The following is a 71339-nucleotide window of genomic DNA, read 5'->3' as shown; positions in this document are numbered from 1 at the left end:
TGCGGAATTTCAGCAGGCAGCCGGCCACTCCAGGCCATCGGGCCCTTGACACGAACGATGGCCTTTCCCCTGAGAAACAAAACTCACCAGGCCAGGTTCCTCATCTCTGTTTGCAGGAGGCACTTGGCACTGTCAAACCAGCAACAGTTGCCTGCGGTGGTACCTTCGGTCCGAGAGGCATCCTGATCGGTGCGGAATTTCAGCAGGCAGCCGGGCACTCCAGCCCACCGGGCCCTGGACACGAACTATGGCCTTTCTCCAGAGAAACAAAACGCACCAGGCCAGGTTCCTGATGTCTGTTTGCAGGAGGCACGTGGCACTGTCAAACCAGCCACAGTTGCCTGTGGTGGTCCCTTCGGTCCCGGAGGGATCCTGATCGGTGTGGAATTTCAGCAGGCAGCCGGCCACTCCAGGCCACCGGGCCCTAGACACGAACGATGGCCTTTCCCTTAGAAACAAAATTCAGCAGGCCAGGTTCCTGATGTCAGTTTGCAGGAGGCACTTGGCACTGTCAAACCAGCCACAGTTGCCTGTGGGGGCACCTTACATATAGGAGGTATCCTGATCCCTGCGGAATTTCAGCAGGCAGCCGGCCATTCCGGGCCACCGGGCCCTGGATCTAAACCATGGCCTTTCCCTTAGAAACACAAGTCACCCGGCCAGGTTCCTGCAGTCAGTTTGCAGGCGGCAATTGGCACTGTCAAACCAGCCGCAGATGCCTGTCGTGGTACCTTCAGTCCGGGAGGCATCCTGATTGGTGCGGAATTTCAGCAGGCAGCCGGCCACTCCGGGCCACCGGGCCCTGGACACGAACGATGGCCTTTCCACAGAGAAACAAAACGCACCAGGGCAGGTTCCTGGTGTCAGTTTGCAGGAGGCACTTGGCACTGTCAAACCAGCCACAGTTGCCTGTGGGGGCACCTTGCATCTAGGACGTATCCTGATCCGTGCGGAATTTCAGCAGGCAGCCGGCCACTCCCGGCCACCGGGCCCTGGACATGAACCATGGCCTTTCCTCAGAGAAACAAAACTCACCAGGCCAGGTTCCTGATGTCAGTTTTCAGGAGGCACGTGGCACTGTCAAACCAGCCACAGTTGCCTGTGGTGGTGCCTTCGGTCCGGGAGGCATCCTGATCCGTGCGGAATTTCAGCAGGCAGCCGGCCACTCCAGGCCATCGGGCCCTGGACACGAACGATGGCCTTTCCCCTGAGAAACAAAACTCACCAGGCCAGGTTCCACATGTCTTTTTGCAGGAGGCACTTGGCACTGTCAAACCAGCCACAGTTGCCTGCGGTGGTACCTTCAGTCCGGGAGGCATCCTGATTGGTGCGGAATTTCAGCAGGCAGCCGGCCACTCCAGGCCATCGGGCCCTGGACACGCACGATGGCCTTTCCCCTGAGAAACAAAACTCACCAGGCCAGGTTCCTCATGTCTGTTTGCAGGAGGCACGTGGCACTGTCAAACCAGCCACAGTTGCCTGAGGGGGCACCTTGCATCTAGGAGGCATCCTGATCCGTGCGGAATTTCAGCAGGCATCCGGCCACTCCGGGCCACCGGGCCCTGGACACGAACGATGGCCTTTCCCCTGAGAAACAAAACTCACCAGGCCAGGTTCCTCATCTCAGTTTGCAGGAGGCACTTGGCACTGTCAAACCAGCCACAGTTGCCTGCGGTGGTACCTTCGGTCTGGGAGGCATCCTGATCGGTGCGGAATTTCAGCAGGCAGCCGGCCACTCCGGGCCACCGGGCCCTGGACACGAACGATGGCCTTTCCCTTAGAAACAAAAGTCACCAGGCCAGGTTCCTGCTGTCAGTTTGCAGGAGGCACTTGGCACTGTCAAACCAGCCACAGTTGCCTGTGGTGGTACCTTCGGCCCGGGAGGCATCCTGATCGGTGCGGAATTTCAGCAGGCAGCCGGCCACTCCGGGCCACCGGGCCCTGGACACGAACGATGGCCTTTCCACAGAGAAACAAAACGCACCAGGCCCGGTTCCTCATGTCTGTTTGCAGGAGGCACTTGGCACTGTCAAACCAGCCACAGTTGCCTGCGGTGGTACCTTCGGTCCGAGAGGCATCCTGATCGGTGCGGAATTTCAGCAGGCAGCCGGGCACTCCAGCCCACCGGGCCCTGGACACGAACTATGGCCTTTCTCCAGAGAAACAAAACGCACCAGGCCAGGTTCCTGATGTCTGTTTGCAGGAGGCACGTGGCACTGTCAAACCAGCCACAGTTGCCTGTGGTGGTCCCTTCGGTCCCGGAGGGATCCTGATCGGTGTGGAATTTCAGCAGGCAGCCGGCCACTCCAGGCCACCGGGCCCTAGACACGAACGATGGCCTTTCCCTTAGAAACAAAATTCAGCAGGCCAGGTTCCTGATGTCAGTTTGCAGGAGGCACTTGGCACTGTCAAACCAGCCACAGTTGCCTGTGGGGGCACCTTACATATAGGAGGTATCCTGATCCGTGCGGAATTTCAGCAGGCAGCCGGCCACTCCGGGCCACCGGGCCCTGGACACGAACGATGGCCGTTCCACAGAGAAACAAAACGCACCAGGCCAGGTTCCTGGTGTCAGTTTGCAGGAGGCACGTGGCGCTGTCAAACCAGCCACAGTTGCCTGTGGTGGTACCTTCGGCCCGGGAGGCATCCTGATCGGTGCGGAATTTCAGCAGGCAGCCGGCCACTCCGGGCCACCGGGCCCTGGACACGAACGATGGCCTTTCCCCTGAGAAACAAAAGTCACCAGGCCAGGTTCCTGATGTCAGTTTGCAGGAGGCACTTCGCACTGTCAAACCAGCCACAGTTGCCTGCGGTGGTACCTTCAGTCCGGGAGGCATCCTGATTGGTGCGGAATTTCAGCAGGCAGCCGGCCAGTCCAGGCCACTGGGCCCTGGACACGAACGATGGCCTTTCCCCTGAGAAACAAAACTCACCAGGCCAGGTTCCTCATGTCTGTTTGCAGGAGGCACTTGGCACTGTCAAACCAGCCACAGTTGCCTGTCGTGGTACCTTCAGTCCGGGAGGCATCCTGATTGGTGCGGAATTTCAGCAGGCAGCCGGCCACTCCGGGCCACCGGGCCCTGGACACGAACGATGGCCTTTCCACAGAGAAACAAAACGCACCAGGCCAGGTTCCTGGTGTCAGTTTGCAGGAGGCACTTGGCACTGTCAAACCAGCCACAGTTGCCTGTGGGGGCACCATGCATGTAGGAGGCATCCTGATCCGTGCGGAATTTCAGCAGGCAGCCGGCCACTCCGGGCCACCGGGCCCTGGATCTAAACCATGGCCTTTCCCTTAGAAACACAAGTCACCAGGCCAGGTTCCTGATGTCTGTTTGCAGGAGGCACGTGGCACTGTCAAACCAGCCACAGTTGCCTGTGGTGGTCCCTTCGGTCCCGGAGGGATCCTGATCGGTGTGGAATTTCAGCAGGCAGCCGGCCACTCCAGGCCACCGGGCCCTAGACACGAACGATGGCCTTTCCCTTAGAAACAAAATTCAGCAGGCCAGGTTCCTGATGTCAGTTTGCAGGAGGCACTTCGCACTGTCAAACCAGCCACAGTTGCCTGGGGCGGCACCTTGCATATAGGACGTATCCTGATCCGTGCGGAATTTCAGCAGGCAGCCGGCCACTCCAGGCCATCGGGCCCTGGACACGAACGATGGCCTTTCCCCTGAGAAACAAAACTCACCAGGCCAGGTTCCACATGTCTTTTTGCAGGAGGCACTTGGCACTGTCAAACCAGCCACAGTTGCCTGCGGTGGTACCTTCAGTCCGGGAGGCATCCTGATTGGTGCGGAATTTCAGCAGGCAGCCGGCCACTCCAGGCCATCGGGCCCTGGACACGCACGATGGCCTTTCCCCTGAGAAACAAAACTCACCAGGCCAGGTTCCTGATGTCAGTTTGCAGGAGGCACATGGCATTGTCAAACCAGCCACAGTTGCCTGCGGAGGCACCTTACATATAGGACGTATCCTGATCCGTGCGGAATTTCAGCAGGCAGCCGGCCACTCCGGGCCACCGGGCCCTGGATATCAACCATGGCCTTTCCCTTAGAAACAAAAGTCACCAGGCCAGGTTCCTGCTGTCAGTTTGCAGGCGGCAATTGGCACTGTCAAACCAGCCGCAGATGCCTGTCGTGGTACCTTCAGTCCGGGAGGCATCCTGATTGGTGCGGAATTTCAGCAGGCAGCCGGCCACTCCAGGCCACCGGGCCCTGGACACGAACGATGGCCTTTCCCCTGAGAAACAAAACTCACCAGACCAGGTTCCTCATCTCAGTTTGCAGGAGGCACTTGGCACTGTCAAACCAGCCACAGTTGCCTGCGGTGGTACCTTCGGTCTGGGAGGCATCCTGATCGGTGCGGAATTTCAGCAGGCAGCCGGCCACTCCGGGCCACCGGGCCCTGGACACGAACGATGGCCTTTCCCTTAGAAACAAAAGTCACCAGGCCAGGTTCCTGCTGTCAGTTTGCAGGAGGCACTTGGCACTGTCAAACCAGCCACAGTTGCCTGTGGTGGTACCTTCGGCCCGGGAGGCATCCTGATCGGTGCGGAATTTCAGCAGGCATCCGGCCACTCCGGGCCACCGGGCCCTGGACACGAACGATGGCCTTTCCCCTGAGAAACAAAACTCACCAGACCAGGTTCCTCATCTCAGTTTGCAGGAGGCACTTGGCACTGTCAAACCAGCCACAGTTGCCTGTGGGGGCACCTTGCATCTAGGACGTATCCTGATTGGTGCGGAATTTCAGCAGGCAGCCGGCCACTCCGGGCCACCGGGCCCTGGACACGAACGATGGCCTTTCCACAGAGAAACAAAACTCACCAGGCCAGGTTCCTGATGTCAGTTTGCAGGAGGCACTTGGCACTGTCAAACAAGCCACAGTTGCCTGTGGGGGCACCTTGCATGTAGGAGGCATCCTGATCCGTGCGGAATTTCAGCAGGCAGCCGGCCACTCCGGGCCACCGGGCCCTGGACACGAACGATGGCCGTTCCACAGAGAAACAAAACGCACCAGGCCAGGTTCCTGGTGTCAGTTTGCAGGAGGCACGTGGCACTGTCAAACCAACCACAGTTGCCTGCGGTGGTACCTTCAGTCCGGGAGGCATCCTGATTGGTGCGGAATTTCAGCAGGCAGCCGGCCACTCCAGGCCATCGGGCCCTGGACACGAACGATGCCTTTCCCCTGAGAAACAAAACTCACCAGGCCAGGTTCCTCATGTCTGTTTGCAGGAGGCACTTGGCACTGTCAAACCAGCCACAGTTGCCTGTCGTGGTTCCCTCAGTCCGGGAGGCATCCTGATTGGTGCGGAATTTCAGCAGGCAGCCGGCCACTCCAGGCCACCGGGCCCTAGACACGAACGATGGCCTTTCCCCAGAGAAACAAAATTCAGCAGGCCAGGTTCCTGATGTCAGTTTGCAGGAGGCACATGGCATTGTCAAACCAGCCACAGTTGCCTGCGGAGGCACCTTACATATAGGACGTATCCTGATCCGTGCGGAATTTCAGCAGGCAGCCGGCCACTCCGGGCCACCGGGCCCTGGATATCAACCATGGCCTTTCCCTTAGAAACAAAAGTCACCAGGCCAGGTTCCTGCTGTCAGTTTGCAGGCGGCAATTGGCACTGTCAAACCAGCCGCAGATGCCTGTCGTGGTACCTTCAGTCCGGGAGGCATCCTGATTGGTGCGGAATTTCAGCAGGCAGCCGGCCACTCCAGGCCACCGGGCCCTGGACACGAACGATGGCCTTTCCCCTGAGAAACAAAACTCACCAGACCAGGTTCCTCATCTCAGTTTGCAGGAGGCACTTGGCACTGTCAAACCAGCCACAGTTGCCTGCGGTGGTACCTTCGGTCTGGGAGGCATCCTGATCGGTGCGGAATTTCAGCAGGCAGCCGGCCACTCCGGGCCACCGGGCCCTGGACACGAACGATGGCCTTTCCCTTAGAAACAAAAGTCACCAGGCCAGGTTCCTGCTGTCAGTTTGCAGGAGGCACTTGGCACTGTCAAACCAGCCACAGTTGCCTGTGGTGGTACCTTCGGCCCGGGAGGCATCCTGATCGGTGCGGAATTTCAGCAGGCATCCGGCCACTCCGGGCCACCGGGCCCTGGACACGAACGATGGCCTTTCCCCTGAGAAACAAAACTCACCAGACCAGGTTCCTCATCTCAGTTTGCAGGAGGCACTTGGCACTGTCAAACCAGCCACAGTTGCCTGTGGGGGCACCTTGCATCTAGGACGTATCCTGATCCGTGCGGAATTTCAGCAGGCAGCCGGCCACTCCCGGCCACCGGGCCCTGGACATGAACCATGGCCTTTCCTCAGAGAAACAAAACTCACCAGGCCAGGTTCCTGATGTCAGTTTTCAGGAGGCACGTGGCACTGTCAAACCAGCCACAGTTGCCTGTGGTGGTGCCTTCGGCCCGGGAGGCATCCTGATCGGTGCGGAATTTCAGCAGGCAGCCGGCCACTCCGGGCCACCGGGCCCTGGACACGAACGATGGCCTTTCCACAGAGAAACAAAACGCACCAGGGCAGGTTCCTGGTGTCAGTTTGCAGGAGGCACTTGGCACTGTCAAACCAGCCACAGTTGCCTGTGGTGGTGCCTTCGGTCCGGGAGGCATCCTGATCGGTGCGGAATTTCAGCAGGCAGCCGGCCACTCCAGGCCATCGGGCCCTTGACACGAACGATGGCCTTTCCCCTGAGAAACAAAACTCACCAGGCCAGGTTCCTCATCTCTGTTTGCAGGAGGCACTTGGCACTGTCAAACCAGCAACAGTTGCCTGCGGTGGTACCTTCGGTCCGAGAGGCATCCTGATCGGTGCGGAATTTCAGCAGGCAGCCGGGCACTCCAGCCCACCGGGCCCTGGACACGAACTATGGCCTTTCTCCAGAGAAACAAAACGCACCAGGCCAGGTTCCTGATGTCTGTTTGCAGGAGGCACGTGGCACTGTCAAACCAGCCACAGTTGCCTGTGGTGGTCCCTTCGGTCCCGGAGGGATCCTGATCGGTGTGGAATTTCAGCAGGCAGCCGGCCACTCCAGGCCACCGGGCCCTAGACACGAACGATGGCCTTTCCCTTAGAAACAAAATTCAGCAGGCCAGGTTCCTGATGTCAGTTTGCAGGAGGCACTTGGCACTGTCAAACCAGCCACAGTTGCCTGTGGGGGCACCTTACATATAGGAGGTATCCTGATCCATGCGGAATTTCAGCAGGCAGCCGGCCATTCCGGGCCACCGGGCCCTGGATCTAAACCATGGCCTTTCCCTTAGAAACACAAGTCACCAGGCCAGGTTCCTGCAGTCAGTTTGCAGGCGGCAATTGGCACTGTCAAACCAGCCGCAGATGCCTGTCGTGGTACCTTCAGTCCGGGAGGCATCCTGATTGGTGCGGAATTTCAGCAGGCAGCCGGCCACTCCGGGCCACCGGGCCCTGGACACGAACGATGGCCTTTCCACAGAGAAACAAAACGCACCAGGGCAGGTTCCTGGTGTCAGTTTGCAGGAGGCACTTGGCACTGTCAAACCAGCCACAGTTGCCTGTGGGGGCACCTTGCATCTAGGACGTATCCTGATCCGTGCGGAATTTCAGCAGGCAGCCGGCCACTCCCGGCCACCGGGCCCTGGACATGAACCATGGCCTTTCCTCAGAGAAACAAAACTCACCAGGCCAGGTTCCTGATGTCAGTTTTCAGGAGGCACGTGGCACTGTCAAACCAGCCACAGTTGCCTGTGGTGGTGCCTTCGGTCCGGGAGGCATCCTGATCGGTGCGGAATTTCAGCAGGCAGCCGGCCACTCCAGGCCATCGGGCCCTTGACACGAACGATGGCCTTTCCCCTGAGAAACAAAACTCACCAGGCCAGGTTCCTCATCTCAGTTTGCAGGAGGCACTTGGCACTGTCAAACCAGCCACAGTTGCCTGCGGTGGTACCTTCGGTCCGGGAGGCATCCTGATCGGTGCGGAATTTCAGCAGGCAGCCGGCCACTCCAGGCCACCGGGCCCCGGACACGAACTATGGCCTTTCCCCAGAGAAACAAAACGCACCAGGCCAGGTTCCTGATGTCTGTTTGCAGGAGGCACGTGGCACTGTCAAACCAGCCACAGTTGCCTGTGGTGGTCCCTTCGGTCCCGGAGGGATCCTGATCGGTGTGGAATTTCAGCAGGCAGCCGGCCACTCCAGGCCACCGGGCCCTAGACACGAACGATGGCCTTTCCCTTAGAAACAAAATTCAGCAGGCCAGGTTCCTGATGTCAGTTTGCAGGAGGCACTTCGCACTGTCAAACCAGCCACAGTTGCCTGGGGCGGCACCTTGCATATAGGACGTATCCTGATCCGTGCGGAATTTCAGCAGGCAGCCGGCCACTCCAGGCCATCGGGCCCTGGACACGAACGATGGCCTTTCCCCTGAGAAACAAAACTCACCAGGCCAGGTTCCACATGTCTTTTTGCAGGAGGCACTTGGCACTGTCAAACCAGCCACAGTTGCCTGCGGTGGTACCTTCAGTCCGGGAGGCATCCTGATTGGTGCGGAATTTCAGCAGGCAGCCGGCCACTCCAGGCCATCGGGCCCTGGACACGCACGATGGCCTTTCCCCTGAGAAACAAAACTCACCAGGCCAGGTTCCTCATGTCTGTTTGCAGGAGGCACGTGGCACTGTCAAACCAGCCACAGTTGCCTGAGGGGGCACCTTGCATCTAGGAGGCATCCTGATCCGTGCGGAATTTCAGCAGGCATCCGGCCACTCCGGGCCACCGGGCCCTGGACACGAACGATGGCCTTTCCCCTGAGAAACAAAACTCACCAGGCCAGGTTCCTCATCTCAGTTTGCAGGAGGCACTTGGCACTGTCAAACCAGCCACAGTTGCCTGCGGTGGTACCTTCGGTCTGGGAGGCATCCTGATCGGTGCGGAATTTCAGCAGGCAGCCGGCCACTCCGGGCCACCGGGCCCTGGACACGAACGATGGCCTTTCCCTTAGAAACAAAAGTCACCAGGCCAGGTTCCTGCTGTCAGTTTGCAGGAGGCACTTGGCACTGTCAAACCAGCCACAGTTGCCTGTGGTGGTACCTTCGGCCCGGGAGGCATCCTGATCGGTGCGGAATTTCAGCAGGCAGCCGGCCACTCCGGGCCACCGGGCCCTGGACACGAACGATGGCCTTTCCACAGAGAAACAAAACGCACCAGGCCCGGTTCCTCATGTCTGTTTGCAGGAGGCACTTGGCACTGTCAAACCAGCCACAGTTGCCTGCGGTGGTACCTTCGGTCCGAGAGGCATCCTGATCGGTGCGGAATTTCAGCAGGCAGCCGGGCACTCCAGCCCACCGGGCCCTGGACACGAACTATGGCCTTTCTCCAGAGAAACAAAACGCACCAGGCCAGGTTCCTGATGTCTGTTTGCAGGAGGCACGTGGCACTGTCAAACCAGCCACAGTTGCCTGTGGTGGTCCCTTCGGTCCCGGAGGGATCCTGATCGGTGTGGAATTTCAGCAGGCAGCCGGCCACTCCAGGCCACCGGGCCCTAGACACGAACGATGGCCTTTCCCTTAGAAACAAAATTCAGCAGGCCAGGTTCCTGATGTCAGTTTGCAGGAGGCACTTGGCACTGTCAAACCAGCCACAGTTGCCTGTGGGGGCACCTTACATATAGGAGGTATCCTGATCCGTGCGGAATTTCAGCAGGCAGCCGGCCACTCCGGGCCACCGGGCCCTGGACACGAACGATGGCCGTTCCACAGAGAAACAAAACGCACCAGGCCAGGTTCCTGGTGTCAGTTTGCAGGAGGCACGTGGCGCTGTCAAACCAGCCACAGTTGCCTGTGGTGGTACCTTCGGCCCGGGAGGCATCCTGATCGGTGCGGAATTTCAGCAGGCAGCCGGCCACTCCGGGCCACCGGGCCCTGGACACGAACGATGGCCTTTCCCCTGAGAAACAAAAGTCACCAGGCCAGGTTCCTGATGTCAGTTTGCCGGAGGCACTTCGCACTGTCAAACCAGCCACAGTTGCCTGCGGTGGTACCTTCAGTCCGGGAGGCATCCTGATTGGTGCGGAATTTCAGCAGGCAGCCGGCCAGTCCAGGCCACTGGGCCCTGGACACGAACGATGGCCTTTCCCCTGAGAAACAAAACTCACCAGGCCAGGTTCCTCATGTCTGTTTGCAGGAGGCACTTGGCACTGTCAAACCAGCCACAGTTGCCTGTCGTGGTACCTTCAGTCCGGGAGGCATCCTGATTGGTGCGGAATTTCAGCAGGCAGCCGGCCACTCCGGGCCACCGGGCCCTGGACACGAACGATGGCCTTTCCACAGAGAAACAAAACGCACCAGGCCAGGTTCCTGGTGTCAGTTTGCAGGAGGCACTTGGCACTGTCAAACCAGCCACAGTTGCCTGTGGGGGCACCATGCATGTAGGAGGCATCCTGATCCGTGCGGAATTTCAGCAGGCAGCCGGCCACTCCGGGCCACCGGGCCCTGGATCTAAACCATGGCCTTTCCCTTAGAAACACAAGTCACCAGGCCAGGTTCCTGATGTCTGTTTGCAGGAGGCACGTGGCACTGTCAAACCAGCCACAGTTGCCTGTGGTGGTCCCTTCGGTCCCGGAGGGATCCTGATCGGTGTGGAATTTCAGCAGGCAGCCGGCCACTCCAGGCCACCGGGCCCTAGACACGAACGATGGCCTTTCCCTTAGAAACAAAATTCAGCAGGCCAGGTTCCTGATGTCAGTTTGCAGGAGGCACTTCGCACTGTCAAACCAGCCACAGTTGCCTGGGGCGGCACCTTGCATATAGGACGTATCCTGATCCGTGCGGAATTTCAGCAGGCAGCCGGCCACTCCAGGCCATCGGGCCCTGGACACGAACGATGGCCTTTCCCCTGAGAAACAAAACTCACCAGGCCAGGTTCCACATGTCTTTTTGCAGGAGGCACTTGGCACTGTCAAACCAGCCACAGTTGCCTGCGGTGGTACCTTCAGTCCGGGAGGCATCCTGATTGGTGCGGAATTTCAGCAGGCAGCCGGCCACTCCAGGCCATCGGGCCCTGGACATGCACGATGGCCTTTCCCCTGAGAAACAAAACTCACCAGGCCAGGTTCCTCATGTCTGTTTGCAGGAGGCACTTGGCACTGTCAAACCAGCCACAGTTGCCTGTCGTGGTACCTTCAGTCCGGGAGGCATCCTGATTGGTGCGGAATTTCAGCAGGCAGCCGGCCACTCCGGGCCACCGGGCCCTGGACACGAACGATGGCCTTTCCACAGAGAAACAAAACTCACCAGGCCAGGTTCCTGATGTCAGTTTGCAGGAGGCACTTGGCACTGTCAAACAAGCCACAGTTGCCTGTGGGGGCACCTTGCATGTAGGAGGCATCCTGATCCGTGCGGAATTTCAGCAGGCAGCCGGCCACTCCGGGCCACCGGGCCCTGGACACGAACGATGGCCGTTCCACAGAGAAACAAAACGCACCAGGACAGGTTCCTGGTGTCAGTTTGCAGGAGGCACGTGGCACTGTCAAACCAGCCACAGTTGCCTGCGGTGGTACCTTCAGTCCGGGAGGCATCCTGATTGGTGCGGAATTTCAGCAGGCAGCCGGCCACTCCAGGCCATCGGGCCCTGGACACGAACGATGCCTTTCCCCTGAGAAACAAAACTCACCAGGCCAGGTTCCTCATGTCTGTTTGCAGGAGGCACTTGGCACTGTCAAACCAGCCACAGTTGCCTGTCGTGGTTCCCTCAGTCCGGGAGGCATCCTGATTGGTGCGGAATTTCAGCAGGCAGCCGGCCACTCCAGGCCACCGGGCCCTAGACACGAACGATGGCCTTTCCCCAGAGAAACAAAATTCAGCAGGCCAGGTTCCTGATGTCAGTTTGCAGGAGGCACATGGCATTGTCAAACCAGCCACAGTTGCCTGCGGAGGCACCTTACATATAGGACGTATCCTGATCCGTGCGGAATTTCAGCAGGCAGCCGGCCACTCCGGGCCACCGGGCCCTGGATATCAACCATGGCCTTTCCCTTAGAAACAAAAGTCACCAGGCCAGGTTCCTGCTGTCAGTTTGCAGGCGGCAATTGGCACTGTCAAACCAGCCGCAGATGCCTGTCGTGGTACCTTCAGTCCGGGAGGCATCCTGATTGGTGCGGAATTTCAGCAGGCAGCCGGCCACTCCAGGCCACCGGGCCCTGGACAGGAACGATGGCCTTTCCCCTGAGAAACAAAACTCACCAGACCAGGTTCCTCATCTCAGTTTGCAGGAGGCACTTGGCACTGTCAAACCAGCCACAGTTGCCTGCGGTGGTACCTTCGGTCTGGGAGGCATCCTGATCGGTGCGGAATTTCAGCAGGCAGCCGGCCACTCCGGGCCACCGGGCCCTGGACACGAACGATGGCCTTTCCCTTAGAAACAAAAGTCACCAGGCCAGGTTCCTGCTGTCAGTTTGCAGGAGGCACTTGGCACTGTCAAACCAGCCACAGTTGCCTGTGGTGGTACCTTCGGCCCGGGAGGCATCCTGATCGGTGCGGAATTTCAGCAGGCATCCGGCCACTCCGGGCCACCGGGCCCTGGACACGAACGATGGCCTTTCCCCTGAGAAACAAAACTCACCAGACCAGGTTCCTCATCTCAGTTTGCAGGAGGCACTTGGCACTGTCAAACCAGCCACAGTTGCCTGTGGGGGCACCTTGCATCTAGGACGTATCCTGATCCGTGCGGAATTTCAGCAGGCAGCCGGCCACTCCCGGCCACCGGGCCCTGGACATGAACCATGGCCTTTCCTCAGAGAAACAAAACTCACCAGGCCAGGTTCCTGATGTCAGTTTGCAGGAGGCACGTGGCACTGTCAAACCAGCCACAGTTGCCTGTGGTGGTGCCTTCGGCCCGGGAGGCATCCTGATCGGTGCGGAATTTCAGCAGGCAGCCGGCCACTCCAGGCCATCCGGCCCTTGACACGAACGATGGCCTTTCCCCTGAGAAACAAAACTCACCAGGCCAGGTTCCTCATCTCTGTTTGCAGGAGGCACTTGGCACTGTCAAACCAGCCACAGATGCCTGCGGTGGTACCTTCGGTCTGGGAGGCATCCTGATCGGTGCGGAATTTCAGCAGGCAGCCGGGCACTCCAGCCCACCGGGCCCTGGACACGAACTATGGCCTTTCTCCAGAGAAACAAAACGCACCAGGCCAGGTTCCTGATGTCTGTTTGCAGGAGGCACGTGGCACTGTCAAACCAGCCACAGTTGCCTGTGGTGGTCCCTTCGGTCCCGGAGGGATCCTGATCGGTGTGGAATTTCAGCAGGCAGCCGGCCACTCCAGGCCACCGGGCCCTAGACACGAACGATGGCCTTTCCCTTAGAAACAAAATTCAGCAGGCCAGGTTCCTGATGTCAGTTTGCAGGAGGCACTTGGCACTGTCAAACCAGCCACAGTTGCCTGTGGGGGCACCTTACATATAGGAGGTATCCTGATCCGTGCGGAATTTCAGCAGGCAGCCGGCCACTCCGGGCCACCGGGCCCTGGACACGAACGATGGCCGTTCCACAGAGAAACAAAACGCACCAGGCCAGGTTCCTGGTGTCAGTTTGCAGGAGGCACGTGGCACTGTCAAACCAGCCACAGTTGCCTGTGGTGGTACCTTCGGCCCGGGAGGCATCCTGATCGGTGCGGAATTTCAGCAGGCAGCCGGCCACTCCGGGCCACCGGGCCCTGGACACGAACGATGGCCTTTCCCCTGAGAAACAAAAGTCACCAGGCCAGGTTCCTGATGTCAGTTTGCAGGAGGCACTTCGCACTGTCAAACCAGCCACAGTTGCCTGGGGCGGCACCTTGCATATAGGACGTATCCTGATCCGTGCGGAATTTCAGCAGGCAGCCGGCCACTCCAGGCCATCGGGCCCTGGACACGAACGATGGCCTTTCCCCTGAGAAACAAAACTCACCAGGCCAGGTTCCACATGTCTGTTTGCAGGAGGCACTTGGCACTGTCAAACCAGCCACAGTTGCCTGTCGTGGTACCTTCAGTGCGGGAGGCATCCTGATTGGTGCGGAATTTCAGCAGGCAGCCGGCCACTCCAGGCCATCGGGCCCTGGACACGAACGATGGCCTTTCCCCAGAGAAACAAAACTCACCAGGCCAGGTTCCTCATGTCTGTTTGCAGGAGGCACTTGGCACTGTCAAACCAGCCACAGTTGCCTGTCGTGGTACCTTCAGTCCGGGAGGCATCCTGATTGGTGCGGAATTTCAGCAGGCAGCCGGCCACTCCGGGCCACCGGGCCCTGGACACGAACGATGGCCTTTCCACAGAGAAACAAAACGCACCAGGCCAGGTTCCTGGTGTCAGTTTGCAGGAGGCACTTGGCACTGTCAAACCAGCCACAGTTGCCTGGGGGGGCACCTTACATATAGGACGTATCCTGATCCGTGCGGAATTTCAGCAGGCAGCCGGCCACTCCGGGCCACCGGGCCCTGGATCTAAACCATGGCCTTTCCCTTAGAAACACAAGTCACCAGGCCAGGTTCCTGCAGTCAGTTTGCAGGCGGCAATTGGCACTGTCAAACCAGCCACAGATGCCTGTCGTGGTACGTTCAGTCCGGGAGGCATCCTGATCCGTGCGGAATTTCAGCAGGCAGCCGGCCACTCCGGGCCACCGGGCCCTGGACACGAACGATGGCCTTTCCACAGAGAAACAAAACTCACCAGGGCAGGTTCCTGATGTCAGTTTCCAGGAGGCACGTGGCACTGTCAAACCAGCCACAGTTGCCTGAGGGGGCACCTTGCATCTAGGACGTATCCTGATCCGTGCGGAATTTCAGCAGGCAGCCGGCCACTCCAGGCCACCGGGCCCTGGACACGAACGATGGCCTTTCCCCTGAGAAACAAAACGCACCAGGCCAGGTTCCTGATGTCAGTTTGCAGGAGGCACGTGGCACTGTCAAACCAGCCACAGTTGCCTGTGGGGGCACCTTGCATCTGGGACATATCCTGATCTGTGTGGAATTTCAGCAGGCAGCCGGCCACTCGGGGCCACCCGGCCCCGGACAGGAACGATGGCCTTTCCCCAGAGAAACAAAACTCACCAGGCCAGGTTCCTGATGTCAGTTTGCAGGAGGCACGTGGCACTGTCAAACCAGTCACAGTTGCCTGCGGTGGTACCTTCGGCCCGGGAGGCATCCTTATCGGTGCGGAATTTCAGCAGGCAGCCGGCCACTCCAGGCCATCGGGCCCTTGACACGAACGATGGCCTTTCCCCAGAGAAACAAAACGCACCAGGCCAGGTTCCTGATGTCTGTTTGCAGGAGGCACGTGGCACTGTCAAACCAGCCACAGTTGCCTATCGTGGTTCCTTTAGTCCGGGAGGCATTCTGATTGGTGCGGAATTTCAGCAGGCAGCCGGCCACTCCAGGAAACCGGGCCCTAGACACGAACGATGGCCTTTCCCTTAGAAACAAAATTCAGCAGGCCAGGTTCCTGATGTCAGTTTGCAGGAGGCACTTGGCACTGTCAAACCAGCCACAGTTGCCTGGGGGGGCACCTTACATATAGGACGTATCCTGATCCGTGCGGAATTTCAGCAGGCAGCCGGCCACTCCGGGCCACCGGGCCCTGGACATGAACGATGGCCTTTCCACAGAGAAACAAAACGCACCAGGCCAGGTTCCTGGTGTCAGTTTGCAGGAGGCACGTGGCACTGTCAAACCAGCCACAGTTGCCTGTGGGGGCACCTTGCATGTAGGAGGCATCCTGATCCGTGAGGAATTTCAGCAGGCAGCCGGCCACTCCGGGCCACTGGGCCCTGGACATGAACCATGGACTTTCCTCAGAGAAACAAAACTCACCAGGCCAGGTTCCTGATGTCAGTTTTCAGGAGGCACGTGGCACTGTCAAACCAGCCACAGTTGCCTGTGGTGGTACCTTCGGCCCGGGAGGCATCCTGATCGGTGCGGAATTTCAGCAGGCAGCCGGCCACTCCGGGCCACCGGGCCCTGGACAGGAACGATGGCCTTTCCCCTTAGAAACAAAAGTCACCAGGCCAGGTTCCTGATGTCAGTTTGCAGGAGGCACTTCGCACTGTCAAACCAGCCACAGTTGCCTGGGGCGGCACCTTGCATATAGGACGTATCCTGATCCGTGCGGAATTTCAGCAGGCAGCCGGCCACTCCAGGCCATCGGGCCCTGGACACGAACGATGCCTTTCCCCTGAGAAACAAAACTCACCAGGCCAGGTTCCTCATGTCTGTTTGCAGGAGGCACTTGGCACTGTCAAACCAGCCACAGTTGCCTGTCGTGGTTCCCTCAGTCCGGGAGGCATCCTGATTGGTGCGGAATTTCAGCAGGCAGCCGGCCACTCCAGGCCACCGGGCCCTAGACACGAACGATGGCCTTTCCCTTAGAAACAAAATTCAGCAGGCCAGGTTCCTGATGTCAGTTTGCAGGAGGCACATGGCATTGTCAAACCAGCCACAGTTGCCTGCGGGGGCACCTTACATATAGGACGTATCCTGATCCGTGCGGAATTTCAGCAGGCAGCCGGCCACTCTGGGCCACCGGGCCCTGGATATCAACCATGGCCTTTCCCTTAGAAACAAAAGTCACCAGGCCAGGTTCCTGCTGTCAGTTTGCAGGCGGCAATTGGCACTGTCAAACCAGCTGCAGATGCCTGTCGTGGTACCTTCAGTCCGGGAGGCATCCTGATCTGTGTGGAATTTCAGCAGGCAGCAGGCCACTCGGGGCCACCCGGCCCCGGACAGGAACGATGGCCTTTCCCCAGAGAAACAAAACTCACCAGGCCAGGTTCCTGATGTCAGTTTGCAGGAGGCACGTGGCACTGTCAAACCAGCCACAGTTGCCTGAGGGGGCACCTTGCATCTAGGAGGCATCCTGATCCGTGCGGAATTTCAGCAGGCATCCGGCCACTCCGGGCCACCGGGCCCTGGACACGAACGATGGCCTTTCCCCTGAGAAACAAAACTCACCAGGCCAGGTTCCTCATCTCAGTTTGCAGGAGGCACTTGGCACTGTCAAACCAGCAACAGTTGCCTGCGGTGGTACCTTCGGTCCTGGAGGCATCCTGATCGGTGCGGAATTTCAGCAGGCAGCCGGGCACTCCAGGCCACCGGGCCCTGGACACGAACTATGGCCTTTCCCCAGAGAAACAAAACGCACCAGGCCAGGTTCCTGATGTCTGTTTGCAGGAGGCACGTGGCACTGTCAAACCAGCCACAGTTGCCTATCGTGGTTCCTTTAGTCCGGGAGGCATTCTGATTGGTGCGGAATTTCAGCAGGCAGCCGGCCACTCCAGGAAACCGGGCCCTAGACACGAACGATGGCCTTTCCCTTAGAAACAAAATTCAGCAGGCCAGGTTCCTGATGTCACTTTGCAGGAGGCACTTGGCACTGTCAAACCAGCCACAGTTGCCTGGGGGGGCACCTTACATATAGGACGTATCCTGATCCGTGCGGAATTTCAGCAGGCAGCCGGCCACTCCGTGCCACCGGGCCCTGGACACGAACGATGGCCTTTCCACAGAGAAACAAAACGCACCAGGCCAGGTTCCTGGTGTCAGTTTGCAGGAGGCACGTGGCACTGTCAAACCAGCCACAGTTGCCTGTGGGGGCACCTTGCATGTAGGAGGCATCCTGATCCGTGAGGAATTTCAGCAGGCAGCCGGCCACTCCGGGCCACCGGGCCCTGGACATGAACCATGGACTTTCCTCAGAGAAACAAAACTCACCAGGCCAGGTTCCTGATGTCAGTTTTCAGGAGGCACGTGGCACTGTCAAACCAGCCACAGTTGCCTGTGGTGGTACCTTCGGTCTGGGAGGCATCCTGATCGGTGCGGAATTTCAGCAGGCAGCCGGCCACTCCGGGCCACCGGGCCCTGGACACGAACGATGGCCTTTCCCTTAGAAACAAAAGTCACCAGGCCAGGTTCCTGCTGTCAGTTTGCAGGAGGCGCTTGGCACTGTCAAACCAGCCACAGTTGCCTGTGGTGGTACCTTCGGCCCGGGAGGCATCCTGATCGGTGCGGAATTTCAGCAGGCAGCCGGCCACTCCGGGCCACCGGGCCCTGGACACGAACGATGGCCTTTCCACAGAGAAACAAAACGCACCAGGGCAGGTTCCTGGTGTCAGTTTGCAGGAGGCACTTGGCACTGTCAAACCAGCCACAGTTGCCTGTGGTGGTGCCTTCGGTCCGGGAGGCATCCTGATCGGTGCGGAATTTCAGCAGGCAGCCGGCCACTCCAGGCCATCGGGCCCTTGACACGAACGATGGCCTTTCCCCTGAGAAACAAAACTCACCAGGCCAGGTTCCTCATCTCTGTTTGCAGGAGGCACTTGGCACTGTCAAACCAGCAACAGTTGCCTGCGGTGGTACCTTCGGTCCGAGAGGCATCCTGATCGGTGCGGAATTTCAGCAGGCAGCCGGGCACTCCAGCCCACCGGGCCCTGGACACGAACTATGGCCTTTCTCCAGAGAAACAAAACGCACCAGGCCAGGTTCCTGATGTCTGTTTGCAGGAGGCACGTGGCACTGTCAAACCAGCCACAGTTGCCTGTGGTGGTCCCTTCGGTCCCGGAGGGATCCTGATCGGTGTGGAATTTCAGCAGGCAGCCGGCCACTCCAGGCCACCGGGCCCTAGACACGAACGATGGCCTTTCCCTTAGAAACAAAATTCAGCAGGCCAGGTTCCTGATGTCAGTTTGCAGGAGGCACTTGGCACTGTCAAACCAGCCACAGTTGCCTGTGGGGGCACCTTACATATAGGAGGTATCCTGATCCCTGCGGAATTTCAGCAGGCAGCCGGCCATTCCGGGCCACCGGGCCCTGGATCTAAACCATGGCCTTTCCCTTAGAAACACAAGTCACCAGGCCAGGTTCCTGCAGTCAGTTTGCAGGCGGCAATTGGCACTGTCAAACCAGCCGCAGATGCCTGTCGTGGTACCTTCAGTCCGGGAGGCATCCTGATTGGTGCGGAATTTCAGCAGGCAGCCGGCCACTCCGGGCCACCGGGCCCTGGACACGAACGATGGCCTTTCCACAGAGAAACAAAACGCACCAGGGCAGGTTCCTGGTGTCAGTTTGCAGGAGGCACTTGGCACTGTCAAACCAGCCACAGTTGCCTGTGGGGGCACCTTGCATCTAGGACGTATCCTGATCCGTGCGGAATTTCAGCAGGCAGCCGGCCACTCCCGGCCACCGGGCCCTGGACATGAACCATGGCCTTTCCTCAGAGAAACAAAACTCACCAGGCCAGGTTCCTGATGTCAGTTTTCAGGAGGCACGTGGCACTGTCAAACCAGCCACAGTTGCCTGTGGTGGTGCCTTCGGTCCGGGAGGCATCCTGATCGGTGCGGAATTTCAGCAGGCAGCCGGCCACTCCAGGCCATCGGGCCCTTGACACGAACGATGGCCTTTCCCCTGAGAAACAAAACTCACCAGGCCAGGTTCCTCATCTCAGTTTGCAGGAGGCACTTGGCACTGTCAAACCAGCCACAGTTGCCTGCGGTGGTACCTTCGGTCCGGGAGGCATCCTGATCGGTGCGGAATTTCAGCAGGCAGCCGGCCACTCCAGGCCACCGGGCCCCGGACACGAACTATGGCCTTTCCCCAGAGAAACAAAACGCACCAGGCCAGGTTCCTGATGTCTGTTTGCAGGAGGCACGTGGCACTGTCAAACCAGCCACAGTTGCCTGTGGTGGTCCCTTCGGTCCCGGAGGGATCCTGATCGGTGTGGAATTTCAGCAGGCAGCCGGCCACTCCAGGCCACCGGGCCCTAGACACGAACGATGGCCTTTCCCTTAGAAACAAAATTCAGCAGGCCAGGTTCCTGATGTCAGTTTGCAGGAGGCACTTCGCACTGTCAAACCAGCCACAGTTGCCTGGGGCGGCACCTTGCATATAGGACGTATCCTGATCCGTGCGGAATTTCAGCAGGCAGCCGGCCACTCCAGGCCATCGGGCCCTGGACACGAACGATGGCCTTTCCCCTGAGAAACAAAACTCACCAGGCCAGGTTCCACATGTCTTTTTGCAGGAGGCACTTGGCACTGTCAAACCAAGCACAGTTGCCTGCGGTGGTACCTTCAGTCCGGGAGGCATCCTGATTGGTGCGGAATTTCAGCAGGCAGCCGGCCACTCCAGGCCATCGGGCCCTGGACACGCACGATGGCCTTTCCCCTGAGAAACAAAACTCACCAGGCCAGGTTCCTCATGTCTGTTTGCAGGAGGCACGTGGCACTGTCAAACCAGCCACAGTTGCCTGAGGGGGCACCTTGCATCTAGGAGGCATCCTGATCCGTGCGGAATTTCAGCAGGCATCCGGCCACTCCGGGCCACCGGGCCCTGGACACGAACGATGGCCTTTCCCCTGAGAAACAAAACTCACCAGGCCAGGTTCCTCATCTCAGTTTGCAGGAGGCACTTGGCACTGTCAAACCAGCCACAGTTGCCTGCGGTGGTACCTTCGGTCTGGGAGGCATCCTGATCGGTGCGGAATTTCAGCAGGCAGCCGGCCACTCCGGGCCACCGGGCCCTGGACACGAACGATGGCCTTTCCCTTAGAAACAAAAGTCACCAGGCCAGGTTCCTGCTGTCAGTTTGCAGGAGGCACTTGGCACTGTCAAACCAGCCACAGTTGCCTGTGGTGGTACCTTCGGCCCGGGAGGCATCCTGATCGGTGCGGAATTTCAGCAGGCAGCCGGCCACTCCGGGCCACCGGGCCCTGGACACGAACGATGGCCTTTCCACAGAGAAACAAAACGCACCAGGCCCGGTTCCTCATGTCTGTTTGCAGGAGGCACTTGGCACTGTCAAACCAGCCACAGTTGCCTGCGGTGGTACCTTCGGTCCGAGAGGCATCCTGATCGGTGCGGAATTTCAGCAGGCAGCCGGGCACTCCAGCCCACCGGGCCCTGGACACGAACTATGGCCTTTCTCCAGAGAAACAAAACGCACCAGGCCAGGTTCCTGATGTCTGTTTGCAGGAGGCACGTGGCACTGTCAAACCAGCCACAGTTGCCTGTGGTGGTCCCTTCGGTCCCGGAGGGATCCTGATCGGTGTGGAATTTCAGCAGGCAGCCGGCCACTCCAGGCCACCGGGCCCTAGACACGAACGATGGCCTTTCCCTTAGAAACAAAATTCAGCAGGCCAGGTTCCTGATGTCAGTTTGCAGGAGGCACTTGGCACTGTCAAACCAGCCACAGTTGCCTGTGGGGGCACCTTACATATAGGAGGTATCCTGATCCGTGCGGAATTTCAGCAGGCAGCCGGCCACTCCGGGCCACCGGGCCCTGGACACGAACGATGGCCGTTCCACAGAGAAACAAAACGCACCAGGCCAGGTTCCTGGTGTCAGTTTGCAGGAGGCACGTGGCGCTGTCAAACCAGCCACAGTTGCCTGTGGTGGTACCTTCGGCCCGGGAGGCATCCTGATCGGTGCGGAATTTCAGCAGGCAGCCGGCCACTCCGGGCCACCGGGCCCTGGACACGAACGATGGCCTTTCCCCTGAGAAACAAAAGTCACCAGGCCAGGTTCCTGATGTCAGTTTGCAGGAGGCACTTCGCACTGTCAAACCAGCCACAGTTGCCTGCGGTGGTACCTTCAGTCCGGGAGGCATCCTGATTGGTGCGGAATTTCAGCAGGCAGCCGGCCAGTCCAGGCCACTGGGCCCTGGACACGAACGATGGCCTTTCCCCTGAGAAACAAAACTCACCAGGCCAGGTTCCTCATCTCTGTTTGCAGGAGGCACTTGGCACTGTCAAACCAGCCACAGTTGCCTGTCGTGGTACCTTCAGTCCGGGAGGCATCCTGATTGGTGCGGAATTTCAGCAGGCAGCCGGCCACTCCGGGCCACCGGGCCCTGGACACGAACGATGGCCTTTCCACAGAGAAACAAAACGCACCAGGCCAGGTTCCTGGTGTCAGTTTGCAGGAGGCACTTGGCACTGTCAAACCAGCCACAGTTGCCTGTGGGGGCACCATGCATGTAGGAGGCATCCTGATCCGTGCGGAATTTCAGCAGGCAGCCGGCCACTCCGGGCCACCGGGCCCTGGATCTAAACCATGGCCTTTCCCTTAGAAACACAAGTCACCAGGCCAGGTTCCTGATGTCTGTTTGCAGGAGGCACGTGGCACTGTCAAACCAGCCACAGTTGCCTGTGGTGGTCCCTTCGGTCCCGGAGGCATCCTGATCGGTGTGGAATTTCAGCAGGCAGCCGGACACTCCAGGCCACCGGGCCCTAGACACGAACGATGGCCTTTCCCTTAGAAACAAAATTCAGCAGGCCAGGTTCCTGATGTCAGTTTGCAGGAGGCACTTCGCACTGTCAAACCAGCCACAGTTGCCTGGGGCGGCACCTTGCATATAGGACGTATCCTGATCCGTGCGGAATTTCAGCAGGCAGCCGGCCACTCCAGGCCATCGGGCCCTGGACACGAACGATGGCCTTTCCCCTGAGAAACAAAACTCACCAGGCCAGGTTCCACATGTCTTTTTGCAGGAGGCACTTGGCACTGTCAAACCAGCCACAGTTGCCTGCGGTGGTACCTTCAGTCCGGGAGGCATCCTGATTGGTGCGGAATTTCAGCAGGCAGCCGGCCACTCCAGGCCATCGGGCCCTGGACACGCACGATGGCCTTTCCCCTGAGAAACAAAACTCACCAGGCCAGGTTCCTCATGTCTGTTTGCAGGAGGCACTTGGCACTGTCAAACCAGCCACAGTTGCCTGTCGTGGTACCTTCAGTCCGGGAGGCATCCTGATTGGTGCGGAATTTCAGCAGGCAGCCGGCCACTCCGGGCCACCGGGCCCTGGACACGAACGATGGCCTTTCCACAGAGAAACAAAACTCACCAGGCCAGGTTCCTGATGTCAGTTTGCAGGAGGCACTTGGCACTGTCAAACAAGCCACAGTTGCCTGTGGGGGCACCTTGCATGTAGGAGGCATCCTGATCCGTGCGGAATTTCAGCAGGCAGCCGGCCACTCCGGGCCACCGGGCCCTGGACAGGAACGATGGCCTTTCCTCAGGGAAACAAAACTCACCAGGCCAGGTTCCTGATGTCAGTTTGCAGGAGGCACGTGGCACTGTCAAACCAGCCGCAGTTGCCTGTGGTGGTGCCTTCGGCCCGGGAGGCATCCTGATCGGTGCGGAATTTCAGCAGGCAGCCGGCCACTCCGGGCCACCGGGCCCTGGACACGAACGATGGCCTTTCCACAGAGAAACAAAACGCACCAGGGCAGGTTCCTGGTGTCAGTTTGCAGGAGGCACTTGGCACTGTCCAACCAGCCACAGTTGCCTGTGGGGGCACCTTGCATCTAGGACGTATCCTGATCCGTGCGGAATTTCAGCAGGCAGCCGGCCACTCCAGGCCATCGGGCCCTTGACACGAACGATGGCCTTTCCCCTGAGAAACAAAACTCACCAGGCCAGGTTCCTCATCTCAGTTTGCAGGAGGTACTTGGCACTGTCAAACCAGCCACAGTTGCCTGCGGTGGTACCTTCGGTCCGGGAGGCATCCTGATCGGTGCGGAATTTCAGCAGGCAGCCGGGCACTCCAGGCCACCGGGCCCCGGACACGAACTATGGCCTTTCCCCAGAGAAACAAAACGCACCAGGCCAGGTTCCTGATGACTGTTTGCAGGAGGCACTTGGCACTGTCAAACCAGCCACAGTTGCCTGCGGTGGTACCTTCGGTCCGGGAGGCATCCTGATCCGTGCGGAATTTCTGCAGGCAGCCGGCCGCTCCAGGCCACCGGGCCCTGGATCTAAACCATGGCCTTTCCCTTAGAAACAAAATTCAGCAGGCCAGGTTCCTGATGTCAGTTTGCAGGAGGCACTTGGCACTGTCAAACCAGCCACAGTTGCCAGGGGGGGCACCTTACCTATAGGACGTATCCTGATCCGTGCGGAATTTCAGCAGGCAGCCGGCCACTCCGGGCCACCGGGCCCTGGATATCAACCATGGCCTTTCCCTTAGAAAAAAAACTCACCAGGCCAGGTTCCTCATCTCAGTTTGCAGGAGGCACTTGGCACTGTCAAACCAGCCACAGTTGCCTGCGGTGGTGCCTTCGGTCTGGGAGGCATCCTGATCGGTGCGGAATTTCAGCAGGCAGCCGGCCACTCCGGGCCACCGGGCCCTGGACACGAACGATGGCCTTTCCCTTAGAAACAAAAGTCACCAGGCCAGGTTCCTGCTGTCAGTTTGCAGGAGGCACTTGGCACTGTCAAACCAGCCACAGTTGCCTGTGGTGGTACCTTCGGCCCGGGAGGCATCCTGATCGGTGCGGAATTTCAGCAGGCAGCCGGCCACTCTGGGCCACCGGGCCCTGGACACGAACGATGGCCTTTCCACAGAGAAACAAAACGCACCAGGGCAGGTTCCTGGTGTCAGTTTGCAGGAGGCACTTGGCACTGTCAAACCAGCCACAGTTGCCTGTGGGGGCACCTTGCATCTAGGACGTATCCTGATCCGTGAGGAATTTCAGCAGGCAGCCGGCCACTCCCGGCCACCGGGCCCTGGACATGAACCATGGCCTTTCCTCAGAGAAACAAAACTCACCAGGCCAGGTTCCTGATGTCAGTTTTCAGGAGGCACGTGGCACTGTCAAACCAGCCACAGTTGCCTGTGGTGGTGCCTTCGGCCCGGGAGGCATCCTGATCGGTGCGGAATTTCAGCAGGCAGCCGGCCACCCCAGGCCATCCGGCCCTTGACACGAACGATGGCCTTTCCCCTGAGAAACAAAACTCACCAGGCCAGGTTCCTCATCTCTGTTTGCAGGAGGCACTTGGCACTGTCAAACCAGCAACAGTTGCCTGCGGTGGTACCTTCGGTCCGAGAGGCATCCTGATCGGTGCGGAATTTCAGCAGGCAGCCGGGCACTCCAGCCCACCGGGCCCTGGACACGAACTATGGCCTTTCCTCAGAGAAACAAAATTCAGCAGGCCAGGTTCCTGATGTCAGTTTTCAGGAGGCACTTGGCACTGTCAAACCAGCCACAGTTGCCTGGGGGGGCACCTTACATATAGGAGGTATCCTGATCCGTGCGGAATTTCAGCAGGCAGCCGGCCACTCCGGGCCACCGGGCCCTGGACACGAACGATGGCCGTTCCACAGAGAAACAAAACTCACCAGGCCAGGTTCCTGGTGTCAGTTTGCAGGAGGCACGTGGCACTGTCAAACCAGCCGCAGTTGCCTGTGGTGGTGCCTTCGGTCCGGGAGGCATCCTGATCGGTGCGGAATTTCAGCAGGCAGCGGGCCACTCCAGGCCATCGGGCCCTTGACACGAACGATGGCCTTTCCCCTGAGAAACAAAACTCACCAGGCCAGGTTCCTCATCTCAGTTTGCAGGAGGCACTTGGCACTGTCAAACCAGCCACAGTTGCCTGCGGTGGTACCTTCGGTCCGGGAGGCATCCTGATCGGTGCGGAATTTCAGCAGGCAGCCGGCCACTCCGGGCCACCGGGCCCTGGACAAGAACGATGGCCTTTCCACAGAGAAACAAAACGCACCAGGGCAGGTTCCTGGTGTCAGTTTGCAGGAGGCACTTGGCACTGTCAAACCAGCCACAGTTGCCTGTGGGGGCACCTTGCATCTAGGACGTATCCTGATCCGTGCGGAATTTCAGCAGGCAGCCGGCCACTCTCGGCCACCGGGCCCTGGACATGAACCATGGCCTTTCCTCAGAGAAACAAAACTCACCAGGCCAGGTTCCTGATGTCAGTTTTCAGGAGGCACGTGGCACTGTCAAACCAGCCACAGTTGCCTGTGGTGGTGCCTTCGGTCCGGGAGGCATCCTGATCGGTGCGGAATTTCAGCAGGCAGCCGGCCACTCCAGGCCATCGGGCCCTTGACATGAACGATGGCCTTTCCCCTGAGAAACAAAACTCACCAGGCCAGGTTCCTGCTGTCAGTTTGCAGGAGGCACTTGGCACTGTCAAACCAGCCACAGTTGCCTGCGGTGGTACCTTCGGTCCGGGAGGCATCCTGATCGGTGCGGAATTTCAGCAGGCAGCCGGGCACTCCAGGCCACCGGGCCCCGGACACGAACTATGGCCTTTCCCCAGAGAAACAAAACGCACCAGGCCAGGTTCCTGATGTCTGTTTGCAGGAGGCACGTGGCACTGTCAAACCAGCCACAGTTGCCTGTCGTGGTTCCCTCAGTCCGGGAGGCATCCTGATCGGTGCGGAATTTCAGCAGGCAGCCGGCCGCTCCAGGCCACCGGGCCCTGGATTTAAACCATGGCCTTTCCCTTCGAAACAAAATTCAGCAGGCCAGGTTCCTGATGTCAGTTTGCAGGAGGCACTTGGCACTGTCAAACCAGCCGCAGTTGCCTGGGGGGGCACCTTACATATAGGACGTATCCTGATCCGTGCGGAATTTCAGCAGGCAGCCGGCCACTCTGGGCCACCGGGCCCTGGATATCAACCATGGCCTTTCCCTTAGAAACAAAACTCACCAGGCCAGGTTCCTCATCTCAGTTTGCAGGAGGCACTTGGCACTGTCAAACCAGCCACAGTTGCCTGCGGTGGTACCTTCGGTCTGGGAGGCATCCTGATCGGTGCGGAATTTCAGCAGGCAGCCGGCCACTCCGGGCCACCGGGCCCTGGACACGAACGATGGCCTTTCCCTTAGAAACAAAAGTCACCAGGCCAGGTTCCTCATGTCTGTTTGCAGGAGGCACTTGGCACTGTCAAACCAGCCACAGTTGCCTGCGGTGGTACCTTCAGTCCGGGAGGCATCCTGATTGGTGCGGAATTTCAGCAGGCAGCCGGCCACTCCAGGCCATCGGGCCCTGGACACGCACGATGGCCTTTCCCCTGAGAAACAAAACTCACCAGGCCAGGTTCCTCATGTCTGTTTGCAGGAGGCACTTGGCACTGTCAAACCAGCCACAGTTGCCTGTCGTGGTACCTTCAGTCCGGGAGGCATCCTGATTGGTGCGGAATTTCAGCAGGCAGCCGGCCACTCCGGGCCACCGGGCCCTGGACACGAACGATGGCCTTTCCACAGAGAAACAAAACTCACCAGGCCAGGTTCCTGATGTCAGTTTGCAGGAGGCACTTGGCACTGTCAAACAAGCCACAGTTGCCTGTGGGGGCACCTTGCATGTAGGAGGCATCCTGATCCGTGCGGAATTTCAGCAGGCAGCCGGCCACTCCGGGCCACCGGGCCCTGGACAGGAACGATGGCCTTTCCTCAGGGAAACAAAACTCACCAGGCCAGGTTCCTGATGTCAGTTTGCAGGAGGCACGTGGCACTGTCAAACCAGCCGCAGTTGCCTGTGGTGGTGCCTTCGGCCCGGGAGGCATCCTGATCGGTGCGGAATTTCAGCAGGCAGCCGGCCACTCCGGGCCACCGGGCCCTGGACACGAACGATGGCCTTTCCACAGAGAAACAAAACGCACCAGGGCAGGTTCCTGGTGTCAGTTTGCAGGAGGCACTTGGCACTGTCCAACCAGCCACAGTTGCCTGTGGGGGCACCTTGCATCTAGGACGTATCCTGATCCGTGCGGAATTTCAGCAGGCAGCCGGCCACTCCAGGCCATCGGGCCCTTGACACGAACGATGGCCTTTCCCCTGAGAAACAAAACTCACCAGGCCAGGTTCCTCATCTCAGTTTGCAGGAGGTACTTGGCACTGTCAAACCAGCCACAGTTGCCTGCGGTGGTACCTTCGGTCCGGGAGGCATCCTGATCGGTGCGGAATTTCAGCAGGCAGCCGGGCACTCCAGGCCACCGGGCCCCGGACACGAACTATGGCCTTTCCCCAGAGAAACAAAACGCACCAGGCCAGGTTCCTGATGACTGTTTGCAGGAGGCACTTGGCACTGTCAAACCAGCCACAGTTGCCTGCGGTGGTACCTTCGGTCCGGGAGGCATCCTGATCCGTGCGGAATTTCTGCAGGCAGCCGGCCGCTCCAGGCCACCGGGCCCTGGATCTAAACCATGGCCTTTCCCTTAGAAACAAAATTCAGCAGGCCAGGTTCCTGATGTCAGTTTGCAGGAGGCACTTGGCACTGTCAAACCAGCCACAGTTGCCAGGGGGGGCACCTTACCTATAGGACGTATCCTGATCCGTGCGGAATTTCAGCAGGCAGCCGGCCACTCCGGGCCACCGGGCCCTGGATATCAACCATGGCCTTTCCCTTAGAAAAAAAACTCACCAGGCCAGGTTCCTCATCTCAGTTTGCAGGAGGCACTTGGCACTGTCAAACCAGCCACAGTTGCCTGCGGTGGTGCCTTCGGTCTGGGAGGCATCCTGATCGGTGCGGAATTTCAGCAGGCAGCCGGCCACTCCGGGCCACCGGGCCCTGGACACGAACGATGGCCTTTCCCTTAGAAACAAAAGTCACCAGGCCAGGTTCCTGCTGTCAGTTTGCAGGAGGCACTTGGCACTGTCAAACCAGCAACAGTTGCCTGCGGTGGTACCTTCGGTCCGAGAGGCATCCTGATCGGTGCGGAATTTCAGCAGGCAGCCGGGCACTCCAGCCCACCGGGCCCTGGACACGAACTATGGCCTTTCCTCAGAGAAACAAAATTCAGCAGGCCAGGTTCCTGATGTCAGTTTTCAGGAGGCACTTGGCACTGTCAAACCAGCCACAGTTGCCTGGGGGGGCACCTTACATATAGGAGGTATCCTGATCCGTGCGGAATTTCAGCAGGCAGCCGGCCACTCCGGGCCACCGGGCCCTGGACACGAACGATGGCCGTTCCACAGAGAAACAAAACTCACCAGGCCAGGTTCCTGGTGTCAGTTTGCAGGAGGCACGTGGCACTGTCAAACCAGCCGCAGTTGCCTGTGGTGGTGCCTTCGGTCCGGGAGGCATCCTGATCGGTGCGGAATTTCAGCAGGCAGCGGGCCACTCCAGGCCATCGGGCCCTTGACACGAACGATGGCCTTTCCCCTGAGAAACAAAACTCACCAGGCCAGGTTCCTCATCTCAGTTTGCAGGAGGCACTTGGCACTGTCAAACCAGCCACAGTTGCCTGCGGTGGTACCTTCGGTCCGGGAGGCATCCTGATCGGTGCGGAATTTCAGCAGGCAGCCGGCCACTCCGGGCCACCGGGCCCTGGACAAGAACGATGGCCTTTCCACAGAGAAACAAAACGCACCAGGGCAGGTTCCTGGTGTCAGTTTGCAGGAGGCACTTGGCACTGTCAAACCAGCCACAGTTGCCTGTGGGGGCACCTTGCATCTAGGACGTATCCTGATCCGTGCGGAATTTCAGCAGGCAGCCGGCCACTCTCGGCCACCGGGCCCTGGACATGAACCATGGCCTTTCCTCAGAGAAACAAAACTCACCAGGCCAGGTTCCTGATGTCAGTTTTCAGGAGGCACGTGGCACTGTCAAACCAGCCACAGTTGCCTGTGGTGGTGCCTTCGGTCCGGGAGGCATCCTGATCGGTGCGGAATTTCAGCAGGCAGCCGGCCACTCCAGGCCATCGGGCCCTTGACATGAACGATGGCCTTTCCCCTGAGAAACAAAACTCACCAGGCCAGGTTCCTGCTGTCAGTTTGCAGGAGGCACTTGGCACTGTCAAACCAGCCACAGTTGCCTGCGGTGGTACCTTCGGTCCGGGAGGCATCCTGATCGGTGCGGAATTTCAGCAGGCAGCCGGGCACTCCAGGCCACCGGGCCCCGGACACGAACTATGGCCTTTCCCCAGAGAAACAAAACGCACCAGGCCAGGTTCCTGATGTCTGTTTGCAGGAGGCACGTGGCACTGTCAAACCAGCCACAGTTGCCTGTCGTGGTTCCCTCAGTCCGGGAGGCATCCTGATCGGTGCGGAATTTCAGCAGGCAGCCGGCCGCTCCAGGCCACCGGGCCCTGGATTTAAACCATGGCCTTTCCCTTCGAAACAAAATTCAGCAGGCCAGGTTCCTGATGTCAGTTTGCAGGAGGCACTTGGCACTGTCAAACCAGCCGCAGTTGCCTGGGGGGGCACCTTACATATAGGACGTATCCTGATCCGTGCGGAATTTCAGCAGGCAGCCGGCCACTCTGGGCCACCGGGCCCTGGATATCAACCATGGCCTTTCCCTTAGAAACAAAACTCACCAGGCCAGGTTCCTCATCTCAGTTTGCAGGAGGCACTTGGCACTGTCAAACCAGCCACAGTTGCCTGCGGTGGTACCTTCGGTCTGGGAGGCATCCTGATCGGTGCGGAATTTCAGCAGGCAGCCGGCCACTCCGGGCCACCGGGCCCTGGACACGAACGATGGCCTTTCCCTTAGAAACAAAAGTCACCAGGCCAGGTTCCTCATGTCTGTTTGCAGGAGGCACTTGGCACTGTCAAACCAGCCACAGTTGCCTGCGGTGGTACCTTCAGTCCGGGAGGCATCCTGATTGGTGCGGAATTTCAGCAGGCAGCCGGCCACTCCAGGCCATCGGGCCCTGGACACGCACGATGGCCTTTCCCCTGAGAAACAAAACTCACCAGGCCAGGTTCCTCATGTCTGTTTGCAGGAGGCACTTGGCACTGTCAAACCAGCCACAGTTGCCTGTCGTGGTACCTTCAGTCCGGGAGGCATCCTGATTGGTGCGGAATTTCAGCAGGCAGCCGGCCACTCCGGGCCACCGGGCCCTGGACACGAACGATGGCCTTTCCACAGAGAAACAAAACTCACCAGGCCAGGTTCCTGATGTCAGTTTGCAGGAGGCACTTGGCACTGTCAAACAAGCCACAGTTGCCTGTGGGGGCACCTTGCATGTAGGAGGCATCCTGATCCGTGCGGAATTTCAGCAGGCAGCCGGCCACTCCGGGCCACCGGGCCCTGGACAGGAACGATGGCCTTTCCTCAGGGAAACAAAACTCACCAGGCCAGGTTCCTGATGTCAGTTTGCAGGAGGCACGTGGCACTGTCAAACCAGCCGCAGTTGCCTGTGGTGGTGCCTTCGGCCCGGGAGGCATCCTGATCGGTGCGGAATTTCAGCAGGCAGCCGGCCACTCCGGGCCACCGGGCCCTGGACACGAACGATGGCCTTTCCACAGAGAAACAAAACGCACCAGGGCAGGTTCCTGGTGTCAGTTTGCAGGAGGCACTTGGCACTGTCCAACCAGCCACAGTTGCCTGTGGGGGCACCTTGCATCTAGGACGTATCCTGATCCGTGCGGAATTTCAGCAGGCAGCCGGCCACTCCAGGCCATCGGGCCCTTGACACGAACGATGGCCTTTCCCCTGAGAAACAAAACTCACCAGGCCAGGTTCCTCATCTCAGTTTGCAGGAGGTACTTGGCACTGTCAAACCAGCCACAGTTGCCTGCGGTGGTACCTTCGGTCCGGGAGGCATCCTGATCGGTGCGGAATTTCAGCAGGCAGCCGGGCACTCCAGGCCACCGGGCCCCGGACACGAACTATGGCCTTTCCCCAGAGAAACAAAACGCACCAGGCCAGGTTCCTGATGACTGTTTGCAGGAGGCACTTGGCACTGTCAAACCAGCCACAGTTGCCTGCGGTGGTACCTTCGGTCCGGGAGGCATCCTGATCCGTGCGGAATTTCTGCAGGCAGCCGGCCGCTCCAGGCCACCGGGCCCTGGATCTAAACCATGGCCTTTCCCTTAGAAACAAAATTCAGCAGGCCAGGTTCCTGATGTCAGTTTGCAGGAGGCACTTGGCACTGTCAAACCAGCCACAGTTGCCAGGGGGGGCACCTTACCTATAGGACGTATCCTGATCCGTGCGGAATTTCAGCAGGCAGCCGGCCACTCCGGGCCACCGGGCCCTGGATATCAACCATGGCCTTTCCCTTAGAAAAAAAACTCACCAGGCCAGGTTCCTCATCTCAGTTTGCAGGAGGCACTTGGCACTGTCAAACCAGCCACAGTTGCCTGCGGTGGTGCCTTCGGTCTGGGAGGCATCCTGATCGGTGCGGAATTTCAGCAGGCAGCCGGCCACTCCGGGCCACCGGGCCCTGGACACGAACGATGGCCTTTCCCTTAGAAACAAAAGTCACCAGGCCAGGTTCCTGCTGTCAGTTTGCAGGAGGCACTTGGCACTGTCAAACCAGCCACAGTTGCCTGTGGTGGTACCTTCGGCCCGGGAGGCATCCTGATCGGTGCGGAATTTCAGCAGGCAGCCGGCCACTCTGGGCCACCGGGCCCTGGACACGAACGATGGCCTTTCCACAGAGAAACAAAACGCACCAGGGCAGGTTCCTGGTGTCAGTTTGCAGGAGGCACTTGGCACTGTCAAACCAGCCACAGTTGCCTGTGGGGGCACCTTGCATCTAGGACGTATCCTGATCCGTGAGGAATTTCAGCAGGCAGCCGGCCACTCCCGGCCACCGGGCCCTGGACATGAACCATGGCCTTTCCTCAGAGAAACAAAACTCACCAGGCCAGGTTCCTGATGTCAGTTTTCAGGAGGCACGTGGCACTGTCAAACCAGCCACAGTTGCCTGTGGTGGTGCCTTCGGCCCGGGAGGCATCCTGATCGGTGCGGAATTTCAGCAGGCAGCCGGCCACCCCAGGCCATCCGGCCCTTGACACGAACGATGGCCTTTCCCCTGAGAAACAAAACTCACCAGGCCAGGTTCCTCATCTCTGTTTGCAGGAGGCACTTGGCACTGTCAAACCAGCAACAGTTGCCTGTGGTGGTACCTTCGGTCCGAGAGGCATCCTGATCGGTGCGGAATTTCAGCAGGCAGCCGGGCACTCCAGCCCACCGGGCCCTGGACACGAACTATGGCCTTTCCTCAGAGAAACAAAATTCAGCAGGCCAGGTTCCTGATGTCAGTTTTCAGGAGGCACTTGGCACTGTCAAACCAGCCACAGTTGCCTGGGGGGGCACCTTACATATAGGAGGTATCCTGATCCGTGCGGAATTTCAGCAGGCAGCCGGCCACTCCGGGCCACCGGGCCCTGGACACGAACGATGGCCGTTCCACAGAGAAACAAAACTCACCAGGCCAGGTTCCTGGTGTCAGTTTGCAGGAGGCACGTGGCACTGTCAAACCAGCCGCAGTTGCCTGTGGTGGTGCCTTCGGTCCGGGAGGCATCCTGATCGGTGCGGAATTTCAGCAGGCAGCGGGCCACTCCAGGCCATCGGGCCCTTGACACGAACGATGGCCTTTCCCCTGAGAAACAAAACTCACCAGGCCAGGTTCCTCATCTCAGTTTGCAGGAGGCACTTGGCACTGTCAAACCAGCCACAGTTGCCTGCGGTGGTACCTTCGGTCCGGGAGGCATCCTGATCGGTGCGGAATTTCAGCAGGCAGCCGGCCACTCCGGGCCACCGGGCCCTGGACAAGAACGATGGCCTTTCCACAGAGAAACAAAACGCACCAGGGCAGGTTCCTGGTGTCAGTTTGCAGGAGGCACTTGGCACTGTCAAACCAGCCACAGTTGCCTGTGGGGGCACCTTGCATCTAGGACGTATCCTGATCCGTGCGGAATTTCAGCAGGCAGCCGGCCACTCTCGGCCACCGGGCCCTGGACATGAACCATGGCCTTTCCTCAGAGAAACAAAACTCACCAGGCCAGGTTCCTGATGTCAGTTTTCAGGAGGCACGTGGCACTGTCAAACCAGCCACAGTTGCCTGTGGTGGTGCCTTCGGTCCGGGAGGCATCCTGATCGGTGCGGAATTTCAGCAGGCAGCCGGCCACTCCAGGCCATCGGGCCCTTGACATGAACGATGGCCTTTCCCCTGAGAAACAAAACTCACCAGGCCAGGTTCCTGCTGTCAGTTTGCAGGAGGCACTTGGCACTGTCAAACCAGCCACAGTTGCCTGCGGTGGTACCTTCGGTCCGGGAGGCATCCTGATCGGTGCGGAATTTCAGCAGGCAGCCGGGCACTCCAGGCCACCGGGCCCCGGACACGAACTATGGCCTTTCCCCAGAGAAACAAAACGCACCAGGCCAGGTTCCTCATGTCTGTTTGCAGGAGGCACGTGGCACTGTCAAACCAGCCACAGTTGCCTGTCGTGGTTCCCTCAGTCCGGGAGGCATCCTGATCGGTGCGGAATTTCAGCAGGCAGCCGGCCGCTCCAGGCCACCGGGCCCTGGATTTAAACCATGGCCTTTCCCTTCGAAACAAAATTCAGCAGGCCAGGTTCCTGATGTCAGTTTGCAGGAGGCACTTGGCACTGTCAAACCAGCCGCAGTTGCCTGGGGGGGCACCTTACATATAGGACGTATCCTGATCCGTGCGGAATTTCAGCAGGCAGCCGGCCACTCTGGGCCACCGGGCCCTGGATATCAACCATGGCCTTTCCCTTAGAAACAAAACTCACCAGGCCAGGTTCCTCATCTCAGTTTGCAGGAGGCACTTGGCACTGTCAAACCAGCCACAGTTGCCTGCGGTGGTACCTTCGGTCTGGGAGGCATCCTGATCGGTGCGGAATTTCAGCAGGCAGCCGGCCACTCCGGGCCACCGGGCCCTGGACACGAACGATGGCCTTTCCCTTAGAAACAAAAGTCACCAGGCCAGGTTCCTCATGTCTGTTTGCAGGAGGCACTTGGCACTGTCAAACCAGCCACAGTTGCCTGTGGTGGTACCTTCGGCCCGGGAGGCATCCTGATCGGTGCGGAATTTCAGCAGGCAGCCGGGCACTCCGGGCCACCGGGCCCTGGACACGAACGATGGCCTTTCCACAGAGAAACAAAACTCACCAGGCCAGGTTCCTGATGTCAGTTTTCAGGAGGCACGTGGCACTGTCAAACCAGCCACAGTTGCCTGTGGTGGTGCCTTCGGCCCGGGAGGCATCCTGATCGGTGCGGAATTTCAGCAGGCAGCCGGCCACACCGGGCCATCCAGCCCTTGACACGAACGATGGCCTTTCCCCTGAGAAACAAAACTCACCAGGCCAGGTGCCTCATCTCTGTTTGCAGGAGGAACTTGGCACTGTCAAACCAGCAACAGTTGCCTGCGGTGGTACCTTCGGTCCGAGAGGCATCCTGATCGGTGCGGAATTTCAGCAGGCAGCCGGGCACCCCAGCCCACCGGGCCCTGGACACGAACTATGGCCTTTCTCCAGAGAAACAAAACGCACCAGGCCAGGTTCCTGATGTCTGTTTGCAGGAGGCACTTGGCACTGTCAAACCAGCCACAGTTGCCTGTGGGGGCACCTTGCATCTAGGACGTATCCTGATCCGTGCGGAATTTCAGCAGGCAGCCGGCCACTCCCGGCCACCGGGCCCTGGACATGAACCATGGCCTTTCCTCAGAGAAACAAAACTCACCAGGCCAGGTTCCTGATGTCAGTTTTCAGGAGGCACGTGGCACTGTCAAACCAGCCACAGTTGCCTGTGGTGGTGCCTTCGGCCCGGGAGGCATCCTGATCGGTGCGGAATTTCAGCAGGCAGCCGGCCACTCCAGGCCATCCGGCCCTTGACACGAACGATGGCCTTTCCCCTGAGAAACAAAACTCACCAGGCCAGGTTCCTCATCTCTGTTTGCAGGAGGCACTTGGCACTGTCAAACCAGCAACAGTTGCCTGCGGTGGTACCTTCGGTCCGAGAGGCATCCTGATCGGTGCGGAATTTCAGCAGGCAGCCGGGCACTCCAGCCCACCGGGCCCTGGACACGAACTATGGCCTTTCTCCAGAGAAACAAAACGCACCAGGCCAGGTTCCTGATGTCTGTTTGCAGGAGGCACGTGGCACTGTCAAACCAGCCACAGTTGCCTGTCGTGGTTCCTTTAGTCCGGGAGGCATCCTGATTGGTGAGGAATTTCAGCAGGCAGCCGGCCACTCCAGGCCACCGGGCCCTAGACACGAACGATGGCCTTTCCCTTAGAAACAAAATTCAGCAGGCCAGGTTCCTGATGTCAGTTTGCAGGAGGCACTTGGCACTGTCAAACCAGCCACAGTTGCCTCGGGGGGCACCTTACATATAGGAGGTATCCTGATCCGTGCGGAATTTCAGCAGGCAGCCGGCCACTCCGGGCCACCGGGCCCTGGACACGAACGATGGCCGTTCCACAGAGAAACAAAAGTCACCAGGCCAGGTTCCTGATGTCAGTTTGCAGGAGGCACGTGGCACTGTCAAACCAGCCACAGTTGCCTGTGGTGGTACCTTCGGCCCGGGAGGCATCCTGATCGGTGCGGAATTTCAGCAGGCAGCCGGCCACTCCGGGCCACCGGGCCCTGGACACGAACTATGGCCTTTCCCCTGAGAAACAAAAGTCACCAGGCCAGGTTCCTGATGTCAGTTTGCAGGAGGCACTTCGCACTGTCAAACCAGCCACAGTTGCCTGGGGCGGCACCTTGCATATAGGACGTATCCTGATCCGTGCGGAATTTCAGCAGGCAGCCGGCCACTCCAGGCCATCGGGCCCTGGACACGAACGATGGCCTTTCCCCTGAGAAACAAAACTCACCAGGCCAGGTTCCACATGTCTGTTTGCAGGAGGCACTTGGCACTGTCAAACCAGCCACAGTTGCCTGCGGTGGTACCTTCAGTCCGGGAGGCATCCTGATTGGTGCGGAATTTCAGCAGGCCGCCGGCCACTCCAGGCCATCGGGCCCTGGACACGAACGATGGCCTTTCCCCTGAGAAACAAAACTCACCAGGCCAGGTTCCTCATGTCTGTTTGCAGGAGGCACTTGGCACTGTCAAACCAGCCACAGTTGCCTGTCGTGGTACCTTCAGTCCGGGAGGCATCCTGATTGGTGCGGAATTTCAGCAGGCAGCCGGCCACTCCGGGCCACCGGGCCCTGGACACGAACGATGGCCTTTCCACAGAGAAACAAAACGCACCAGGCCAGGTTCCTGGTGTCAGTTTGCAGGAGGCACTTGGCACTGTCAAACCAGCCACAGTTGCCTGTGGGGGCACCTTGCATGTAGGAGGCATCCTGATCCGTGCGGAATTTCAGCAGGCAGCCGGCCACTCCGGGCCACCGGGCCCTGGATCTAAACCATGGCCTTTCCCTTAGAAACACAAGTCACCAGGCCAGGTTCCTGCAGTCAGTTTGCAGGCGGCAATTGGCACTGTCAAACCAGCCGCAGATGCCTGTCGTGGTACCTTCAGTCCGGGAGGCATCCTGATTGGTGCGGAATTTCAGCAGGCAGCCGGCCACTCCAGGCCACCGGGCCCTGGACACGAACGATGGCCTTTCCCCTGAGAAACAAAACGCACCAGGCCAGGTTCCTGATGTCTGTTTGCAGGAGGCACGTGGCACTGTCAAACCAGCCACAGTTGCCTGTGGGGGCACCTTGCATCTAGGACGTATCCTGATCCGTGCGGAATTTCAGCAGGCAGCCGGCCACTCCCGGCCACCGGGCCCTGGACAGGAACGATGGCCTTTCCTCAGGGAAACAAAACTCACCAGGCCAGGTTCCTGATGTCAGTTTGCAGGAGGCACGTGGCACTGTCAAACCAGCCGCAGTTGCCTGTGGTGGTGCCTTCGGTCCGGGAGGCATCCTGATCCGTGCGGAATTTCAGCAGGCAGCCGGCCACTCCGGGCCACCGGGCCCTGGACACGAACGATGGCCTTTCCACAGAGAAACAAAACGCACCAGGGCAGGTTCCTGGTGTCAGTTTGCAGGAGGCACTTGGCACTGTCAAACCAGCCACAGTTGCCTGTGGGGGCACCTTGCATCTAGGACGTATCCTGATCCGTGCGGAATTTCAGCAGGCAGCCGGCCACTCCCGGCCACCGGGCCCTGGACATGAACCATGGCCTTTCCTCAGAGAAACAAAACTCACCAGGCCAGGTTCCTGATGTCAGTTTTCAGGAGGCACGTGGCACTGTCAAACCAGCCACAGTTGCCTGTGGTGGTGCCTTCGGTCCGGGAGGCATCCTGATCGGTGCGGAATTTCAGCAGGCAGCCGGCCACTCCAGGCCATCGGGCCCTTGACACGAACGATGGCCTTTCCCCTGAGAAACAAAACTCACCAGGCCAGGTTCCTCATCTCAGTTTGCAGGAGGCACTTGGCACTGTCAAACCAGCCACAGTTGCCTCCGGTGGTACCTTCGGTCCGGGAGGCATCCTGATCGGTGCGGAATTTCAGCAGGCAGCCGGGCACTCCAGGCCACCGGGCCCCGGACACGAACTATGGCCTTTCCCCAGAGAAACAAAACGCACCAGGCCAGGTTCCTGATGTCTGTTTGCAGGAGGCACGTGGCACTGTCAAACCAGCCACAGTTGCCTGTCGTGGTTCCCTCAGTCCGGGAGGCATCCTGATCGGTGCGGAATTTCTGCAGGCAGCCGGCCGCTCCAGGCCACCGGGCCCTGGATCTAAACCATGGCCTTTCCCTTAGAAACAAAATTCAGCAGGCCAGGTTCCTGATGTCAGTTTGCAGGAGGCACTTGGCACTGTCAAACCAGCCACAGTTGCCTGGGGGGGCACCTTACATATAGGACGTATCCTGATCGGTGCGGAATTTCAGCAGGCAGCCGGCCACTCCGGGCCACCGGGCCCTGGACACGAACGATGGCCTTTCCCTTAGAAACAAAAGTCACCAGGCCAGGTTCCTGCTGTCAGTTTGCAGGCGGCAATTGGCACTGTCAAACCAGCCACAGTTGCCTGCGGTGGTACCTTCGGTCTGGGAGGCATCCTGATCGGTGCGGAATTTCAGCAGGCAGCCGGCCACTCCGGGCCACCGGGCCCTGGACACGAACGATGGCCTTTCCCTTAGAAACAAAAGTCACCAGGCCAGGTTCCTGCTGTCAGTTTGCAGGAGGCACTTGGCACTGTCAAACCAGCCACAGTTGCCTGTGGTGGTACCTTCGGCCCGGGAGGCATCCTGATCGGTGCGGAATTTCAGCAGGCAGCCGGCCACTCCGGGCCACTGGGCCCTGGACACGAACGATGGCCTTTCCACAGAGAAACAAAACTCACCAGGGCAGGTTCCTGGTGTCAGTTTGCAGGAGGCACTTGGCACTGTCAAACCAGACACAGTTGCCTGTGGGGGCACCTTGCATCTAGGACGTATCCTGATCCGTGTGGAATTTCAGCAGGCAGCCGGCCACTCCCGGCCACCGGGCCCTGGACATGAACCATGGCCTTTCCTCAGAGAAACAAAACTCACCAGGCCAGGTTCCTGATGTCAGTTTTCAGGAGGCACGTGGCACTGTCAAACCAGCCACAGTTGCCTGTGGTGGTGCCTTCGGCCCGGGAGGCATCCTGATCGGTGCGGAATTTCAGCAGGCAGCCGGCCACTCCAGGCCATCCGGCCCTCGACACGAACGATGGCCTTTCCCCTGAGAAACAAAACTCACCAGGCCAGGTTCCTCATCTCTGTTTGCAGGAGGCACTTGGCACTGTCAAACCAGCAACAGTTGCCTGCGGTGGTACCTTCGGTCCGAGAGGCATCCTGATCGGTGCGGAATTTCAGCAGGCAGCCGGGCACTCCAGCCCACCGGGCCCTGGACACGAACTATGGCCTTTCTCCAGAGAAACAAAACGCACCAGGCCAGGTTCCTGATGTCTGTTTGCAGGAGGCACTTCGCACTGTCAAACCAGCCACAGTTACCTGTGGGGGCACCTTGCATCTAGGACGTATCCTGATCCGTGCGGAATTTCAGCAGGCAGCCGGCCACTCCCGGCCACCGGGCCCTGGACAGGAACGATGGCCTTTCCTCAGGGAAACAAAACTCACCAGGCCAGGTTCCTGATGTCAGTTTGCAGGAGGCACGTGGCACTGTCAAACCAGCCGCAGTTGCCTGTGGTGGTGCCTTCGGTCCGGGAGGCATCCTGATCGGTGCGGAATTTCAGCAGGCAGCCGGCCACTCCGGGCCACCGGGCCCTGGACACGAACGATGGCCTTTCCACAGAGAAACAAAACGCACCAGGGCAGGTTCCTGGTGTCAGTTTGCAGGAGGCACTTGGCACTGTCAAACCAGCCACAGTTGCCTGTGGGGGCACCTTGCATCTAGGACGTATCCTGATCCGTGCGGAATTTCAGCAGGCAGCCGGCCACTCCCGGCCACCGGGCCCTGGACATGAACCATGGCCTTTCCTCAGAGAAACAAAACTCACCAGGCCAGGTTCCTGATGTCAGTTTTCAGGAGGCACGTGGCACTGTCAAACCAGCCACAGTTGCCTGCGGTGGTACCTTCGGTCCGGGAGGCATCCTGATCGGTGCGGAATTTCAGCAGGCAGCCGGCCACTCCAGGCCATCGGGCCCTTGACACGAACGATGGCCTTTCCACTGAGAAACAAAACTCACCAGGCCAGGTTCCTCATCTCAGTTTGCAGGAGGCACTTGGCACTGTCAAACCAGCCACAGTTGCCTCCGGTGGTACCTTCGGTCCGGGAGGCATCCTGATCGGTGCGGAATTTCAGCAGGCAGCCGGGCACTCCAGGCCATCGGGCCCTGGACACGAACGATGGCCTTTCCCCTGAGAAACAAAACTCACCAGGCCAGGTTCCTGATGTCAGTTTGCAGGAGGCACGTGGCACTGTCAAACCAGCCACAGTTGCCTGTGGTGGTACCTTCGGCCCGGGAGGCATCCTGATCGGTGCGGAATTTCAGCAGGCAGCCGGCCACTCCGGGCCACCGGGCCCTGGACACGAACTATGGCCTTTCCCCTGAGAAACAAAAGTCACCAGGCCAGGTTCCTGATGTCAGTTTGCAGGAGGCACTTCGCACTGTCAAACCAGCCACAGTTGCCTGGGGCGGCACCTTGCATATAGGACGTATCCGGATCCGTGCGGAATTTCAGCAGGCAGCCGGCCACTCCAGGCCATCGGGCCCTGGACACGAACGATGGCCTTTCCCCTGAGAAACAAAACTCACCAGGCCAGGTTCCACATGTCTGTTTGCAGGAGGCACTTGGCACTGTCAAACCAGCCACAGTTGCCTGCGGTGGTACCTTCAGTCCGGGAGGCATCCTGATTGGTGCGGAATTTCAGCAGGCAGCCGGCCACTCCAGGCCATCGGGCCCTGGACACGAACGATGGCCTTTCCCCTGAGAAACAAAACTCACCAGGCCAGGTTCCTCATGTCTGTTTGCAGGAGGCACTTGGCACTGTCAAACCAGCCACAGTTGCCTGTCGTGGTACCTTCAGTCCGGGAGGCATCCTGATTGGTGCGGAATTTCAGCAGGCAGCCGGCCACTCCGGGCCACCGGGCCCTGGACACGAACGATGGCCTTTCCACAGAGAAACAAAACGCACCAGGCCAGGTTCCTGGTGTCAGTTTGCAGGAGGCACTTGGCACTGTCAAACCAGCCACAGTTGCCTGTGGGGGCACCTTGCATGTAGGAGGCATCCTGATCCGTGCGGAATTTCAGCAGGCAGCCGGCCACTCCGGGCCACCGGGCCCTGGATCTAAACCATGGCCTTTCCCTTAGAAACACAAGTCACCAGGCCAGGTTCCTGCAGTCAGTTTGCAGGCGGCAATTGGCACTGTCAAACCAGCCGCAGATGCCTGTCGTGGTACCTTCAGTCCGGGAGGCATCCTGATTGGTGCGGAATTTCAGCAGGCAGCCGGCCACTCCAGGCCACCGGGCCCTGGACACGAACGATGGCCTTTCCCCTGAGAAACAAAACGCACCAGGCCAGGTTCCTGATGTCTGTTTGCAGGAGGCACGTGGCACTGTCAAACCAGCCGCAGTTGCCTGTGGGGGCACCTTGCATCTAGGACGTATCCTGATCCGTGCGGAATTTCAGCAGGCAGCCGGCCACTCCCGGCCACCGGGCCCTGGACAGGAACGATGGCCTTTCCTCAGGGAAACAAAACTCACCAGGCCAGGTTCCTGATGTCAGTTTGCAGGAGGCACGTGGCACTGTCAAACCAGCCGCAGTTGCCTGTGGTGGTGCCTTCGGTCCGGGAGGCATCCTGATCCGTGCGGAATTTCAGCAGGCAGCCGGCCACTCCGGGCCACCGGGCCCTGGACACGAACGATGGCCTTTCCACAGAGAAACAAAACGCACCAGGGCAGGTTCCTGGTGTCAGTTTGCAGGAGGCACTTGGCACTGTCAAACCAGCCACAGTTGCCTGTGGGGGCACCTTGCATCTAGGACGTATCCTGATCCGTGCGGAATTTCAGCAGGCAGCCGGCCACTCCCGGCCACCGGGCCCTGGACATGAACCATGGCCTTTCCTCAGAGAAACAAAACTCACCAGGCCAGGTTCCTGATGTCAGTTTTCAGGAGGCACGTGGCACTGTCAAACCAGCCACAGTTGCCTGTGGTGGTGCCTTCGGTCCGGGAGGCATCCTGATCGGTGCGGAATTTCAGCAGGCAGCCGGCCACTCCAGGCCATCGGGCCCTTGACACGAACGATGGCCTTTCCCCTGAGAAACAAAACTCACCAGGCCAGGTTCCTCATCTCAGTTTGCAGGAGGCACTTGGCACTGTCAAACCAGCCACAGTTGCCTCCGGTGGTACCTTCGGTCCGGGAGGCATCCTGATCGGTGCGGAATTTCAGCAGGCAGCCGGGCACTCCAGGCCACCGGGCCCCGGACACGAACTATGGCCTTTCCCCAGAGAAACAAAACGCACCAGGCCAGGTTCCTGATGTCTGTTTGCAGGAGGCACGTGGCACTGTCAAACCAGCCACAGTTGCCTGTCGTGGTTCCCTCAGTCCGGGAGGCATCCTGATCGGTGCGGAATTTCTGCAGGCAGCCGGCCGCTCCAGGCCACCGGGCCCTGGATCTAAACCATGGCCTTTCCCTTAGAAACAAAATTCAGCAGGCCAGGTTCCTGATGTCAGTTTGCAGGAGGCACTTGGCACTGTCAAACCAGCCACAGTTGCCTGGGGGGGCACCTTACATATAGGACGTATCCTGATAGGTGCGGAATTTCAGCAGGCAGCCGGCCACTCCGGGCCACCGGGCCCTGGACACGAACGATGGCCTTTCCCTTAGAAACAAAAGTCACCAGGCCAGGTTCCTGCTGTCAGTTTGCAGGCGGCAATTGGCACTGTCAAACCAGCCACAGTTGCCTGCGGTGGTACCTTCGGTCTGGGAGGCATCCTGATCGGTGCGGAATTTCAGCAGGCAGCCGGCCACTCCGGGCCACCGGGCCCTGGACACGAACGATGGCCTTTCCCTTAGAAACAAAAGTCACCAGGCCAGGTTCCTGCTGTCAGTTTGCAGGAGGCACTTGGCACTGTCAAACCAGCCACAGTTGCCTGTGGTGGTACCTTCGGACCGGGAGGCATCCTGATCGGTGCGGAATTTCAGCAGGCAGCCGGCCACTCCGGGCCACTGGGCCCTGGACACGAACGATGGCCTTTCCACAGAGAAACAAAACTCACCAGGGCAGGTTCCTGGTGTCAGTTTGCAGGAGGCACTTGGCACTGTCAAACCAGACACAGTTGCCTGTGGGGGCACCTTGCATCTAGGACGTATCCTGATCCGTGTGGAATTTCAGCAGGCAGCCGGCCACTCCCGGCCACCGGGCCCTGGACATGAACCATGGCCTTTCCTCAGAGAAACAAAACTCACCAGGCCAGGTTCCTGATGTCAGTTTTCAGGAGGCACGTGGCACTGTCAAACCAGCCACAGTTGCCTGTGGTGGTGCCTTCGGCCCGGGAGGCATCCTGATCGGTGCGGAATTTCAGCAGGCAGCCGGCCACTCCAGGCCATCCGGCCCTCGACACGAACGATGGCCTTTCCCCTGAGAAACAAAACTCACCAGGCCAGGTTCCTCATCTCTGTTTGCAGGAGGCACTTGGCACTGTCAAACCAGCAACAGTTGCCTGCGGTGGTACCTTCGGTCCGAGAGGCATCCTGATCGGTGCGGAATTTCAGCAGGCAGCCGGGCACTCCAGCCCACCGGGCCCTGGACACGAACTATGGCCTTTCTCCAGAGAAACAAAACGCACCAGGCCAGGTTCCTGATGTCTGTTTGCAGGAGGCACTTCGCACTGTCAAACCAGCCACAGTTACCTGTGGGGGCACCTTGCATCTAGGACGTATCCTGATCCGTGCGGAATTTCAGCAGGCAGCCGGCCACTCCCGGCCACCGGGCCCTGGACAGGAACGATGGCCTTTCCTCAGGGAAACAAAACTCACCAGGCCAGGTTCCTGATGTCAGTTTGCAGGAGGCACGTGGCACTGTCAAACCAGCCGCAGTTGCCTGTGGTGGTGCCTTCGGTCCGGGAGGCATCCTGATCGGTGCAGAATTTCAGCAGGCAGCCGGCCACTCCGGGCCACCGGGCCCTGGACACGAACGATGGCCTTTCCACAGAGAAACAAAACTCACCAGGCCAGGTTCCTGATGTCAGTTTTCAGGAGGCACGTGGCACTGTCAAACCAGCCACAGTTGCCTGCGGTGGTACCTTCGGTCCGGGAGGCATCCTGATCGGTGCGGAATTTCAGCAGGCAGCCGGCCACTCCAGGCCATCGGGCCCTTGACACGAACGATGGCCTTTCCCCTGAGAAACAAAACTCACCAGGCCAGGTTCCTCATCTCAGTTTGCAGGAGGCACTTGGCACTGTCAAACCAGCCACAGTTGCCTCCGGTGGTACCTTCGGTCCGGGAGGCATCCTGATCGGTGCGGAATTTCAGCAGGCAGCCGGGCACTCCAGGCCACCGGGCCCCGGACACGAACTATGGCCTTTCCCCAGAGAAACAAAACGCACCAGGCCAGGTTCCTGATGTCTGTTTGCAGGAGGCACGTGGCACTGTCAAACCAGCCACAGTTGCCTGTCGTGGTTCCCTCAGTCCGGGAGGCATCCTGATCGGTGCGGAATTTCTGCAGGCAGCCGGCCGCTCCAGGCCACCGGGCCCTGGATCTAAACCATGGCCTTTCCCTTAGAAACAAAATTCAGCAGGCCAGGTTCCTGATGTCAGTTTGCAGGAGGCACTTGGCACTGTCAAACCAGCCACCGTTGCCTGGGGGGGCACCTTACATATAGGACGTATCCTGATCGGTGCGGAATTTCAGCAGGCAGCCGGCCACTCCGAGCCACCGGGCCCTGGACACGAACGATGGCCTTTCCCTTAGAAACAAAAGTCACCAGGCCAGGTTCCTGCTGTCAGTTTGCAGGCGGCAATTGGCACTGTCAAACCAGCCACAGTTGCCTGCGGTGGTACCTTCGGTCTGGGAGGCATCCTGATCGGTGCGGAATTTCAGCAGGCAGCCGGCCACTCCAGGCCATCCGGCCCTCGACACGAACGATGGCCTTTCCCCTGAGAAACAAAACTCACCAGGCCAGGTTCCTCATCTCTGTTTGCAGGAGGCACTTGGCACTGTCAAACCAGCCACAGTTGCCTGTGGTGGTACCTTCGGCCCGGGAGGCATCCTGATCGGTGCGGAATTTCAGCAGGCAGCCGGCCACTCCGGGCCACTGGGCCCTGGACACGAACGATGGCCTTTCCACAGAGAAACAAAACTCACCAGGGCAGGTTCCTGGTGTCAGTTTGCAGGAGGCACTTGGCACTGTCAAACCAGACACAGTTGCCTGTGGGGGCACCTTGCATCTAGGACGTATCCTGATCCGTGTGGAATTTCAGCAGGCAGCCGGCCACTCCCGGCCACCGGGCCCTGGACATGAACCATGGCCTTTCCTCAGAGAAACAAAACTCACCAGGCCAGGTTCCTGATGTCAGTTTTCAGGAGGCACGTGGCACTGTCAAACCAGCCACAGTTGCCTGTGGTGGTGCCTTCGGCCCGGGAGGCATCCTGATCGGTGCGGAATTTCAGCAGGCAGCCGGCCACTCCAGGCCATCCGGCCCTCGACACGAACGATGGCCTTTCCCCTGAGAAACAAAACTCACCAGGCCAGGTTCCTCATCTCTGTTTGCAGGAGGCACTTGGCACTGTCAAACCAGCAACAGTTGCCTGCGGTGGTACCTTCGGTCCGAGAGGCATCCTGATCGGTGCGGAATTTCAGCAGGCAGCCGGGCACTCCAGCCCACCGGGCCCTGGACACGAACTATGGCCTTTCTCCAGAGAAACAAAACGCACCAGGCCAGGTTCCTGATGTCTGTTTGCAGGAGGCACTTCGCACTGTCAAACCAGCCACAGTTACCTGTGGGGGCACCTTGCATCTAGGACGTATCCTGATCCGTGCGGAATTTCAGCAGGCAGCCGGCCACTCCCGGCCACCGGGCCCTGGACAGGAACGATGGCCTTTCCTCAGGGAAACAAAACTCACCAGGCCAGGTTCCTGATGTCAGTTTGCAGGAGGCACGTGGCACTGTCAAACCAGCCGCAGTTGCCTGTGGTGGTGCCTTCGGTCCGGGAGGCATCCTGATCGGTGCGGAATTTCAGCAGGCAGCCGGCCACTCCGGGCCACCGGGCCCTGGACACGAACGATGGCCTTTCCACAGAGAAACAAAACGCACCAGGGCAGGTTCCTGGTGTCAGTTTGCAGGAGGCACTTGGCACTGTCAAACCAGCCACAGTTGCCTGGGGGGGCACCTTACATATAGGAGGTATCCTGATCCGTGCGGAATTTCAGCAGGCAGCCGGCCACTCCGGGCCACCGGGCCCTGGACACGAACGATGGCCGTTCCACAGAGAAACAAAACGCACCAGGCCAGGTTCCTGATGTCAGTTTGCAGGAGGCACGTGGCACTGTCAAACCAGCCACAGTTGCCTGTGGTGGTACCTTCGGCCCGGGAGGCATCCTGATCGGTGCGGAATTTCAGCAGGCAGCCGGCCACTCCGGGCCACCGGGCCCTGGACACGAACGATGGCCTTTCCCCTGAGAAACAAAAGTCACCAGGCCAGGTTCCTGATGTCAGTTTGCAGGAGGCACTTCGCACTGTCAAACCAGCCACAGTTGCCTGGGGCGGCACCTTGCATATAGGACGTATCCTGATCCGTGCGGAATTTCAGCAGGCAGCCGGCCACTCCAGGCCATCGGGCCCTGGACACGAACGATGGCCTTTCCCCTGAGAAACAAAACTCACCAGGCCAGGTTCCACATGTCTGTTTGCAGGAGGCACTTGGCACTGTCAAACCAGCCACAGTTGCCTGCGGTGGTACCTTCAGTCCGGGCGGCATCCTGATTGGTGCGGAATTTCAGCAGGCAGCCGGCCACTCCAGGCCATCGGGCCCTGGACACGAACGATGGCCTTTCCCCTGAGAAACAAAACTTACCCGGCCAGGTTCCTCATGTCTGTTTGCAGGAGGCACTTGGCACTGTCAAACCAGCCACAGTTGCCTGTCGTGGTACCTTCAGTCCGGGAGGCATCCTGATTGGTGAGGAATTTCAGCAGGCAGCCGGCCACTCCGGGCCACCGGGCCCTGGACACGAACGTTGGCCTTTCCACAGAGAAACAAAACGCACCAGGCCAGGTTCCTGGTGTCAGTTTGCAGGAGGCACTTGGCACTGTCAAACCAGCCACAGTTGCCTGTGGGGGCACCTTGCATGTAGGAGGCATCCTGATCCGTGCGGAATTTCAGCAGGCAGCCGGCCACTCCGGGCCACCGGGCCCTGGATCTAAACCATGGCCTTTCCCTTAGAAACACAAGTCACCAGGCCAGGTTCCTGCAGTCAGTTTGCAGACGGCAATTGGCACTGTCAAACCAGCCGCAGATGCCTGTCGTGGTACCTTCAGTCCGGGAGGCATCCTGATTGGTGCGGAATTTCAGCAGGCAGCCGGGCACTCCAGGCCACCGGGCCCTGGACACGAACGATGGCCTTTCCCCTGAGAAACAAAACGCACCAGGCCAGGTTCCTGATGTCAGTTTGCAGGAGGCACGTGGCACTGTCAAACCAGCCACAGTTGCCTGTGGGGGCACCTTGCATCTAGGACGTATCCTGATCCGTGCGGAATTTCAGCAGGCAGCCGGCCTCTCCCGGCCACCGGGCCCTGGACAGGAACGATGGCCTTTCCTCAGGGAAACAAAACTCACCAGGCCAGGTTCCTGATGTCAGTTTGCAGGAGGCACGTGGCACTGACAAACCAGCCGCAGTTGCCTGTGGTGGTGCCTTCGGTCCGGGAGGCATCCTGATCGGTGCGGAATTTCAGCAGGCAGCCGGCCACTCAGGGCCACCGGGCCCTGGACACGAACGATGGCCTTTCCACAGAGAAACAAAACGCACCAGGGCAGGTTCCTGGTGTCAGTTTGCCGGAGGCACTTGGCACTGTCAAACCAGCCACAGTTGCCTGGGGGGGCACCTTACATATAGGACGTATCCTGATCCGTGTGGAATTTCAGCAGGCAGCCGGCCACTCCCGGCCACCGGGCCCTGGACATGAACCATGGCCTTTCCTCAGAGAAACAAAACTCACCAGGCCAGGTTCCTGATGTCAGTTTTCAGGAGCCACGTGGCACTGTCACACCAGCCACAGTTGCCTGTGGTGGTGCCTTCGGTCCGGGAGGCATCCTGATCGGTGCGGAATTTCAGCAGGCAGCCGGCCACTCCAGGCCATCGGGCCCTTGACACGAACGATGGCCTTTCCCCTGAGAAACAAAACTCACCAGGCCAGGTTCCTCATCTCAGTTTGCAGGAGGCACTTGGCACTGTCAAACCAGCCACAGTTGCCTGCGGTGGTACCTTCGGTCCGGGAGGCATCCTGATCGGTGTGGAATTTCAGCAGGCAGCCGGGCACTCCAGGCCACCGGGCCCTGGACACGAACTATGGCCTTTCCCCAGAGAAACAAAACGCACCAGGCCAGGTTCCTGATGTCTGTTTGCAGGAGGCACGTGGCACTGTCAAACCAGCCACAGTTGCCTGTCGTGGTTCCCTCAGTCCGGGAGGCATCCTGATCGGTGCGGAATTTCTGCAGGCAGCCGGCCGCTCCAGGCCAACGGGCCCTGGATCTAAACCATGGCCTTTCCCTTAGAAACAAAATTCAGCAGGCCAGGTTCCTGATGTCAGTTTGCAGGAGGCACTTGGCACTGTCAAACCAGCCACAGTTGCCTGGGGGGGCACCTTACATATAGGACGTATCCTGATCCGTGTGGAATTTCAGCAGGCAGCCAGCCACTCCCGGCCACCGGGCCCTGGACATGAACCATGGCCTTTCCTCAGAGAAACAAAACTCACCAGGCCAGGTTCCTGATGTCAGTTTTCAGGAGGCACGTGGCACTGTCAAACCAGCCACAGTTGCCTGTGGTGGTGCCTTCGGCCCGGGAGGCATCCTGATCGGTGCGGAATTTCAGCAGGCAGCCGGCCACTCCAGGCCATCCGGCCCTTGACACGAACGATGGCCTTTCCCCTGAGAAACAAAACTCACCAGGCCAGGTTCCTCATCTCTGTTTGCAGGAGGCACTTGGCACTGTCAAACCAGCAACAGTTGCCTGCGGTGGTACCTTCGGTCCGAGAGGCATCCTGATCGGTGCGGAATTTCAGCAGGCAGCCGGGCACTCCAGCCCACCGGGCCCTGGACACGAACTATGGCCTTTCTCCAGAGAAACAAAACGCACCAGGCCAGGTTCCTGATGTCTGTTTGCAGGAGGCACGTGGCGCTGTCAAACCAGCCACAGTTGCCGGTCGTGGTTCCTTTAGTCCGGGAGGCATCCTGATTGGTGAGGAATTTCAGCAGGCAGCCGGCCACTCCAGGCCACCGGGCCCTAGACACGAACGATGGCCTTTCCCTTAGAAACAAAATTCAGCAGGCCAGGTTCCTGATGTCAGTTTGCAGGAGGCACTTCGCACTGTCAAACCAGCCACAGTTGCCTGGGGCGGCACCTTGCATATAGGACGTATCCTGATCCGTGCGGAATTTCAGCAGGCAGCCGGCCACTCCAGGCCATCGGGCCCTGGACACGAACGATGGCCTTTCCCCTGAGAAACAAAACTCACCAGGCCAGGTTCCACATGTCAGTTTGCAGGAGGCACTTGGCACTGTCAAACCAGCCACAGTTGCCTGCGGTGGTACCTTCAGTCCGGGCGGCATCCTGATTGGTGCGGAATTTCAGCAGGCAGCCGGCCACTCCAGGCCATCGGGCCCTGGACACGAACGATGGCCTTTCCCCTGAGAAACAAAACTCACCAGGCCAGGTTCCTCATGTCTGTTTGCAGGAGGCACTTGGCACTGTCAAACCAGCCACAGTTGCCTGTCGTGGTACCTTCAGTCCGGGAGGCATCCTGATTGGTGAGGAATTTCAGCAGGCAGCCGGCCACTCCGGGCCACCGGGCCCTGGACACGAACTATGGCCTTTCCCCAGAGAAACAAAACGCACCAGGCCAGGTTCCTGGTGTCAGTTTGCAGGAGGCACTTGGCACTGTCAAACCAGCCACAGTTGCCTGTGGGGGCACCTTGCATGTAGGAGGCATCCTGATCCGTGCGGAATTTCAGCAGGCAGCCGGCCACTCCGGGCCACCGGGCCCTGGATCTAAACCATGGCCTTTCCCTTAGAAACACAAGTCACCAGGCCAGGTTCCTGCTGTCAGTTTGCAGGCGGCAATTGGCACTGTCAAACCAGCCGCAGATGCCTGTCGTGGTACCTTCAGTCCGGGAGGCATCCTGATTGGTGCGGAATTTCAGCAGGCAGCCGGCCACTCCAGGCCACCGGGCCCTGGACACGAACGATGGCCTTTCCCCTGAGAAACAAAACGCACCAGGCCAGGTTCCTGATGTCTGTTTGCAGGAGGCACGTGGCACTGTCAAACCAGCCACAGTTGCCTGTGGGGGCACCTTGCATCTAGGACGTATCCTGATCCGTGCGGAATTTCAGCAGGCAGCCGGCCACTCCCGGCCACCGGGCCCTGGACAGGAACGATGGCCTTTCCTCAGGGAAACAAAACTCACCAGGCCAGGTTCCTGATGTCAGTTTTCAGGAGGCACGTGGCACTGTCAAACCAGCCGCAGTTGCCTGTGGTGGTGCCTTCGGTCCGGGAGGCATCCTGATCGGTGCGGAATTTCAGCAGGCAGCCGGCCACTCCGGGCCACCGGGCCCTGGACACGAACGATGGCCTTTCCACAGAGAAACAAAACGCACCAGGGCAGGTTCCTGGTGTCGGTTTGCAGGAGGCACTTGGCACTGTCAAACCAGCCACAGTTGCCTGTGGGGGCACCTTGCATCTAGGACGTATCCTGATCCGTGCGGAATTTCAGCAGGCAGCCGGCCACTCCCGGCCACCGGGCCCTGGACATGAACCATGGCCTTTCCTCAGAGAAACAAAACTCACCAGGCCAGGTTCCTGATGTCAGTTTTCAGGAGGCACGTGGCACTGTCACACCAGCCACAGTTGCCTGTGGTGGTGCCTTCGGTCCGGGAGGCATCCTGATCGGTGCGGAATTTCAGCAGGCAGCCGGCCACTCCAGGCCACCGGGCCCCGGACACGAACTATGGCCTTTCCCCAGAGAAACAAAACGCACCAGGCCAGGTTCCTGATGTCTGTTTGCAGGAGGCACGTGGCACTGTCAAACCAGCCACAGTTGCCTGTCGTGGTTCCCTCAGTCCGGGAGGCATCCTGATCGGTGCGGAATTTCTGCAGGCAGCCGGCCGCTCCAGGCCACCGGGCCCTGGACACGAACGATGGCCTTTCCCCTGAGAAACAAAAGTCACCAGGCCAGGTTCCTGATGTCAGTTTGCAGGAGGCACTTCGCACTGTCAAACCAGCCACAGTTGCCTGGGGCGGCACCTTGCATATAGGACGTATCCTGATCCGTGCGGAATTTCAGCAGGCAGCCGGCCACTCCAGGCCATCGGGCCCTGGACACGAACGATGGCCTTTCCCCTGAGAAACAAAACTCACCAGGCCAGGTTCCTCATGTCTGTTTGCAGGAGGCACTTGGCACTGTCAAACCAGCCACAGTTGCCTGCGGTGCTACCTTCAGTCCGGGAGGCATCCTGATTGGTGCGGAATTTCAGCAGGCAGCCGGCCACTCCAGGCCATCGGGCCCTGGATATCAACCATGGCCTTTCCCTTAGAAACAAAACTCACCAGGCCAGGTTCCTGCTGTCAGTTTGCAGGCGGCAATTGGCACTGTCAAACCAGCCGCAGATGCCTGTCGTGGTACCTTCGGCCCGGGAGGCATCCTGATCTGTGTGGAATTTCAGCAGGCAGCAGGCCACTCGGGGCCACCCGGCCCCGGACTCGAACGATGGCCTTTCCCCAGAGAAACAAAACTCACCAGGGCAGGTTCCTCATTTCTGTTTGCAGGAGGCACTTGGCACTGTCAAACCAGCCACAGTTGCCTGTGGGGGCACCTTGCATCTAGGACGTATCCTAATCCGTGCGGAATTTCAGCAGGCAGCCGGCCACTCCCGGCCACAGGGCCCTGGACATGAACCATGGCCTTTCCTCAGAGAAACAAAACTCACCAGGCCAGGTTCCTGATGTCAGTTTTCAGGAGGCACGTGGCACTGTCAAACCAGCCACAGTTGCCTGTGGGGGCACCTGGCATGTAGGAGGCATCCTGATCGGTGCGGAATTTCAGCAGGCAGCCGGCCACTCCGGGCCACTGGGCCCTGGGCACGAACGATGGCCTTTCCCCTGAGAAACAAAACTCACCAGGCCAGGTTCCTGATGTCAGTTTGCAGGAGGCACTTGGCACTGTCAAACCAGCCACAGTTGCCTGTGGGGGCACCTTGCATCTAGGGCGTATCCTGATCCGTGCGGAATTTCAGCAGGCAGCCGGCCCCTCCGGGCCACCGGGCCCTGGATATCAACCATGGCCTTTCCCTTAGAAACAAAAGTCACAAGGCCAGGTTCCTGCTGTCAGTTTGCAGGCGGCAATTGGCACTGTCAAACCAGCCACAGTTGCCTGAGGGGGCACCTTGCATCTAGGAGGCATCCTGATCGGTGCGGAATTTCAGCAGGCAGCCGGCCACTCCGGGCCACCGGGCCCTGGACACGAACGATGGCCTTTCCCCTGAGAAACAAAACTCACCAGGCCAGGTTCCTCATTTCTGTTTGCAGGAGGCACTTGGCACTGTCAAACCAGACACAGTTGCCTGTGGGGGCACCTTGCATGTAGGACGTATCCTGATCCGTGCGGAATTTCAGCAGGCAGCCGGCCACTCCCGGCCACAGGGCCCTGGACATGAACCATGGCCTTTCCTCAGAAAAACAAAACTCACCAGGCCAGGTTCCTGATGTCAGTTTTCAGGAGGCACGTGGCACTGTCAAACCAGCCACAGTTGCCTGTGGGGGCACCTGGCATGTAGGAGGCATCCTGATCGGTGCGGAATTTCAGCAGGCAGCCGGCCACTCCGGGCCACCGGGCCCTGGGCACGAACGATGGCCTTTCCCCTGAGAAACAAAACTCACCAGGCCAGGTTCCTGATGTCAATTTGCAGGAGGCACTTGGCACTGTCAAACCAGCCACAGTTGCCTGTGGGGGCACCTTGCATCTAGGGCGTATCCTGATCCGTGCGGAATTTCAGCAGGCAGCCGGCCACTCCGGGCCACCGGGCCCTGGATATCAACCATGGCCTTTCACTTAGAAACAAAAGTCACCAGGCCAGGTTCCTGCTGTCAGTTTGCAGGCGGCAATTGGCACTGTCAAACCAGCTGCAGATGCCTGTCGTGGTACCTTCAGTCCGGGAGGCATCCTGATTGGTGCGGAATTTCAGCAGGCAGCCGGCCACTCCGGGCCACTGGGCCCTGGACATGAACGATGGCCTTTCCCCTGAGAAAGAAAACTCACCAGGCCAGGTTCCTGATGTCAGTTTGCTGGAGGCACTTGGCATTGTCAAACCAGCCACAGTTGCCTGTGGGGGCACCTTACATCTTTGACATATCCTGACCTGTGTGGAATTTCAGCAGGCAGCCGGCCACTCGGGGCCACCCGGCCCCGGACAGGAACGATGGCCTTTCCCCAGAGAAACAAAACTCACCAGGCCAGGTTCCTGATGTCAGTTTGCAGGAGGCACGTGGCACTGTCAAACCAGCCACAGTTGCCTGAGGGGGCACCTTGCATCTAGGAGGCATGCTGATCCGTGCGGAATTTCAGCAGGCAGCCGGCCACTCCGGGCCACCGGGCCCTGGACACGAACGATGGCCTTTCCCCTGAGAAACAAAACTCACCAGGCCAGGTTCCTCATCTCTGTTTGCAGGAGGCACTTGGCACTGTCAAACCAGCCACAGTTGCCTATGGGGGCACCTTGCATCTAGGACGTATCCTGTTCCGTGCGGAATTTCAGCAGGCAGCCGGCCACTCCCGGCCACCGGGCCCTGGACATGAACCATGGCCTTTCCCCTGAGAAACAAAACGCACCAGGCCAGGTTCCTGATGTCAGTTTGCAGGAGGCACTTGGCACTGTCAAACCAGCCTCAGTTGCCTGTCGTGGTTCCTTTAGTCCGGGAGGCATCCTGATCGGTGCGGAATTTCAGCAGGCAGCCGGCCACTCCAGGCCATTGCGCCCTGGACACGAACGATGGCCTTTCCCCTGAGAAACAAAACTCACCAGGCCAGGTTCCTCATCTCAGTTTGCAGGAGGCACTTGGCACTGTCAAACCAGCCACAGTTGCCTACGGTGGTACCTTCGGTCTGGGAGGCATCCTGATCGGTGTGGAATTTCAGCAGGCAGCCGGCCACTCCGGGCCACCGGGCCCTGGACACGAACGATGGCCTTTCCACAGAGAAACAAAACGCACCAGGCCAGGTTCCTGGTGTCAGTTTGCAGGAGGCACTTGGCACTGTCAAACCAGCCACAGTTGCCTGGGGGGGCACCTTGCATGTAGGAGGCATCCTGATCCGTGCGGAATTTCAGCAGGCAGCCGGCCACTCCGGGCCACCGGGCCCTGGATATCAACCATGGCCTTTCCCTTAGAAACAAAAGTCACCAGGCCAGGTTCCTGCTGTCAGTTTGCAGGCGGCAATTGGCACTGTCAAACCAGCCGCAGATGCCTGTCGTGGTACCTTCAGTCCGCGAGGCATCCTGATCTGTGTGGAATTTCAGCAGGCAGCAGGCCACTGGGGGCCACCCGGCCCCGGACAGGCACGATGGCCTTTCCCCAGAGAAACAAAACTCACCAGGCCAGGTTCCTGATGTCAATTTGCAGGAGGCACGTGGCACTGTCAAACCAGCCACAGTTGCCTGAGGGGGCACCTTGCATCTAGGAGGCATCCTGATCCGTGCGGAATTTCTGCAGGCAGCCGGCCACTCCGGGCCACCGGGCCCTGGACATGAACGATGGCCTTTCCCCTGAGAAAGAAAACTCACCAGGCCAGGTTCCTGATGTCAGTTTGCTGGAGGCACTTGGCACTGTCAAACCATCCACAGTTGCCTGTGGGGGCACCTTGCATCTGGGACATATCCTGATCTGTGTGGAATTTCAGCAGGCAGCCGGCCACTCGGGGCCACCCGGCCCCGGACAGGAACGATGGCCTTTCCCCAGAGAAACAAAACTCACCAGGCCAGGTTCCTGATGTCACTTTGCAGGAGGCACGTGGCACTGTAAAACCAGCCACAGTTGCCTGTGGTGGTACCTTCGGCCCGGGAGGCATCCTGATCGGTGCGGAATTTCAGCAGGCAGCCGGCCACTCCAGGCCATCGGGCCCTGGACACGAACGATGGCCTTTCCCCTGAGAAACAAAACTCACCAGGCCAGGTTCCTCATCTCAGTTTGCAGGAGGCACTTGGCACTGTCAAACCAGCCACAGTTGCCTGCGGTGGCACCTTCGGTCTGGGAGGCATCCTGATCGGTGTGGAATTTCAGCAGGCAGCCGGCCACTCCGGGCCATCGGGCCCTGGACATGAACGATGGCCTTTCCCCTGAGAAAGAAAACTCACCAGGCCAGGTTCCTGGTGTCAGTTTGCAGGAGGCACTTGGCACTGTCAAACCAGCCACAGTTGCCTGTGGGGGCACCTTGCATGTAGGAGGCATCCTGATCCGTGCGGAATTTCAGCAGGCAGCCGGCCACTCCGGGCCACCGGGCCCTGGATATCAACCATGGCCTTTCCCTTAGAAACAAAAGTCACCAGGCCAGGTTCCTGCTGTCAGTTTGCAGGCGACAATTGGCACTGTCAAACCAGCCGCAGATGCCTGTCGTGGTACCTTCAGTCCGCGAGGCATCCTGATCTGTGTGGAATTTCAGCAGGCAGCAGGCCACTGGGGGCCACCCGGCCCCGGACAGGAACGATGGCCTTTCCCCAGAGAAACAAAACTCACCAGGCCAGGTTCCTGATGTCACTTTGCAGGAGGCACGTGACACTGTAAAACCAGCCACAGTTGCCTATGGTGGTACCTTCGGCCCGGGAGGCATCCTGATGGGTGCGGAATTTCAGCAGGCAGCCGGCCACTCCGGGCCACCGGGCCCTGGACACGAACGATGGCCTTTCCACAGAGAAACAAAACGCACCAGGCCAGGTTCCTGGTGTCAGTTTGCAGGAGGCAATTGGCACTGTCAAACCAGCCGCAGAAGCCTGTCGTGGTACCTTCAGTCCGCGAGGCATCCTGATCTGTGTGGAATTTCAGCAGGCAGCAGGCCACTCGGGGCCACCCGGCCCCGGACACGAACGATGGCCTTTCCCCAGAGAAACAAAACTCACCAGGCCAGGTTCCTGATGTCAGTTTGCAGGAGGCACGTGGCACTGTCAAACCAGCCACAGTTGCCTGAGGGGGCACCTTGCATCTAGGAGGCATCCTGATCCGTGCGGAATTTCAGCAGGCAGCCGGCCACTCCGGGCCACCGGGCCCTGGACACGAACGATGGCCTTTCCCCTGAGAAACAAAACTCACCAGGCCAGGTTCCTCATCTCTGTTTGCAGGAGGCACTTGGCACTGTCAAACCAGCCACAGTTGCCTATGGGGGCACCTTGCATCTAGGACGTATCCTGATCCGTGCGGAATTTCAGCAGGCAGCCGGCCACTCCCGGCCACCGGGCTCTGGACATGAACCATGGCCTTTCCCCTGAGAAACAAAAGTCACCAGGCCAGGTTCCTCATGTCTGTTTGCAGGAGGCACTTGGCACTGTCAAACCAGCTGCAGATGCCTGGCGTGGTACCTTCAGTCCGGGAGGCATCCTGATTGGTGCGGAATTTCAGCAGGCAGCCGGCCACTCCGGGCCATCGGGCCCTGAACATGAACGATGGCCTTTCCCCTGAGAAACAAAACTCACCAGGCCAGGTTCCTCATCTCAGTTTGCAGGAGGAACTTGGCACTGTCAAACCAGCCACAGTTGCCTGCGGTGGTACCTTCGGTCTGGGAGGCATCCTGATCGGTGTGGAATTTCAGCAGGCAGCCGGCCACTCCGGGCCACGGGGCCCTGGACACGAACGATGGCCTTTCCACAGAGAAACAAAACGCACCAGGCCAGGTTCCTGGTGTCAGTTTGAAGGAGGCACTTGGCACTGTCAAACCAGCCACAGTTGCCTGTGGGGGCACCTTGCATCTAGGAGGCATCCTGATCCGTGCGGAATTTCAGCAGGCAGCCGGCCACTCCGGGCCACCGGGCCCTGGACACGAACGATGGCCTTTCCACAGAGAAACAAAACGCACCAGGCCAGGTTCCTGGTGTCAGTTTGCAGGAGGCACTTGGCACTGTCAAACCAGCCACAGTTGCCTGTGGGGGCACCTTGCATCTGGGACATATCCTGATCTGTGTGGAATTTCAGCAGGCAGCCGGCCACTCGGGGCCACCCGGCCCCGGACAGGAACGATGGCCTTTCCCCAGAGAAACAAAAGTCACCAGGCCAGGTTCCTGATGTCACTTTGCAGGAGGCACGTGGCACTGTAAAACCAGCCACAGTTGCCTGTGGTGGTACCTTCGGCCCGGGAGGCATCCTGATCCGTGCGGAATTTCAGCAGGCAGCCGGCCACTCGGGGCCACCGGGCCCTGGACACGAACGATGGCCTTTCCACAGAGAAACAAAACGCACCAGGCCAGGTTCCTGGTGTCAGTTTGCAGGAGGCACTTGGCACTGTCAAACCAGCCACAGTTGCCTGTGGGGGCACCTTGCATATAGGACGTATCCTGATCCGTGCGGAATTTCAGCAGGCAGCCGGCCACTCCGGGCCACCGGGCCCTGGATATCAACCATGGCCTTTCCCTTAGAAACAAAAGTCACCAGGCCAGGTTCCTGCTGTCAGTTTGCAGGCGGCAATTGGCACTGTCAAACCAGCCGCAGATGCCTGTCGTGGTACCTTCAGTCCTCGAGGCATCCTGATCTGTGTGGAACTTCAGCAGGCAGCAGGCCACTCGGGGCCACCCGGCCCCGGACCTGAACTATGGCCTTTCGCCAGAGAAACAAAACTCACCAGGCCAGGTTCCTGATGTCAGTTTGCAGGAGGCACGTGGCACTGTCAAACCAGCCACAGTTGCCTGAGGGGGCACCTTGCATTTAGGAGGCATCCTGATCCGTGCGGAATTTCAGCAGGCAGCCGGCCACTCCCGGCCACCGGGCCCTGGACACGAACGATGGCCTTTCCACAGAGAAACAAAACGCACCAGGCCAGGTTCCTGATCTCTGTTTGCAGGAGGCACTTGGCACTGTCAAACCAGCCACAGTTGCCTATGGGGGCACCTTGCATCTAGGACGTATCCTGATCCGTGCGGAATTTCAGCAGGCAGCCGGCCACTCCCGGCCACCGGGCCCTGGACACGAACGATGGCCTTTCCCCTGAGAAACAAAACTCACCAGGCCAGGCTCCTCATCTCAGTTTGCAGGAGGCACTTGGCACTGTCAAACCAGCCACAGTTGCCTGCGGTGGTACCTTCGGTCTGGGAGGCATCCTGATCGGTGTGGAATTTCAGCAGGCAGCCGGCCACTCCGGGCCACCGGGCCCTGGACACGAACGATGGCCTTTCCACAGAGAAACAAAACGCACCAGGCCAGGTTCCTGGTGTCAGTTTGCAGGAGGCACTTGGCACTGTCAAACCAGCCACAGTTGCCTGTGGGGGCACCTTGCATGTAGGAGGCATCCTGATCCGTGCAGAATTTCAGCAGGCAGCCGGCCACTCCAGGCCACCGGGCCCTGGATATCAACCATGGCCTTTCCCTTAGAAACAAAAGTCACCAGGCCAGGTTCCTGCTGTCAGTTTGCAGGCGACAATTGGCACTGTCAAACCAGCCGCAGATGCCTGTCGTGGTACCTTCAGTCCGCGAGGCATCCTGATCTGTGTGGAATTTCAGCAGGCAGCAGGCCACTCGGGGCCACCCGGCCCCGGACAGGAACGATGGCCTTTCCCCAGAGAAACAAAACTCACCAGGCCAGGTTCCTGATGTCAGTTTGCAGGAGGCACGTGGCACTGTCAAACCAGCCACAGTTGCCTGAGGGGGCACCTTGCATCTAGGAGGCATCCTGATCCGTGCGGAATATCAGCAGGCAGCCGGCCACTCGGGGCCACCGGGCTCTGGACATGAACGATGGCCTTTCCCCTGAGAAAGAAAACTCACCAGGCCAGGTTCCTGATGTCAGTTTGCTGGAGGCACTTGGCACTGTCAAACCAGCCACAGTTGCCTGTGGGGGCACCTTGCTTCTGGGACATATCCTGATCTGTGTGGAATTTCAGCAGGCAGCCGGCCACTCGGGGCCACCCGGCCCCGGACAGGAACGATGGCCTTTCCCCAGAGAAACAAAACTCACCAGGCCAGGTTCCTGATGTCACTTTGCAGGAGGCACGTGGCACTGTAAAACCAGCCACAGTTGCCTGTGGTGGTACCTTCGGCCCGGGAGGCATCCTGATCGGTGCGGAATTTCAGCAGGCAGCCGGCCACTCCGGGCCACCGGGCCCTGGACACGAACGATGGACTTTCCCCTGAGAAACAAAACGCACCAGGCCAGGTTCCTGATGTCAGTTTGCAGGAGGCACTTGGCACTGTCAAACCAGCCACAGTTGCCTGTGGGGGCACCTTGCATCTAGGACGTATCCTGATCCGTGCGGAATTTCAGCAGGCAGCCGGCCACTCCGGGCCACCGGGCCCTGGACACGAACGATGGCCTTTCCCCTGAGAAACAAAACGCACCAGGCCAGGTTCCTGATGTCAGTTTGCAGGAGGCACTTGGCACTGTCAAACCAGCCACAGTTGCCTGTCGTGGTTCCTTTAGTCCGGGAGGCATCCTGATCGGTGCGGAATTTCAGCAGGCAGCCGGCCACTCCAGGCCATCGGGCCCTGGACACGAACGATGGCCTTTCCCCTGAGAAACAAAACTCACCAGGCCAGGTTCCTCATCTCAGTTTGCAGGAGGCACTTGGCACTGTCAAACCAGCCACAGTTGCCTGCGGTGGTACCTTCGGTCTGGGAGGCATCCTTATCGGTGTGGAATTTCAGCAGGCAGCCGGCCACTCCGGGCCACCGGGCCCTGGACACGAACGATGGCCTTTCCACAGAGAAACAAAACGCACCAGGCCAGGTTCCTGGTGTCAGTTTGCAGGAGGCACTTGGCACTGTCAAACCAGCTACAGTTGCCTGTCCGGGCACCTTGCATGTAGGAGGCATCCTGATCCGTGCGGAATTTCAGCAGGCAGCCGGCCACTCCGGGCCACCGGGCCCTGGACACGAACGATGGCCTTTCCACAGAGAAACAAAACGCACCAGGCCAGGTTCCTGGTGTCAGTTTGCAGGAGGCACTTGGCACTGTCAAACCAGCCCCAGATGCCTGTGGGGGCACCTTGCATATAGGACGTATCCTGATCCGTGCGGAATTTCAGCAGGCAGCCGGCCACTCCGGGCCACCGGGCCCTGGATATCAACCATGGCCTTTCCCTTAGAAACAAAAGTCACCAGGCCAGGTTCCTCATCTCAGTTTGCAGGAGGCAATTGGCACTGTCAAACCAGCCGCAGATGCCTGTCGTGGTACCTTCAGTCCGCGAGGCATCCTGATCTGTGTGGACTTTCAGCAGGCAGCAGGCCACTCGGGGCCACCCGGCCCCGGACAGGAACGATGGCCTTTCGCCAGAGAAACAAAACTCACCAGGCCAGGTTCCTGATGTCAGTTTGCAGGAGGCACGTGGCACTGTCAAACCAGCCACAGTTGCCTGAGGGGGCACCTTGCATCTAGGAGGCATCCTGATCGGTGCGGAATTTCAGCAGGCAGCCGGCCACTCCGGGCCACCGGGCCCTGGACACGAACGATGGCCTTTCCCCTGAGAAACAAAACGCACCAGGCCAGGCTCCTCATCTCAGTTTGCAGGAGGCACTTGGCACTGTCAAACCAGCCACAGTTGCCTGCGGTGGTACCTTCGGTCTGGGAGGCATCCTGATCGGTGTGGAATTTCAGCAGGCAGCCGGCCACTCGGGGCCACCGGGCCCTGGACACGAACGATGGCCTTTCCACAGAGAAACAAAACGCACCAGGCCAGGTTCCTGGTGTCAGTTTGCAGGAGGCACTTGGCACTGTCAAACCAGCCACAGTTGCCTGTGGGGGCACCTTGCATGTAGGAGGCATCCTGATCCGTGCGGAATTTCAGCAGGCAGCCGGCCACTCCAGGCCACCGGGCCCTGGATATCAACCATGGCCTTTCCCTTAGAAACAAAAGTCACCAGGCCAGGTTCCTCATCTCAGTTTGCAGGAGGCAATTGGCACTGTCAAACCAGCCGCAGATGCCTGTCGTGGTACCTTCAGTCCGCGAGGCATCCTGATCTGTGTGGAATTTCAGCAGGCAGCAGGCCACTCGGGGCCACCCGGCCCCGGACAGGAACGATGGCCTTTCCCCAGAGAAACAAAACTCACCAGGCCAGGTTCCTGATGTCAGTTTGCAGGAGGCACGTGGCACTGTCAAACCAGCCACAGTTGCCTGAGGGGGCACCTTGCATCTAGGAGGCATCCTGATCCGTGCGGAATTTCAGCAGGCAGCCGGCCACTCCGGGCCACCGGGCCCTGGACACGAACGATGGCCTTTCCACAGAGAAACATAACGCACCAGGCCAGGTTCCTGGTGTCAGTTTGCAGGAGGCACTTGGCACTGTCAAACCAGCCACAGTTGCCTGTGGGGGCACCTTGCATATAGGACGTATCCTGATCCGTGCGGAATTTCAGCAGGCAGCCGGCCACTCCCGGCCACCGGGCCCTGGACAGGAACGATGGCCTTTCCTCAGGGAAACAAAACTCACCAGGCCAGGTTCCTGATGTCAGTTTGCAGGAGGCACTTGGCACTGTCAAACCAGCCACAGTTGCCTGTGGGGGCACCTTGCATGTCGGAGGCATCCTGATCGGTGCGGAATTTCAGCAGGCAGCCGGCCACTCCAGGCCACCGGGCCCTGGATATCAACCATGGCCTTTCCCTTAGAAACAAAAGTCACCAGGCCAGGTTCCTGCTGTCAGTTTGCAGGCGGCAATTGGCACTGTCAAACCAGCCGCAGATGCCTGTCGTGGTACCTTCAGTCCGCGAGGCATCCTGATCTGTGTGGAATTTCAGCAGGCAGCAGGCCACTCGGGGCCACCCGGCCCCGGACAGGAACGATGGCCTTTCCCCAGATAAACAAAACTCACCAGGCCAGGTTCCTGATGTCAGTTTGCAGGAGGCACGTGGCACTGTCAAACCAGCCACAGTTGCCTGAGGGGGCACCTTGCATCTAGGAGGCATCCTGATCCGTGCGGAATTTCAGCAGGCAGCCGGCCACTCCGGGCCACCGGGCCCTGGACATGAAAGATGGCCTTTCCCCTGAGAAAGAAAACTCACCAGGCCAGGTTCCTCATCTCTGTTTGCTGGAGGCACTTGGCACGGTCAAACCAGCCACAGTTGCCTGTGGGGGCACCTTGCATCTGGGACATATCCTGATCTGTGTGGAATTTCAGCAGGCAGCCGGCCACGCGGGGCCACCCGGCCCCGGACAGGAACGATGGCCTTTCCCCAGAGAAACAAAACTCACCAGGGCAGGTTCCTGATGTCAGTTTGCAGGAGGCACGTGGCACTGTCAAACCAGCCACAGTTGCCTGAGGGGGCACCTTGCATCTAGGAGGCATCCTGATCCGTGGGGAATATCAGCAGGCAGCCGGCCACTCCGGGCCACCGGGCTCTGGACATGAACGATGGCCTTTCCCCTGAGAAAGAAAACTCACCAGGCCAGGTTCCTGATGTCAGTTTGCTGGAGGCACTTGGCACTGTCAAACCAGCCACAGTCGCCTGTGGGGGCACCTTGCATCTGGGACATATCCTGATCTGTGTGGAATTTCAGCAGGCAGCCGGCCACTCGGGGCCACCCGGCCCCGGACAGGAACGATGGCCTTTCCCCAGAGAAACAAAACTCACCAGGCCAGGTTCCTGATGTCACTTTGCAGGAGGCACGTGGCACTGTAAAACCAGCCACAGTTGCCTGTGGTGGTACCTTCGGCCCGGGAGGCATCCTGATCGGTGCGGAATTTCAGCAGGCAGCCGGCCACTCCGGGCCACCGGGCCCTGGACACGAACGATGGACTTTCCCCTGAGAAACAAAACGCACCAGGCCAGGTTCCTGATGTCAGTTTGCAGGAGGCACTTGGCACTGTCAAACCAGCCACAGTTGCCTGTGGGGGCACCTTGCATCTAGGATGTATCCTGATCCGTGCGGAATTTCAGCAGGCAGCCGGCCACTCCCGGCCACCGGGCCCTGGACACGAACGATGGCCTTTCCCCTGAGAAACAAAACGCACCAGGCCAGGTTCCTGATGTCAGTTTGCAGGAGGCACTTGGCACTGTCAAACCAGCCACAGTTGCCTGTCGTGGTTCCTTTAGTCCGGGAGGCATCCTGATCGGTGCGGAATTTCAGCAGGCAGCCGGCCACTCCAGGCCATCGGGCCCTGGACACGAACGATGGCCTTTCCCCTGACAAACAAAACTCACCAGGCCAGGTTCCTCATCTCAGTTTGCAGGAGGCACTTGGCACTGTCAAACCAGCCACAGTTGCCTGCGGTGGTACCTTCGGTCTGGGAGGCATCCTTATCGGTGTGGAATTTCAGCAGGCAGCCGGCCACTCCGGGCCACCGGGCCCTGGACACGAACGATGGCCTTTCCACAGAGAAACAAAACGCACCAGGCCAGGTTCCTGGTGTCAGTTTGCAGGAGGCACTTGGCACTGTCAAACCAGCTACAGTTGCCTGTGGGGGCACCTTGCATGTAGGAGGCATCCTGATCCGTGCGGAATTTCAGCAGGCAGCCGGCCACTCCGGGCCACCGGGCCCTGGACACGAACGATGGCCTTTCCACAGAGAAACAAAACGCACCAGGCCAGGTTCCTGGTGTCAGTTTGCAGGAGGCACTTGGCACTGTCAAACCAGCCCCAGATGCCTGTGGGGGCACCTTGCATATAGGACGTATCCTGATCCGTGCGGAATTTCAGCAGGCAGCCGGCCACTCCGGGCCACCGGGCCCTGGATATCAACCATGGCCTTTCCCTTAGAAACAAAAGTCACCAGGCCAGGTTCCTCATCTCAGTTTGCAGGAGGCAATTGGCACTGTCAAACCAGCCGCAGATGCCTGTCGTGGTACCTTCAGTCCGCGAGGCATCCTGATCTGTGTGGAATTTCAGCAGGCAGCAGGCCACTCGGGGCCACCCGGCCCCGGACAGGAACGATGGCCTTTCGCCAGAGAAACAAAACTCACCAGGCCAGGTTCCTGATGTCAGTTTGCAGGAGGCACGTGGCACTGTCAAACCAGCCACAGTTGCCTGAGGGGGCACCTTGCATCTAGGAGGCATCCTGATCGGTGCGGAATTTCAGCAGGCAGCCGGCCACTCCGGGCCACCGGGCCCTGGACACGAACGATGGCCTTTCCCCTGAGAAACAAAACGCACCAGGCCAGGCTCCTCATCTCAGTTTGCAGGAGGCACTTGGCACTGTCAAACCAGCCACAGTTGCCTGCGGTGGTACCTTCGGTCTGGGAGGCATCCTGATCGGTGTGGAATTTCAGCAGGCAGCCGGCCACTCCGGGCCACCGGGCCCTGGACACGAACGATGGCCTTTCCACAGAGAAACAAAACGCACCAGGCCAGGTTCCTGGTGTCAGTTTGCAGGAGGCACTTGGCACTGTCAAACCAGCCACAGTTGCCTGTGGGGGCACCTTGCATGTAGGAGGCATCCTGATCCGTGCGGAATTTCAGCAGGCAGCCGGCCACTCCAGGCCACCGGGCCCTGGATATCAACCATGGCCTTTCCCTTAGAAACAAAAGTCACCAGGCCAGGTTCCTCATCTCAGTTTGCAGGAGGCAATTGGCACTGTCAAACCAGCCGCAGATGCCTCTCGTGGTACCTTCAGTCCGCGAGGCATCCTGATCTGTGTGGTATTTCAGCAGGCAGCAGGCCACTCGGGGCCACCCGGCCCCGGACAGGAACGATGGCCTTTCCCCAGAGAAACAAAACTCACCAGGCCAGGTTCCTGATGTCAGTTTGCAGGAGGCACGTGGCACTGTCAAACCAGCCACAGTTGCCTGAGGGGGCACCTTGCATCTAGGAGGCATCCTGATCCGTGCGGAATTTCAGCAGGCAGCCGGCCACTCCGGGCCACCGGGCCCTGGACATGAAAGATGGCCTTTCCCTTGAGAAAGAAAACTCACCAGGCCAGGTTCCTGATGTCAGTTTGCTGGAGGCACTTGGCACTGTCAAACCAGCCACAGTTGCCTGTGGGGGCACCTTGCATCTGGGACATATCCTTATCTGTGTGGAATTTCAGCAGGCAGCCGGCCACTCGGGGCCACCCGGCCCCGGACAGGAACGATGGCCTTTCCCCAGAGCAACAAAACTCACCAGGCCAGGTTCCTGATGTCACTTTGCAGGAGGCACGTGGCACTGTAAAACCAGCCACAGTTGCCTGTGGTGGTACCTTCGGCCCGGGAGGCATCCTGATCGGTGCGGAATTTCAGCAGGCAGCCGGCCACTCCGGGCCACCGGGCCCTGGACACGAACGATGGCCTTTCCCCAGAGAAACAAAACTCACCAGGCCAGGTTCCTGATGTCAGTTTGCAGGAGGCACGTGGCACTGTCAAACCAGCCACAGTTGCCTGAGGGGGCACCTTGCATCTAGGAGGCATCCTGATCCGTGCGGAATTTCAGCAGGCAGCCGGCCACTCCGGGCCACCGGGCCCTGGACACGAACGATGGCCTTTCCACAGAGAAACATAACGCACCAGGCCAGGTTCCTGGTGTCAGTTTGCAGGAGGCACTTGGCACTGTCAAACCAGCCACAGTTGCCTGTGGGGGCACCTTGCATATAGGACGTATCCTGATCCGTGCGGAATTTCAGCAGGCAGCCGGCCACTCCCGGCCACCGGGCCCTGGACAGGAACGATGGCCTTTCCTCAGGGAAACAAAACTCACCAGGCCAGGTTCCTGATGTCAGTTTGCAGGAGGCACTTGGCACTGTCAAACCAGCCACAGTTGCCTGTGGGGGCACCTTGCATGTCGGAGGCATCCTGATCGGTGCGGAATTTCAGCAGGCAGCCGGCCACTCCAGGCCACCGGGCCCTGGATATCAACCATGGCCTTTCCCTTAGAAACAAAAGTCACCAGGCCAGGTTCCTGCTGTCAGTTTGCAGGCGGCAATTGGCACTGTCAAACCAGCCGCAGATGCCTGTCGTGGTACCTTCAGTACGCGAGGCATCCTGATCTGTGTGGAATTTCAGCAGGCAGCAGGCCACTCGGGGCCACCCGGCCCCGGACAGGAACGATGGCCTTTCCCCAGATAAACAAAACTCACCAGGCCAGGTTCCTGATGTCAGTTTGCAGGAGGCACGTGGCACTGTCAAACCAGCCACAGTTGCCTGAGGGGGCACCTTGCATCTAGGAGGCATCCTGATCCGTGCGGAATTTCAGCAGGCAGCCGGCCACTCCGGGCCACCGGGCCCTGGACATGAAAGATGGCCTTTCCCCTGAGAAAGAAAACTCACCAGGCCAGGTTCCTCATCTCTGTTTGCTGGAGGCACTTGGCACGGTCAAACCAGCCACAGTTGCCTGTGGGGGCACCTTGCATCTGGGACATATCCTGATCTGTGTGGAATTTCAGCAGGCAGCCGGCCACGCGGGGCCACCCGGCCCCGGACAGGAACGATGGCCTTTCCCCAGAGAAACAAAACTCACCAGGGCAGGTTCCTGATGTCAGTTTGCAGGAGGCACGTGGCACTGTCAAACCAGCCACAGTTGCCTGAGGGGGCACCTTGCATCTAGGAGGCATCCTGATCCGTGGGGAATATCAGCAGGCAGCCGGCCACTCCGGGCCACCGGGCTCTGGACATGAACGATGGCCTTTCCCCTGAGAAAGAAAACTCACCAGGCCAGGTTCCTGATGTCAGTTTGCTGGAGGCACTTGGCACTGTCAAACCAGCCATAGTCGCCTGTGGGGGCACCTTGCATCTGGGACATATCCTGATCTGTGTGGAATTTCAGCAGGCAGCCGGCCACTCGGGGCCACCCGGCCCCGGACAGGAACGATGGCCTTTCCCCAGAGAAACAAAACTCACCAGGCCAGGTTCCTGATGTCACTTTGCAGGAGGCACGTGGCACTGTAAAACCAGCCACAGTTGCCTGTGGTGGTACCTTCGGCCCGGGAGGCATCCTGATCGGTGCGGAATTTCAGCAGGCAGCCGGCCACTCCGGGCCACCGGGCCCTGGACACGAACGATGGACTTTCCCCTGAGAAACAAAACGCACCAGGCCAGGTTCCTGATGTCAGTTTGCAGGAGGCACTTGGCACTGTCAAACCAGCCACAGTTGCCTGTGGGGGCACCTTGCATCTAGGATGTATCCTGATCCGTGCGGAATTTCAGCAGGCAGCCGGCCACTCCCGGCCACCGGGCCCTGGACACGAACGATGGCCTTTCCCCTGAGAAACAAAACGCACCAGGCCAGGTTCCTGATGTCAGTTTGCAGGAGGCACTTGGCACTGTCAAACCAGCCACAGTTGCCTGTCGTGGTTCCTTTAGTCCGGGAGGCATCCTGATCGGTGCGGAATTTCAGCAGGCAGCCGGCCACTCCAGGCCATCGGGCCCTGGACACGAACGATGGCCTTTCCCCTGACAAACAAAACTCACCAGGCCAGGTTCCTCATCTCAGTTTGCAGGAGGCACTTGGCACTGTCAAACCAGCCACAGTTGCCTGCGGTGGTACCTTCGGTCTGGGAGGCATCCTTATCGGTGTGGAATTTCAGCAGGCAGCCGGCCACTCCGGGCCACCGGGCCCTGGACACGAACGATGGCCTTTCCACAGAGAAACAAAACGCACCAGGCCAGGTTCCTGGTGTCAGTTTGCAGGAGGCACTTGGCACTGTCAAACCAGCTACAGTTGCCTGTGGGGGCACCTTGCATCTAGGAGGCATCCTGATCCGTGCGGAATTTCAGCAGGCAGCCGGCCACTCCGGGCCACCGGGCCCTGGACACGAACGATGGCCTTTCCACAGAGAAACAAAACGCACCAGGCCAGGTTCCTGGTGTCAGTTTGCAGGAGGCACTTGGCACTGTCAAACCAGCCCCAGATGCCTGTGGGGGCACCTTGCATATAGGACGTATCCTGATCCGTGCGGAATTTCAGCAGGCAGCCGGCCACTCCGGGCCACCGGGCCCTGGATATCAACCATGGCCTTTCCCTTAGAAACAAAAGTCACCAGGCCAGGTTCCTCATCTCAGTTTGCAGGAGGCAATTGGCACTGTCAAACCAGCCGCAGATGCCTGTCGTGGTACCTTCAGTCCGCGAGGCATCCTGATCTGTGTGGAATTTCAGCAGGCAGCAGGCCACTCGGGGCCACCCGGCCCCGGACAGGAACGATGGCCTTTCGCCAGAGAAACAAAACTCACCAGGCCAGGTTCCTGATGTCAGTTTGCAGGAGGCACGTGGCACTGTCAAACCAGCCACAGTTGCCTGAGGGGGCACCTTGCATCTAGGAGGCATCCTGATCGGTGCGGAATTTCAGCAGGCAGCCGGCCACTCCGGGCCACCGGGCCCTGGACACGAACGATGGCCTTTCCCCTGAGAAACAAAACGCACCAGGCCAGGCTCCTCATCTCAGTTTGCAGGAGGCACTTGGCACTGTCAAACCAGCCACAGTTGCCTGCGGTGGTACCTTCGGTCTGGGAGGCATCCTGATCGGTGTGGAATTTCAGCAGGCAGCCGGCCACTCCGGGCCACCGGGCCCTGGACACGAACGATGGCCTTTCCACAGAGAAACAAAACGCACCAGGCCAGGTTCCTGGTGTCAGTTTGCAGGAGGCACTTGGCACTGTCAAACCAGCCACAGTTGCCTGTGGGGGCACCTTGCATGTAGGAGGCATCCTGATCCGTGCGGAATTTCAGCAGGCAGCCGGCCACTCCAGGCCACCGGGCCCTGGATATCAACCATGGCCTTTCCCTTAGAAACAAAAGTCACCAGGCCAGGTTCCTCATCTCAGTTTGCAGGAGGCAATTGGCACTGTCAAACCAGCCGCAGATGCCTGTCGTGGTACCTTCAGTCCGCGAGGCATCCTGATCTGTGTGGAATTTCAGCAGGCAGCAGGCCACTCGGGGCCACCCGGCCCCGGACAGGAACGATGGCCTTTCCCCAGAGAAACAAAACTCACCAGGCCAGGTTCCTGATGTCAGTTTGCAGGAGGCACGTGGCACTGTCAAACCAGCCACAGTTGCCTGAGGGGGCACCTTGCATCTAGGAGGCATCCTGATCCGTGCGGAATTTCAGCAGGCAGCCGGCCACTCCGGGCCACCGGGCCCTGGACATGAAAGATGGCCTTTCCCTTGAGAAAGAAAACTCACCAGGCCAGGTTCCTGATGTCAGTTTGCTGGAGGCACTTGGCACTGTCAAACCAGCCACAGTTGCCTGTGGGGGCACCTTGCATCTGGGACATATCCTTATCTGTGTGGAATTTCAGCAGGCAGCCGGCCACTCGGGGCCACCCGGCCCCGGACAGGAACGATGGCCTTTCCCCAGAGCAACAAAACTCACCAGGCCAGGTTCCTGATGTCACTTTGCAGGAGGCACGTGGCACTGTAAAACCAGCCACAGTTGCCTGTGGTGGTACCTTCGGCCCGGGAGGCATCCTGATCGGTGCGGAATTTCAGCAGGCAGCCGGCCACTCCGGGCCACCGGGCCCTGGACACGAACGATGGCCTTTCCACAGAGAAACATAACGCACCAGGCCAGGTTCCTGGTGTCAGTTTGCAGGAGGCACTTGGCACTGTCAAACCAGCCACAGTTGCCTGTGGTGGCACCTTGCATATAGGACGTATCCTGATCCGTGCGGAATTTCAGCAGGCAGCCGGCCACTCCCGGCCACCGGGCCCTGGACAGGAACGATGGCCTTTCCTCAGGGAAACAAAACTCACCAGGCCAGGTTCCTGATGTCAGTTTGCAGGAGGCACTTGGCACTGTCAAACCAGCCACAGTTGCCTCTGGGGGCACCTTGCATGTCGGAGGCATCCTGATCGGTGCGGAATTTCAGCAGGCAGCCGGCCACTCCAGGCCACCGGGCCCTGGATATCAACCATGGCCTATCCCTTAGAAACAAAAGTCACCAGGCCAGGTTCCTGCTGTCAGTTTGCAGGCGGCAATTGGCACTGTCAAACCAGCCGCAGATGCCTGTCGTGGTACCTTCAGTCCGCGAGGCATCCTGATCTGTGTGGAATTTCAGCAGGCAGCAGGCCACTCGGGGCCACCCGGCCCCGGACAGGAACGATGGCCTTTCCCCAGATAAACAAAACTCACCAGGCCAGGTTCCTGATGTCAGTTTGCAGGAGGCACGTGGCACTGTCAAACCAGCCACAGTTGCCTGAGGGGGCACCTTGCATCTAGGAGGCATCCTGATCCGTGCGGAATTTCAGCAGGCAGCCGGCCACTCCGGGCCACCGGGCCCTGGACATGAAAGATGGCCTTTCCCCTGAGAAAGAAAACTCACCAGGCCAGGTTCCTCATCTCTGTTTGCTGGCGGCACTTGGCACTGTCAAACCAGCCACAGTTGCCTGTGGGGGCACCTTGCATCTGGGACATATCCTGATCTGTGTGGAATTTCAGCAGGCAGCCGGCCACTCGGGGCCACCCGGCCCCGGACAGGAACGATGGCCTTTCCCCAGAGAAACAAAACTCACCAGGCCAGGTTCCTGATGTCACTTTGCAGGAGGCACTTGGCACTGTCAAACCAGCCACAGTTGCCTGTGGGGGCACCTTGCATATAGGACGTATCCTGATCCGTGCGGAATTTCAGCAGGCAGCCGGCCACTCCCGGCCACCGGGCCCTGGACATGAACCATGGCCTTTCCCCTGAGAAACAAAACGCACCAGGCCAGGTTCCTGATGTCAGTTTGCAGGAGGCACTTGGCACTTTCAAACCAGCCACAGTTGCCTGTCGTGGTTCCTTTAGTCCGGGAGGCATCCTGATCGGTGCGGAATTTCAGCAGGCAGCCGGCCACTCCGGGCCACCGGGCCCTGGACACGAACGATGGCCTTTCCACAGAGAAACAAAACGCACCAGGCCAGGTTCCTGGTGTCAGTTTGCAGGAGGCACTTGGCACTGTCAAACCAGCCACAGTTGCCTGTGGGGGCACCTTGCATGTAGGAGGCATCCTGATCGGTGCGGAATTTCAGCAGGCAGCCGGCCACTCCGGGCCACCGGGCCCTGGATATCAACCATGGCCTTTCCCTTAGAAACAAAAGTACCTAGGCCAGGTTCCTGCTGTCAGTTTGCAGGCGGAAATTGGCACTGTCAAACCAGCCACAGTTGCCTGTGGGGGCACCTTGCATCTAGG

This window comes from Passer domesticus, chromosome W (assembly GCF_036417665.1).
Source record: "Passer domesticus isolate bPasDom1 chromosome W, bPasDom1.hap1, whole genome shotgun sequence".
Classification (NCBI taxonomy): domain Eukaryota; kingdom Metazoa; phylum Chordata; class Aves; order Passeriformes; family Passeridae; genus Passer; species Passer domesticus.
This window is presented reverse-complemented; position numbering follows the sequence as displayed.